A 72,089-nucleotide genomic window follows, 5' to 3' on the forward strand; every position below is an offset into this window, starting at 1 on the left:
TCCCACATGTATCAGAAATACTTCTTGAAAGTCAAAATACTGTCTTTCGGCTTGTCCCATTATTAGTCGCCACAGCATGTCCTCTCAGATGAACGCTCATAATTGATTGGCACTGTTTTTACGCCAGATGGCCTTTCTGACACAACCCCTGTTGGGGAGTGGAGGTCATCATGAGGAATAAACTCAAAACCAACTCTCTAACCACAGAGGTATGGGGCCCCAATAACTACTGTGTCAGAAGTGGGATTCGAACGTACACCTCCATTCAGAGACCAGAATACCCGTCAACCCGAAAGAGCTCAGTCCTTGAGTCTGGCGCCTTAGACCGCTCGGCCATCCTGACACTGACTGCGTGAAGGCCAACAGACACCCAAATCTACTTAAATATCCCCAAAATACTGAAGCATTCCCGAAATTGACTGGAGTCATGTACTCCACGAGTAAAATATATTTGGTGGTGTAAACCTGGAAGTTGTTGGCCCAGTGCAGCCAGGAAGACAACAGAGCCAAGTGGGAGTGGATGAATTTATGGGAGAACTGGGATCAACTTGCACTCCCACCCAAAAAAAAAACCCAAAACAGGTGAAATATGAACACTTCATCCACTCAGGAAACGCGTCCTTCGTGTCATGCTGCAATCATCGGCGCAATATTGACATTAGAATGACAATTGCTGAATCAATTTGAACTCTGCTGGTAACCAAAACAGGAGTACCTACCCAAGCACAGAACCGCTGTGCTAGTTACCTCAATACATCTATATATCTATTTTCTTTTGCCGCTTATCCTCACGAGGGTTGCAGAGTATCTATCTATCTATCTATCTATCTATCTATCTATCTATCTATCTATCTATCTATCTATCTATCTATCTATCTATCTATCTATCTATCTATCTATCTATCTATCTATCTATCTATCTCTATCTATCTATCTATCTATCTATCTATCTATCTATCTATCTATCTATCTATCTATCACACACACGGAGGGGCCACCAAAGACTCATTACACGAATCTTAAATCCAAGACATAATTAAGAAACGAGGAGCAGGTGAGTGGCATGACCAGACACCTTTGTCAAACTTAATTGTTTTAAATTGCTGACGAAACTAAATCACAGTTTTCATGAGGCGGGTATGAGAGGAATAGTGAAATATGTAATATTTCTATAACTCTAACCAAAAGCCACACACATTAGTGAGCTAAAAATTTTAAAAAATCAGAAAAACGGCAACATATGCATGTCCTTTGGATGGAGAATAATGGCACAGTTTTGTGTAATTTTTACTTTGGGTCATCACAGTGTTTACTAATTTTGTACTGGTACTCCGTAATGTTACGTTATTACTGCTTAAGCAAATAATAGGAATTAAAGATTCCCTTTTGTGTTGTGAAAGATGCTAAAATGTACTGAAATGCTCCCATATGTACCAGAAATAAAATCTTGAAAGTAAAAAAACTGTCTTTTAGCTTGTCCCGTTAGGGGTTGCCAGAGAATGTCATCTCAGATGAACGCTCATATTTGTTTGGCACAGTTTTTACACCAGATGCCCTTCCTGCCACAACCCCCCTTGGGAGTGGAGGCCCCAGTGAGAAACAAATTCCCTTATGCTGGTTTCCCAAACTAATGCCTTCACCATGGAGCTGCAATAAGTACTGTGTCGAGGCTCTGATGGCGCTTCAGGAGGTAAGCTCACAGCTACAATGCTCAAAAGGGGAAATGAGAGCCCGCCTCACACCAAACGATGCGGCCCAAGGTCAGCTAAAAAAGATTTTTGCCGTGAAAGATTATGCGGTCTCAAAAGTGCCTTTTTCATTGGCTGCTCGACCTACGATGTCACGACCACGTTGACCAGCCATTCAAATTGAGGAAAGGGGGGGCACACGTCAGCTATTGAGGGAGATTCTGTAATATTCCCAACCCGCAGCTGGGTTTGGTCATCTCGTGAAATGAGCAGCGGGCCTCCCGGTCAACGGCCACTCGCTCGGTGTGCGCTTCCGCAGCTTTGGTACTGATGACTAGGAGACAGCCTGCAAGAGAGAAACTTGTGTGATGTCACATTGGGGGCAGGACATCTAATCATCTCCTTCCAAAGACTTCTTGCCATTGTTTGTAATACTGCGAGAAGACCCAAGCCAGACAGTATTGGCGCCTTTTGGGATAAAACATCTCTACCCACGCCGGCAATTCATGATTGTGACATCATGTATACGGCCCGTTCAAAAGTATTGGAACGGCACGGCTTGTATACTGAAGACATTTGGGTTTCAGATCAAAAGATGAATATGACACCAATTATGAATGACAGCTTTTATTTTGTGTTATGTGGATCTAAAGGTGTTCAACAACTCTGAACAGAGCAGCTTGCGTTTGAATGGCAGCCCTCAGGCGGCAGCGTGTTCACGTCATCTTGTGCTCCTTCCAGGCGGCCGAGGCCTTCTTGGTGTTGCTCTTGTCTGACGCCAACTTGTGCGCCATCCACGCCAAGCGGGTCACCGTGTTGCCCCGCGACATCCAGCTGGTCCGACGTATCCGCGGGGGCCCAGACACTGTCTGAGCAAGATGGCCACTGCGCCGTTGGACACTTGTTTACATTTCGTCTTGTTGATGTTTTTGTGTTCTAATACAGTTCTTGTTTTGACTGGATCGTTGCTTGGTCCTGCCCAGTATTTCTCCTGGCAGCCGACGTGATGACTGTTAACTTTTCAGATGCAATGTTAAAGGGGACAATGTAAATTTGGGGAGTGCTATTGTGTGTATCGGCACAAAAACATAGACGCACACTCGAGGACCCGCTGACCCACGATGACCTCGGCTCAACTTCTATACGTGTAAGCAAATCAGTCGTGGTTCTCCAAAATGTGCAATTTTGAACTCAAAATAGGCTATTTACTGTAACTTCAATTTGAGAGGTCTTTACTCTAACTTCCAGTCAGTTTTAGAAAATATTTTAAAGTTGTGCTCCTGGTCCATAAATCACGAAATGGTTTAGGTCCTGAAAACATGAAAGAAATGCAAATGGTATACAAACCCAGTAGGGCTCTGAGATTGACTGACTCAGGTCTAATAATGGAGTGCACAGTCCAAAGCAAACATGGTGAAGCAGCATTTAGCAAGTATGTTGCAATAATAAAAAAAAATTGAATAAGTTGTGTACCACATGAAAAAAAAAAATGCAATGTAGACACACACAGTTCAATGCACATTGCATCGTTTCCAAGAGTGAAAATTTCAAATAGTTATTGGTGTATTTGTCAATCAACTGTTATCTGTCCATCCATTTTCTTAGCCGCTTATCCTCACAAGAGTTGCGGGATTGATGGACCAATTCCAGCTGTCAACGGGGAGGAGGTGGGGTACACTCTAAACTGGTTGCCAGTCAATCACAGGACACATGGAGAGAGACAACCTTCACAATCATATTCAGACCTAGGAGCAATTTAGAGAGTCCAATTAAATGTTGCATGTTTTTGAGATGAAGGAGGACACTGAAATGCCCGGAGAAAACCCACGCAGGTATGGGGAAAACATACAAACTCCACACGGGGAGCCGGGATTTTAATCCCAGTCCTCTGAACTGTGAGAATATGCTCTACAGCTGCTCCACTGTACTGCCTAAACAAATTTAATTTTTTTTCTAATTTTGATGTGAAAAAAAAGCTTTGTGTTGTTTATGTTGTTGTAAAGTTGTTTAGACTTTTGAGATGTAAAAAAAAAATCTCAAAGTTATCCTTGAAAGGCATCTTTTCACGTGTATGGATGTATTTCTTTTGTCTTGTCCTGCAGCTGTAAAATGTTGGCCTCACAGTTCTGAGGTCCAGGGTTAGCTTCTGGCCCCACCTGTGTGGAGTTTGCATGTTCTCTCTGTGCTTGTGTGGGTTTCTCTGGGCACTCTAGTTACCTCCCACATCCCAAAAACATGCAACATTAATTGGACACACTAAATTGCCCCTAGGTGTGATTGTGAGTGCGGCTGTTTGTCTCTATGTGCCCTGTGATTGGCTGGACACCAGTTCAGGGCGTGCCCCGCCTCCTGCCCATTGACAGCTGGGAGAGGGTCCAGCACTCCTGCAACCCTTATGAGGATAAACAGCTAAGATGGATCTAAATTCATATTCATATACAGTGAATAATAAGTATTTGAACACCCTGCTATATTGCAAGTTCTCCCACTTAGAAATCATGGAGGGGTCTGAAATTTTCATCGTAGATGCATGTCCACTGTGAGAGGGATAATCTCAAAAGAAAAATCCAAAAATCACAATGTGTGTTTTTTTAAACTATTTATTTGTGTGATACAGCTGCAAATAAGTATTTGAACACCTGTCTCTCAGCTAGAATTCTGACCCTCAAAGACTTGTTTGTCCACCTTTTAAAGTCCACCTCCACTCCATGTATTATCCTGAATCAGATGCGAGGTTGTTAGCTGCATAAAGACACCTGTCCACCCCACACAATCAGAAAGATTCAAATTTGTAACATGGCCAAGACAAAGAGCTGTCCAAAGACACCAGAGACAAAATTGTACAACGCCACGCAGTTTGAAAGGGCTATGGAGAAATTGCCAAGCAGCTTGGTGAAAAAAGAATGTCCACTGTTGGAGCAATCATTAGGAAATGGAAGAAGCTAAACATGGCGGCCAGTCTCAATCGGAGATTAGCCCCATGCAAGATATCACCTCGTGGGGTCTCAAAGATCCTTAGAAAGGTGAGGGATCAGCCCTGGACTACATGACAGGACTTGGTCTATGACCTGAAAAGAGTTAGGACCACCGTTTCCAAGGTGACTGTTGGTAATACCCTAAGACGTCATGGTTTGAAATCATGCACAGCACGGAAGGTTCCCCTGCTGAAACCAGCACATGTCAAGGCCCGTCTTAAGTTTGCCAATGAACATTTGGATGATACAGAGGAGTCATGGGGGAATGTTTTGTGGTCAGATAAGATCAAAATGGAATTTTTTGGTCATAATTCCACTAACCGTGTTTGGAGGAAGACAAATGATGAGTTCCATCCCAAGAATAGTTTGCAAGAGACCCGGTTCACCATGAAAAATGGATTGCACGGCTGCAGAGGACGAGAGCTTTGTGGATTCCAAATGACAGGTAGGTGTGTATACAGCGACTAAAAAAAAAATAATAGTTTAGGGCAGACCACGTAATCGGTCTCTCATAACGTATGAAAAGATCCGCGTACGTATGACAGGCGTGCTAAATGTGTCGATGTTCGCGTCAGGCTCGCCGGCGAAGGCTGCTGCGTTCCCTCGCCAGCGGAGGCTGCCGCACAGGCTCCCGGACGGCAGTGGCTATGAACAATGTTGCCAACAATCCCGCACTCAGCCGCGTGCGACGACAACGCCATAGAGCGCCCCGGCGGTGTTGTTCATCGCGGACGGCGGCGGCTCTGAACAACACCGTAAAGTGGCCCGCCTCGGCACCATGATAAGCCACCTCAGCTGGGTTGGCCCGTTGCAGCCGGCCCCCGGCCTTTTCGGCCGGGGTGGCTTGTCGTAGTCGCCTGCTGGCCTTGTCGGCCGGGGTGGCTCGTCGCAGCCGGCCACTGGCCTTGTCGGCCGGGCTCGCTCGTCACAGCTGGCCGGCGTGGCTACGGTCATCCTCTCCTTAAAGGTCAAGTGTCATCCCTATAAACATTGTAAAATAGATATTGTAATGAAAAATACATATAACATTATACACTTCAATGTCTATACTAAAAATATATATTTGAGCAGAGAGCACGTCATCCATGCGCAAAGTTACGGAAATGTCAATATGTCATCCAAGTGGTCGCCATATTGGCTGCATCCCCTGTCTGTGACGTCACCCCGGACATTCGTCATTGAAAACACGCGGTGGAGCCGACTATGGGAGACGAAAACGCCCCTTCTGACATGGAAGCTCTTTTTGAAGAAGAGAGCATCTCACAAGCGAGTGAAGAGACGTGGGCAATATTACCCTGTCGTTTCTAGCCATATTTAAATGTTATACGCATCACTTCTAACAATAAACTACCCGACAGTATGTATGACAGTTTGTAGCGTACTCAGCTGCAAGCGAAGACAACGCCGTAAAGTGGCCCGTCTCGGCGCTGCAATGAGCCACCCTAGCCGAAGCCGTGACCTGCGGACGTGGCACGCCGACATGCACATCGACACATTTAGCACCCATGACTTATCTACGTGGATCATTTTTTACGTTCTGAGAGGATAACATCTCCCATCCACCCGCCCCAACTGTTATTTCTTTTTTTAATGGCTCAACACCCACCTACCTGTCATTTGGAACCCACGAACCTCTTGTCCTTTGCACCTGTGCAATGCATTTTTCACGACGAACCGGGTCTTCTTGAAAAGTACGAAGAGTAAATCCACTCTCCCGAGTGTTCGAGCAATATCGAGCAATACAACGAGCCGGCATTTTGGCCTTTATGAGGGCGCATGGTGGTGCATCTGTAAAGCGTTGACCTCATAGTTATGAGGACCTGGTTTCAATCCCGGACCTCCATGTGTGGAGTTTGCATTTTGTCTGCATGGGTGTATTCTGCCTTCTGCCCGTTGACAGCTGGGGTAGGCTCCAGCTCCCCCACGACCCTTGTGAGCATAAGCGGCTCAGAAAATGAATGAATTGGTGGATGTTATATCAATACGAGTTAGTCAAAGCATGCGTTTACACTGGATCTTTATTAATGTCTGCTAAGTATTATTAATGGAGTAACTTACTTCTTGATTGTTTCACTGCTAATTTATGCATTGTTTTTTTCATGAATATGTTGAATGCCTCCACCAGGGAGGGTTTGGGGGTTTTCTAAAATTTGATATATTTTTAAAATTTTTATATAGAGGTATATTGTGGTTGCTTTCAACTTTACCATAGATTCATAAAAGTATCAATAGGTATTTTATCGTGTGTTTTTATATTCTGAAGAACCAGTCAAGGCCAGCTAGTCATAGAATGTGTACTTCATCCTTGGAATCTATGAGAAAGAGATTGGAGTTGGCACAAACGTTAAACTTGAATCACAAATAGGACATGAATGCAGGAAGATTGTTGGGTACTTTAATTTCTTCTTCATTTTTATCCCCCCAACACACTTGTATATATGCATAATATTGATAATATTAATTTTGCTTTACTTGTAAGAGAGACTTGCAAAGGTTGAAAGGCATAAGGGTCAGCCTAGGCTGAAGCTTATCCAGGAAGTGGAAACACGACGGCATAGTTCCTTCACAGCTCAACATCATTTCTGATTCATTGAAGCTTCTGGCACCATTCGAGAAGGAGACAATTGAGTTGTCAGAGAAAAAGTGTCCTCAGAACTGTTAGTTCCTCAAAAGCGTGAGGCAAATGCTTTACCAGCTGATCCACCATGCCGTACAGGTAGGTTATCATCAACAAAAACTCACCATCGATATTAACACACATGCATGAATAAACCCATGTGCCAAATGAAATCCTCTTACAGCTGCTGAGGGTAAAAAATTTAGTGATGTGTGTATGTTTATAAACATGAACATAAGAGTGCAGCATGTCTGGCGCAATTTGTTAACGTGTTCGGCTGTTAACGGAAAGGTTGTTGGTTCGAGCCCACCCAGGGACATCTCCAAAATTTAACATTTCCTGTCGTTTGGAGGATGTGAGTAGATAAAAAGCCCGGAAAAGAACTGCTGTGGCTTTTAGAGTGAGGTCAACCATGATCTCCGGTCCCTAAGTCTGTCGTGATCCAGCACAAGAATGCGCAATTTGCCTGAGCGCAACGCCATACAGAAGACAATGCACATTCATACACTGCTTCACTGTAAAAAAAGAAAGCACAACAAAAAAGTGTAATAGTGCGGTCATGTAATGTGAACCACGTTGCACCAAGGTAATACTCTTATTTGCTTATGACAGCTATTGGGAGCAGAGTCAACATTTGACCTGCAAATAGATAAACGCATGTAAAAATGATTTCAACGAGTTTTACATAATATCATGCACTTGAATGAAAAATAAGAAAAAAATGAAAAAGGGAACCATTGACCTTATTGGGTGTTATCAAATGAAAATACTCTGCAGAAATTCTCCTCTTGACTGCTCTATTGAATCTACAAACCGACACAAAGTGAAAATATGGACCAAAAAATTGCACACAAAAACTGAATTCTCCTCCTTCTCCGGCACAAAAGCAGATGTGTCACTTTTGAGGAACACATTTTGCCACATTTGCACAGGCTGTACCCTGCCTACTGCTCATTGACAGCTAGGATAGGCTCCAGCTCTCCCCGCGACCCTCGTGAGGATAAGCGGCTCAAAAAATAGATGGATTGGTTGTTCTCATGTTTGAAGGAAGTGGGTTGGGACATTGCACGTTGCGGGTGATCATTTGAGAACAACTGGAGAATGCTTCATTGGCTTCATCCCAAACATCGCCCAGGCTGTCATGCGCAATAGGCCTCACGAGGTGGCAGTATTGTATTGAGCTGAACATCCAACCGTTGGAAAAGGAAGTCTTGTCAGTTCCAGTCGAAAGTCGAGATTCGATTTAAGGTTAAGATGTTTCAACTCAATATAGCGTCTCCCGATGTTACACTCCTTTCTTGGTTTCAATTTACTACCTCAATTAAAACTCAAAATTAAAATAGAAAGCACAATTTTTTATGTATTACGTTCAGGTTTGCCCAATGTGTGTGTGTGTGGTTGTTCTCGTGATCGTGATGACACCGTTGCTTGATTTAGCGTGACCGGGTGTGACTTGAGTGCTTCCGCCAGTTTGTCACATACTTACCTGGCAGGGGAGATACCATGATCAAGAAGGTGGTTCTCCCAGGGTGAGGCTCAACCATTGCACTTGGGTTGTGCTGACCCCTGCGAATTCCCCAAATGTGGGAATCTCGACTGCATAATTTCTGGTAGTGGTGGACTGCGTTCGCGCTCTTCCCCTGATCTCATGTCAATACCAATGTTAAGAAATTAGATATATTTAACCAGTCAACCGGCAGAAGGCAGCCACACTCACAATCACACCTCTTCGCAATGGATTTAATTTAGTATCCAATTAATGTCGCATGTTTTTGGTATGTGGGAGGAAACTCACGCATACACACAGACGGGGCTGGGAGTGAACCTCAGAATTTTGAGCCCGTCGCTGCATCACCGTGCCACCCCAAAGTGAACTGAAACTGCTATTTTTAATGATGATTTCAGTTATTAGGAGAAAAGAATATTCAAAGTGACTTGGGTGTGTGACAAAGTAATGCCCCCTAAACGTAATAACTAGTTGGGGCACCCTCGGGAGCAACAACTGAACTCATTTTCTATAACTGGAAATTTGTCTTTACGTGTCTGGAGATATTTTTCTTCTTTCTTATAGTGTTGTCTTAATTCAACATGAACAGGTTTTTTAAGATCATGCCAATACATTTTATTGAAATCGAGACTGACTGACTAAACCTCTCACAACATTATTTTTGTTTTTAAAGGTGTTCAGAAGTTACTGTAATTTTTTTGTGTTTTGGATCATTGTCCTGCTGCAGAACCCAAGTGGGCTTCAGTTTGAGATCACAAACTGATGGCTGAATATTCACCACCAGCCTTTTCTTGTAAAGAGCAGAATTCATGGTTCTGCGTTTAACAGTAATCCCTGAACTTCTCTCCTCCAAACTTCTCCAGCTCAGCGTCTCGCCTGCCATTTCCCAGTAGATCTAGAACTTGCTCACGGGCAGGACACAGCAGGTGAGGCTTGAGGACACCACCTCATCCACGTGCACTATCTATTACTATCTATGACTATTAACTGAGGAAAGGGAGGCTTGCAGTTCTTTTGAAGTTGTCTTGAGTTCCATTGTGGCATCCTGGATTGCCATTGCTGTTTTCTTGGTAATCTTTGTAAACCGGCCACTTTTGGGAACGTTTACCACTGTTCCACGATTTTTCCATTTAAGGGTAATTGCTCTTGCTTTACTTTGCTTAAATGCAGTCCTATGGGGGCACAAACCAGTGCAATCTGTAGGCCGGTCCCAAGACCGGATAAATGCAGAGGGTTGCGTCAGGAAGGTCATCCGGTGTAAAAACTGTGCCAAACAAATATGAGCGTTCATCTAAAGAATCCCATACCGGATCGGTCGTGGCCCGGGTTAACAACGCCCGCCCCCGGCACTGCTAACCTGCAGGGCGTCGGTGGAAATTCAGCTACTGTGGGTCGAAGACAAAGAAGAGGTGGAAACCGGATCCAGCGTCAGAAGAAAAAGAGGAATGCACAGAGCCTACAACTGAGTGTAGGCACTTTGAATGTTGGGACTATGACAGGAAAAGCTCTGGAGTTGGTTGACATGATGATTAGGAGAAAGGTTGATATTCTGTGCATCCAAGAGAGCAGGTGGAAAGGTAGTCAGGCTAGAAGTTTGGGAGCAGGGTTTAAATTATTCTACCACGGAGTAGATGGGAAGAGAAATGGAGTAGGGGTTATTTTAAAAGAAGAGCTGGCTAAGAATGTCTTGGAGGTGAAAAGAGTATCAGATCGAGTGATGAGACTAAAATTTGAAATTGAGGGTGTTATGTATAAAGTGGTTAGTGGCTATGCACCACAGGTAGGATGTGACCTAGAGTGGAAAGAGAAATTCTGGAAGGAACTAGATGAAGTAGTTCTGAGCATCCCAGACAGCGAGAGGGTTGTGATTGGTGCAGATTGTAATGGACATATTGGTAAAGGAAACAGGGGCGATAAAGAAGTGATGGGTAAGTACGGCATCCAGGAAAGGAACTTTGAAGGACAGATGGTGGTGGACTTTGCAAAAAGGATGGAGATGGCTGTAGTGTACACTTATTTCCAGAAGAGGGAGGAACATATAGTGACCTAGAAGAGCGGAGGTAGAACCACGCAGGTAGATTATATTTTGTGCAGACGATGTAATCTGAAGGAGGTTACTGACTGTAAAGTAGTGGTAGGGGAGAGTGTAGCTTGTAGGGGATGTTCAGAGTTGTGGGAACTATAGAGGAATAAAGTTGATGAGCCACACAATGAAGTTATGGGAAAGAGTAGTGGAGGCTAGACTCAGGACAGAAGTAAGTATCTGCGAGCAACAGTCTGGTTTCATGCCTAGAAAGAGTACCACAGATGCATTATTTGCCTTGAGGATGCTCGTGGAAAAGTACAGAGAAGGTCAGAAGGAGCTACATTTTGTCTTTGTGGATCTAGAGAAAGCCTATGACAGAGTACCAAGAGAGGAACTGTGGTACTACATGCGTAAGTCTGGTGTGGCAGAGAAGTATGTTAAAATAGTACAGGACATGTATGATGGCAGCAGAACAATGGTGAGGTGTGCCTTAGGTGTGACAGAGGAATTTAAGGTGGAGGTGGGACTGCATCAGGGATCAGTTCTGAGCCCCTTCCTGTTTGCAGTGGTCATGGATAGGCTGACAGATGAGGTCAGACTGGAATCCCCTTGGACCATGATGTTCGCAGATGATATTGTGATATGCAGTGAAAGGAGGGAGCATGCAGAGGAACAATTAGAAAGATGGAGACATGCACTGGAAAGGAGAGGAATGAAGATTAGCCGAAGTAAAACAGAATATATGTGCGTGAATGAGAAAAGTGGAGGGGGAAGAGTGAGGCTACAGGGAGAAGAGATAGCGAGGGTGGACGACTTCAAATACTTGGGGTCAACAATACAGAGCAATGGAGAGTGTGGTCAGGAAGTGAAGAAACGGGTCCAAGCAGGTTGGAACAGCTGGCGAAAGGTGTCTGGTGTGTTATGTGACAGAAGAGTGTCTGCTAGGATGAAGGGCAAAGTTTACAAAACAGTGGTGAGGCCGGCCATGATGTACGGATTAGAGACGGTGGCACTGAAGAAACAACAGGAAGCTGAACTGGAGGTGGCAGAAATGAAGATGTTGAGGTTCTCGCTCGGAGTGACCAGGTTGGATAGGATTAGAAATGAGCTCATTAGATGGACAGCCAACGCTGGATGTTTTGGAAACAAGATTCGAGAGAGCAGACTTCAATGGTTTGGACATGTTCAGAGGCGAGAGAGTGAGTATATTGGTAGAAGGATGCTGAGGATGGAGCTCCGAGGCAAAAGAGCGAGAGGAAGACCAAAGAGAAAGTTTATGGATGTGGTGAGGGAAGACATGAGGGCAGTTGGGGTTAGAGAGGAAGATGCAGGAGAGAGGCTAAGATGGCAAAAGATGACACGCTGTGGCGACCCCTAACGGGACAAGCCGAAAGGAAAAGAAGCTCTTGCTTTGCTTAACTGGAATCCTAAAGATTTAGAAATGGCCTTTGAAACCCTTTCCAAACTTGTCGATATCAGTTCCTTTATTTACTTTACACACAGGGCAAAGATACATTTTTGCAGAATAAATAAAATCACCATTTAAAAACAGAAATTTAAATTCACCTGTTACATTGGTCTGTTTACATTTGTTGGATGATTAAAGTGATGAAACAATGCAAAAAAGAGCATTGGTCTTGTAAACCAGGGGTCGTGAGTTCAATTCTCACTGTGGCCTTCTAGTTACATATGTGATCCCTTCCTGATTCTACTATGTGTTTGTACTCTATGTCAGTTTTGTTTACTCGCTCTGCATGTTCCCTCATTCTCCATTTGGCTCTCTGTTCTGCTGGTTGACATTATTTGGCTGCTTGTTTTTGTTGTTGTTTGAGAAAATGGGAATTTGCGCAAGTGTTCGAGCACTCCTTTTGCATATGAGATGTCGCGGGATCAATGCTTGCACTCTCCATTTGACTTTTGGTTGTCTCCTGAAGTCGGGGCATGTGCTTGAGCAGGGACGCCAGGACTTCCTTCTCCTCAGCCACTTCATCCAAATCTTCTGGGGAATGACACAACCGCAAAGTTAAAGAAATTGAACAGCGACCTAGGGCGCACCAAGTGCACGTATGGACACCCTTATGCTTGAACATGGTGTTTGTGATGGAAAAGCCGTGATGAGTACAGAAGTCCAAAAACAGAAAACCACTCGCGTTCTGATCAAAGGGTTCGTTATTATCAATCATGCCTTTCCAGATCTCATGTGAGGATTGAAGTCCCCCAGCAGAATGATGGAGTCCCCAGCAGGAGCGTTTTCTTTCACTCCCTCGAAGGACTCCAAAAATGGTGGGTAGTCTGAAGTGCTGTTTGGTGTATCGGCGCAAACAACAGTTAGGACCCGTCCCCACTACCCGAAGGCGGAGGGAGGGTACCGTCTCGACCACCGGGGTGAATCCAAACGTACAGGCAGAGAACAGGATAACCACACCTACTCGATGCCTCTCACCGTAGGCAAGTCCAGAGTGGAAAAGAGTCCAACCCCTCTCAAGAGGACTGGTACCAGAGCTGGTTTGAAAATCACTGCACCGTTTAAGTCCTGAACACATGAAAGAAATGCTTACGAAATTAAAACCCAGAAGAGCTCTGCAATCGACAGACTCGGGTCAAATAGTGGAGTGTAGAAATCAAGGCAAACATGATGAAGAAGCTTTTCGCTATGATGTTGCACGCAAATGGAATAAGTTGCCAACAGAGGTGATGGCAGCTACATGTGTGAATGTACAAAGTCCAAGTTGAAAAGTATTTTTTTTCTCATGGTTTTTTTGATTGTTGTTGTTCTTTTAAGGGGTGGCACACAATAGCAGCTGTAAAGCGATGGCCTCACAGTTCTGAGGTCCTGGGTTCGGTCCTGACCCTGCCTGTTTGGAGTTTGCATGTTCTCCCTGTGCCTGTATGGGTTTTCTACGGTTTCCTCCCACATCCATAATTTTGATGTGAAAAAAAAGCTTTGTGTTGTTTATGTTGTTGTAAAGTTGTTTAGACTTTTGAGATGTAAAAAAAAAATCTCAAAGAAAGTTATCCTTGAAAGGCATCTTTTCACGTGTATGGATGTATTTCTTTTGGCTTGTCCTGCAGCTGTAAAATGTTGGCCTCACAGTTCTGAGGTCCAGGGTTAGCTTCTGGCCCCACCTGTGTGGAGTTTGCATGTTCTCTCTGTGCTTGTGTGGGTTTCTCTGGGCACTCTAGTTACCTCCCACATCCCAAAAACATGCAACATTAATTGGACACTCTAAATTGCTCCTAGGTGTGATTGTGAGTGTGGCTATTTGTCTCGATGTGCCCTGCGACTGGCTGGCAATCAGTTCAGGGTTTAACCCGCGTCCTGCCCATTGACAGCTGGGATAGGCACCAGCCCTCCCCGTGACCATCGTGAGGATAAGCAGCTAAGGAAATGGATCAATGGATAGATGTTGTTTTCAGGAAAACAAGGGAACCAGCTCAAGAGGGAGAGCCCTCGCTTAGCAGGTGAGTGGGAATAGGTTTCATACCCACATTCTCCATTTGACCTTGAGTTGTGTGCTGGAGTTTCCTTTTTGAGTCAGTTCAGTTCTTTTGTTGTTGTTTTGGGGGGTGATGGGGAATTCGCTCAAGTAGTGGAGCGCTCACTTCGCATGAGGTTGTGAGGTCAATGCCCACATTCTCCATTTCCCTTTGTTGAATTCATTTTGAATTAATTTGGTAGTGTTCTTTTCTTGTTGTATTCTTGGCGAAACAGGGAAATTTGCTTGCTGAGCACATGAGATGGAGTGAGATTTGTTCCTGCAATCTCCTTTTGACTTTCAACTGTCTGTTGAAGTTTCTTCCACTCTTTGAAAAACACCTCTCCTAGTTTCAAAATAAATATTGCACTCATGAAGCATTTTATTATGTACTGTTTGTGCTTGAGTCAAGGATCCCTGGACAAATTTTACATGCAGTAGATTTACATCAGAGTTCAGATGTTCAAAATGTCTCAGCCCTGTGGACAAGAAAAAGACAAAAAACAAGGCTTTAAACTATATAAATTATTTTCAGTCTATTGAAGAAAACATCTTCATTACTGGCTGACAAAGCTCATTAGTGTTGACTTTCATTTAACGAACAAACCCGTTCTTGTTAGGGTAAGTTGCCACAATTCTTGCAAGTGGCCAAGAATTTCTGAGTGATGTATCATCCACAACCAGCACCACATCATCAACTCAAACATTTCTTCCAGGCGTAGACCATCGTTGACGTTCTTGAAGCTGTGTGAGGTATTCTTCACACCAACGTTTCCAGAAGACATCAGCAAGATACTGTACTTGCTTCCATCTGTGGTTAGCATATTGATCGTCCTCACAGAGCACTCCTGGCGGCAACTCTGGCTTGACCTTGAGCAACAGCAAATGATTAGGTGTCAAGACGCCCAAATCGTTGAGATCGGAAGATGCCCATGTGATGGGTCTGCTATTTATTATAGCTTCAGCCTCACAGAACAAGGTGTGAAGACCTTCCTCTTCCAAGAACTGTTCTCTCGTTGTTACATTTGAAACTTCCGACTTGAACGGATGAGTCGCTCCCAACTTTCTTCATGGTGTGAAGGAAGGATTGAAATTCTACTGAATGTCCCTTTGTTGCAAATCCTTTCCATTCCTTGATTGCTTTCGTCAGTTCATTGTCAGCCATCTTGAAGTCCCGTTATCTGAATACATTTCTTTGGCTTGTCCTCTTCTGGTGATTAATCTCCTGACAGCATACAAGCAAGCATCAGTGTCGAGTGAAGATGCAACCTCCAAGTGCACAGCTCGTATTGCGAGGCATGTTAAGGTCTGCCACGACCAGAACACGGGATTGAACCTAAATGCACAACTCAGGAGGCGCAGAGGCAGTTTGGGAAGCATCTTTATTGAGACTGATGTCGAGAACCCAACGGGCAGTCCACGGAAGCAGCAGTAATGGAATCGGCAGGCGTAAGAGGCAGGTCAGTCGGCAGGCGTGTGTCTGTACACGAGAGAGCAGGAACAGGATCAGGATATTGTGGTAATAAGGCATGAGGCAAGGAGCTGGCAGAGGCCAGACCGTACGTGTGGTTCTATATCAATGGGACGTGATTACTTGAGACGAGACGCAGGTGTGCACCTCCGCTGATTGCGGAAGTTGTGTTCCGCATCTGGGACTGGGACGGCCAGGACATGGACCGGCAGGGCCATAACAAGGACGAGAAACATCCTTATTAATTTTGATCAATCTCACAACCAGTGAAGGCTTGCGACACATAAAGTAAGACGAGTTCGCCATATCAGAGGTTGATCGGTTCTCCTGAACTTAAACACAAACCCAAAGATACGCGTAATGATTTTTATCGAAATTTTAATAGAACAGGGAAATTACAAAAAAACAGGGCAATGAAAGAAAACAAACACACGAGGGCAAACAAACATTGCCTTAAGAATCTGGGTTATGACGTGAAGGGGGGTCATTTTAATTTTAGGCAAGATAGCCTTCAGATACTTTCCGACAACAATCACATTTCATTGGAAAAAGAGAAAAAGCAACAAAAGCTTTGAGTGGCACACAGTTCGGAACAACTTCAGTAGATTTGACAAGATGTTTTCTGAGGAATGTTTTGATTTCCATTTCTGAGACAGGACAGATTCTGGTGTTGTCCGTCTTTTGCTTGAAGTTAGCTGGAACTGGCTCCAGCACGTTTGTGAACCTTGTGAAGATTAGTGCCATGGGAAATGGATAGCGGAAAAATCATATGTTGTGATCATCATGTGAAAATGTGCGCAAGATGGACAGTAGAGTACAAGGAGAAAATACAGATGATGGCATCGGCAACCTGGAAGCTTGGCCTGTCAGAGCTTCAAGCAAGTGATCTTCAGCTGTTGAATAATATATTATTACATGTACTGTGGTACCTCTACTTATGAAAGCCTCTACTAATGAAAGATTCCTCCCTGTCTCTCGTGACGAAAGAAATTCAGGACAAGAAAATGGGGCTGTATTCCACCAATGGTAAACATCCTGTACGGTATCTTGGTTTGAAAGCGGCGCGATAGAGCTGTTCTCCCATTGGCCAACGCTGGAGCACTTTCCTGGCGTCATATTGGCAAGAAGGGATGTCAATCTTTAACCATGACGCACATCCCGTCTCTTCGTGTGTGTCGTGCAATAGAGCAGCTCCACCTATAGGCTAGCACGTAGCATCTTCCTGGCACGACATCCTTGGGGCTCTGTCGCTTGGAGCTTCATCAATCTTTTTTTTTTTTGGGGGGGGGGGGAATTTCAAGCTTTGCCCGTGACACACTTCCTGTATTTTAGTCAACGAATCCATTGTCATACGCTCGCGCACAATGAACAACGTCTTTGGGGATTTATTCGTCTTTTTTCACCATGGGGCTCAAGAAATTGATGGCCAATGCCTTCATGCTGCCATGTGGCCTCATGCTGTTGCTGCTCAACTTGAGTGGTTTGAAGTGGAAGTTGAACCTGAAGTTGAGGAAATTTTCACTAGGAACGGCAAAGGAGGACATTGGCGAGTTGGTTCACACACGACAATGCAGAAGCAGTTTGCGGGTTAGAGGAGGAGGAAGCCACCATTCCGTCAGCCAGAAATAAAGATGTGTCGATGAAATTCCATGACATTTTAGAATTTATTCAAAAGAATCATTTGGAAAATGTTTTAACGATCACTCACTTCGATAACGTTTGCCTTCCAGGTTTCCGCAAGATTGTTGAAACCCGTCAAAGGCAATCCTCTTCGGATTGGTACTTTATGAAACATTGAAAGTTAATACTTGCTATAAATATACAGTTTATGGAATTTATTAATTTTAGTGGAATTGTGTGCGTGCCTCCAGCTCTGAAGACGCCACAATGCCTTTTTCTTCGCCACGCACTCAACGTCAAAGGTAAATCAATATCATTTTTTTATTATTCTTTACATTATGTACAGTTTGAATGCTTATTTTTGGCAGTGGTAGGGGGTTGGAACGGATCAGGCTATTTACATGTAAAAAGCGTTTCTACATACGAAGGTTTAACATGATTGAAACGACTTAGAGTAATTTCGTAAGTAGAGGTACTGTTCTGCCCCAAGTGTTTAATATGTTAAGAAGATTGATTTTATTAGAAAAGATCTGTTTGTGTTGTTAATTTTGAGAGTGCATTGCTGAGCTTTTATTTTGAAACTGTAGAATACAGGAAGTAGGAAGCGCTGAGCAGAGCGAAAGAGGCTAAAAAGCATGTCAACAGTTGAAAGATGTATCACGTTGAAATCAGCTTATTCCTGTGCATGAATCCGTCAGAAAGCAATGGCTGTGAGTAATTTATGTTCTTTACATGTTTCAGAAGTATTTTTAGTAACTTTAACAGTATCTTCGTGCATATTTGTGAGCTGCACTGATTTAGTAACTTTACATGTTGTGTTCATTCAAGTTTTATTTTGATATGGATTCAAGACACTTTAAGATATTCTTCTTTGAGTCACATAGATGGGATTGTTATTAGTCTGTCAACTTTAAGCAGGTACCTGTGGACTTTACATTTAATCAGGTGTAAAGCCCGTTCAGATCTGCTCAATACATCAATGTTTGTCCAAAATCAGATGGACAGATACGGCATGCCACATGAAAACAAAATAGTGAAAACACATGCATAATCTGATTCAGTACCCTCAAAAGAATTGTCCTTCCTGCTGTATCTCACATTAGCAGCGCTTAGAAAAATACACAAACTTGTCATAAGAACTTGACATCTAAACACACCACTGAAAGTCTTTCAATATTGTTTCTGTCATCAGATCAGGAGAGAGCTATGATAAATTACACAGTTGAGATTCTCATATTTGGAGAGATCATAGAAGTCAACACAACTTGAGCGCAATGGTGGAGCCTCAGCCCAAAAGAACCTCTTGATCATGGTATCTTTCCTGCCAGGTAAACATGACAAGTATCGGCGTGAGCATGCAAGTCATTCTCAGTCACCCGATGTCAAGTGACGGTGTCATTATGAGCACGTGATCAACCACACACACAACAGGCAAACCTGTGCAGATAGAAACAAAAACATTTGCCCTCACAATCACACCTAAGGGCAATTTAGAGTGTCCAATGAATGCATGTCTTTGGAATGTGGGAGGAAACTCCAATTTTCTTCTTGTCTTGTGAGAGGGATAGTGTTTCTTGCAGATACTTACTTCTGTCCTGAGTCTAGTCTCCACCACTCTTTCCCACAACTTCATTGTGTGGCTCATCAACTTTATTCCTCTATAATTCCCACAGCTGTGAACATCGCCTTTGTTCTTACAAATGGGAATTAGCACACTTTCCCTCAGGCATCTTCTTGCCTGGAAGTGTTCTCGTGAATCAGTTGGTAAAAACACAGCCACCTCTCCAAATTGCTTCCATATCTCCACAGGTACTGTATGTCATGAGGACCAACTGCCTTTCCATTTTTCATCCTCTTTTGTGCCTTGCTTACGGTGGCTGTAAAGTGCAAAACACAAAAACAAAATCAGGGGGGCTGAGAAGGGCAAAACACCACACCAAAAGCCAAAACACGAACCGGAAAGGGAGGGTATATTCTTTTCGGGATCGCCTTGCTGGATAGGAAGAGCCACATCTTGTTTCACGATCGAGATGACGTCATGTTTTGTCCATTCTACGGCCATCACCTCATGCACTTGGCATGATTTTGCCATAAATGTGGTAGATCTTCAGTGTCTTTGAGGGATATCGACCCAATGGAAGGACGAGGTCTACCACAGGAGCGCATCGAGTATTTTAAAGAGGGCCACTCATATGATGTGATTGTGGACATGATGTTACGCTTACATGGTATACAAATTAGCTGGAGGTCTTTGAAAAGCAAATTGAACAAAGCCGGGTTTTATCGCAGAAAGAATTATTCATCTGAAAATGTCGTAATTCGGGCCATTCAACTGGAAATTCGTGGACCTGGACAGCTGTTTGGCTACCGAACAACGTGGCAAGTACAAAAGTACAATTTGCAAGTTAAAAGGGGAATTTGCTAAGGGAGGTGAATCGTCGAGGGTGTGAGATGAGACCACGCCGAAGGTGTCAGTTCTGGATGGAGCTATTGTATATATTATCGCGCCTGCGGGCTGGTCTTCGCCAGATCGTTGGACTCATGTCACATTCCCGCAACTCCTTTTTCTATGCCCTTGCTATCCCGTGTACCGAACCCCGCCTCGTTCCCGACCTTCCTCTTACGCCTGCTAACTCTATAACTGCTGCCTTGCTGGACTGCTTGCCCGTGTACCAAATGTGGATTGAATAAAGAAAACTCCCGCACTGTACCCGGTCTTGTGAGTCATGCATTTTGGGTTCAGCCTTGTGTTCTGGCCATGACAGTGTGGCCTGCAAAAAAAAAAAAAAAGTTGACACCCCTGCAGTAAACCATAATGGAATGTGAATACCCGTTGAAACAAATGTTCAGATAAGGAGTCCAAAGGTAGTTAAGTCTCAAATTAGAGGCCAGTTATTATCTCGTGCCTCAAATAGAGGTAAAGATCTAATGCCTGCTAAGGATCAGCTGGAAGATATATCTGTGGCTCCACCACAAGAATATTGCAGATGTCTGTGTCACATGGCACTGCTGGACAAAATCTGCAGTCACTCCAACACAACATCAGTTTTGTCAAATGGGGATATGCAGTCATAAGTTGAGTGGACTTATGAGAACACGTACATGATTTGGGGACAGCCACTGGGTACCGTGGGATTCTTCGATGGTCTCATGATGTGTACATCCCACACATGGATGGTCTCATCTTATTCATCCAGGAGAAAGGGTTTAACGTTGCTGCATTATAGATAGTAAGAGAACAATTTATTATTCATGTTATGTCGGGCATTTTGGTGATAGTATAACTTGAAGCAAATCATTTTAAAAGTTGCTGTTTTTATGAAGCAAATGAGGGAAATATAACATGAAATAAAGTGTCCAAGAGCAGAAAATTAGTTGCATGGCTTCAGATGTGTCAGGTCCATGGACAGCTCCGGACCTGACGTGAAAACAAGTGCAGGATTGTGCTAAAAAAAATACAGCGCGGGCCAAGAGTCACTGCAGCCTTTATTTAGGTAACACACGAGGTCATAATCATTAAAACGATTGCAACGGCATCTGATTTACTCGACTTTAAACAACTACTTTGTTAATGTAACTTCCTGTTGTGGATCCATGAAAAATAGACCTACATGTTCATTGTTTGAAAATTGAACATTAAATTACACACCTTACCTGAATTATTCCCAGGAAGCAAAGGTGAATGAGATTTCTGTCCAAATATGTCCCGTCGAACAAACCACCGTCTTTCAGGTCAGTGAAGAACACATTATACATCTGCCAAACACTGCATGAAACATTATTTGGTTTGTATGAGATCAAAGTGATCCCAAACTTAGAAATGACGCTTATTGTTGGTACTCATCGTGAAACTTGCCACAATTCTCTCAGTCTCACTTTCCAAATCTCGATCTCCACACAATCTCATTTTGAACCATTGTGATGCAACTTATATGCAGTAGTGTTAAAAATAAAAGCAGTCCAACGTCACCAAACAAATTAATGCACGTTTTCATTTTGTTTGTTTTATTGCTACTATCTAAGCAAGAGGCGGCAAGGTGGCGCAGCTGTTGAGTGTTGGCCTCACAGTTCTGCGGACGTAGGATCAAAGTCCAGCCCCGCCTGTGTGGAGTTTGCATGTTCTCTCTGTACCTGCGTGGGTTTTCTCTGGGCAGGCCAGTTTCCTCCCACATCCCAAAAACATGCATTCCATGGAACCTCTAAATTGCCCCAAGATGTGATTTTGAGTGCAAGTGTTGTTTGTCTCCATGTGCCCTGTGAATGGTTGGCAACCAGTTCAGGGTGAACCCCACCACCTGCCTGAAGATAGCTCTGACAGGCTTCAACAGTCCTGTGACACTTGTGAGGATAAGTGGCAAAGAAAATGGATTGATGGATGGATGGATACAACAATGTCCTCTTAGGGTCAACATGCTCACATTCCCCACCATAATATCTTTGCCTTTCAATCAGTCTTTTAAAGGTCGAGGATGGTCTGGTGATTGACGTGGGAGTCAGCAAATGAGAATGTAGAGCTGGCTGACTGTTAACTTTAGCCATTCTAAATTGAACCAGGATATTTATTGGTCTAAATATGAATCAAACACATGTCAGAAATTTTTCTATTCAGTTCCTTCAAGAAAAAAACTAAATTAATTGGAATATGGAAGAGTTAAACTGTTGTGTATTCACAGTTGTTTGACTTAAAAAAAAATAACATCTAATTCTGCTGCTTATTGTGAAGGGAAATGACTCATATAAAGGTTGGATGAAGTTTACACCAGTAAGTCAAAGTAAAATCAAATCATCTAAATGATTGCTCATACCTAAAAAACTTGTGCAAGATCACTTTTGGAGGTGCCAGTCGTCCAGGGGTGGGCAAACTATGGCCCGCGAGTACACGTTTCATGGAGCTCAAGTATGGACAGGACATACGTTGTCCTTTTCTCTGTTTTATCGACTAATTTGTTTACTCGATAGGGACTAGTATTCTTGAGGTTTGGTTCTGCCCCAGTCACTCAGTTGCGCAAATGCACTCATTCCTCATGAGTGAGTGAGTTTCGTACTCACCATCGATGTCTTATCTATCTCCTGTTAAGCCGGTGCCACTTTATCTAGAGCAGAGCAATGCATTTTTTTATTGGAAGCAGATGTATGATAATTATATTCACAATTATTCCTACAGCCTTGTAGCCTGGTGATAAACCCTGGTGGTCACCTATGACATGGCTGACTGAGCCAGCACCAAATAAGTCATAGAATTCCTTTGAAGTAGACTTGTCTCTCTTACTTTCTAAGATTAATCCTCCTCACTTAGGTTTTCCATCCATCCATCCATCAATCCATCCATCCATCCATTTCTTTCACGCTTGTCCTCACAAGGGTCACGGGAAATGCTGGAGCCAATCCCAGCTGTCAAAAGGCAGGAGGCGCGGTGCACCCTGAACTGGTTGCCAGCCAATCGCAGGGCACATAAAGACAAACAGCCGCACACACAATCACAACTAGGGGCAATACAGAGTGTCCAATTACTGTTGCATGTTTTTGGGATGTGGGAGGAAAGTGCCCGGAGAAAATCCACGTAGGCGCGGGGAGAACATGCAAACTCTACACAGGCGGGGCGGATCGAGCCCAGGTCCTCAGAACTGTGAGGCCAACGCTTTGCCAGCTGATCCACCCACTTAGGTTTTATCTTATGTCATACACATACTTATCTCACATAGTTGAGAGCAACACAGTGGCAAAATACACAACAAGAGTAAAAAAAAGTCACCAGACAAAAAGAAGTCAAATGGAGAATGGAGGAATTGATTCCACATGCTCAAGAGGCGCTCGAAGACTTGAGTTAATTAACATTTTTCTTAAGAACAAACATAAGAGAAAGCCGAAAGGAGACAGTTGTTATTGAGCCACCATGCAGGTTAACCAACTAAAGTTTTCATTATGTGGTTGAACAATTCAGAATTTGCAGGTAATGTTATTTAGAGGCTACAGTGAGAATTTAACTCACAACCCCTGGTTTACTAGACCAATGTTCTAACCACTGAGCTACGGAGCCTTTGGCATTGGCCTGAGGGCTAAAACCTTCACCCTATTCGTCAGATGATCATGCTATTTAAGAGAGGACCATTCTGACTTAGGATCATGGTCTCAGGTTTGGAGGTGCTTATTCTCACCCCAGCCGCTCCACACTCAGCGGCGAACCGCGACAGTGAGCGTTGGCGATCACGGCTTGATAAAGCCAACAGAACCACATCATCTGCAAAGAGCAGAGAAGCAATCCTGAACCACCAAACCAGGCTTTTTGTTGTTTTATTTAATATCCATGTAAAAAAAAAAGAAAAAAATGAAGACATGGTGCGTTATTGGCCAGCACGGTGGAGCAGCTCTTAAGCATATGGCTCATAGTTCTGAGGACACAGGTTCAATCCCAGCCCTCCCTTTTTGGAGTTTGCATGTTCTCCCCATGCCTATGTGCGTTTTCTCCAGGCACTTCGGTTACCTCCCACATCCCAAAAACATGCAACTTTAATTCGACACTCTAAATTGCCCCTTGGTGTGATTGTGAGTGCGGCTGTTTGTCTCTATGCGCCCTGCGATTGGCTGGGAACCAGTTCAGGGTGTACTCCGCCTCCCGCCTGCTGACAGCTGGGATAGGCTCCAGCACTCCCACGACCATTGTGAGGATAAGCGGCTAAGAAAATGGATGGGATGGATGTTCTGAAGAAAGAATCTTTTTAGTAAAGGAACTGAACCGAATCAGTTTATGAAATGATTCGATTTTTTGCTTTGTTGCCACCTGCCTATGGCGTCAGGTCGCGATGAAAAAAAAAAGCTCAGGCTACATAGAAATAATTGTAGTGGGGACATAAAAGAAGTGCAACCCTCGCAAATAACAAGGGAACCCTATATATATTTGAGTGAGTGATGACAATTGTTTTCTCTCTCATCCCTTTTATTGCTCTCATCCCTTTTATCTCTCTCATCTCTATCTCTGTTGTCTCTTTCATCTCTCTCATCACTTTTTTCCCTCTCTCATCTTTTTTATCTCTCTTAACTTTAATCTTTTTATCTCTATCTCTTTATCTCATTTCTCTTTTATCTCTTTTATTTCTCTCAAGTCTTTTATCTCCTTTTTCTCATCTGTCTTATCTCTTTTATCTCTTTTGTGAGGTGAGGGTAACAATGTAGAGGTAAATTGACAGTTTAGCTTTTAGACTTGTATATTTTTTAAGTCAGCATCACTGCACTGATTTAGCTGTTGACATGGTGGTGCATTTGTGAGCTTTTTGTCGAAGCTGACAACCACTTCTGCAAAGAAGCAGAGAGCGAGGCCACCTAACGGGAGGGATAAAAACCACATTGCTCCCTTTGAATGTGGGATCCAACTTCTGGATAGATCCTCCTTTGGAACACACTGGTGATCAGTGCTGATAGATATGTATCTACTGGGACAGCCCCACAACCTCTGTGAATGTGGTGGTTGCAGCCCTGGTGCCTTTATCCAATTAACTTTGCTACCTCTTGAGAATGTATAAGTGTTAAAGAAATCATTCATACGTTCTCATTTTGTACATACTGTAGTTGGTTACACAGCACCATCTAACTTCTACCTTTGAACTCATTGTCTTGAAAACAGATGTCATCAATCAGACAGATGTAGTCAATCAAACAGTCACACACACAGACATACACATCATGTGATTTATGTGAATAAATAGAAGTTGAAAGGGGACACGGACTTCTTTGCACAGGAAGGAAGGAACATCCTACAAAAGCCAGGCAAATGTTACATTTTGGAGACCTCCCTGGGTGGGCTCAAACTACCAACCTCTTGGTTAACAGCCGAACGCGCTAACCAATTGCGCCAAAGAGACCCAGTTAACTGCACTTTTTGGGGCTTTTGAGCGACGAACATCCTACAAAAGCCAGGCGAATGTTACATTTTGGAGACGTCCCTGGGTGGGTTCAAACCACCAACCGCTTGGTTAACAGCTGAACGCGCTAACCAATTGCGCCGCAGAGACACACTTAACTGCACTTTTTGGGGCTTTTGGTCAACTAACATACTACAAAAGCCAGGTAAATGTTACATTGGGGGACCATCCCTGGGTGGGTTTGAACCATCAACCCCTCAGCAAACAGCCAAACACAGTAACCAATTGCGCCACAGAGACATGCTGCACTACACTTTTTTGGGCTTTTGATCTACTAACATCCTACAAAAGCCAGGCAAGTGTTACATTTTGGAGACGTCCCTGGGTGGGCTCGAGCCACCAACCTCTCAGTTAACAGCCGAATGCGCAAACCAATTGGGCCACAGAGACGCAGTAACCTGTACTTTTTGGGGCTTTTGGTCTACTAACATCCTACAAAAGTGAGGTAAATGTTACATTGGGAGACCGTCCCTGGGTGGGCTCAAACTACCAACTTCTCAGTTAAAAGCCGAACGCGCTACCCAATTGCGCCACAGAGACGCACTAACACACGAGTTTGAGAGACACTGGCTCACCGTTGCCACCATCAAAGACGCCATCTGGACCTCCAGAGACTTGCTGGTAAGGAGGCATAGACAGACCCCAATCCTGTGTCTGTGCTCCAAATGGCTGCAGCCTCCATCAAGGCTGCACGCTGCAGGCCACGGACACAGCCAAAAAGAAGAGTTGTTTGTGCCCACCCAGAGGAGGGAAAATGAGCAGCACACCAAAGGTCTCGGCAGCGATGGCCTGAGTCTATGGGAGAGGAAGTGGCAAAGAAATGAATGTCGGCGACTGTCACCGGGCACCCATGGAACTCATGAATGAAACTGTTGCTCTCGTGCGATCCATGACCAGGACCAGCAAACCGATTCCCTGGCATTGCCCGCGCATGGATATGTGCTTGAGACGAGGTCAGTGGTTCTTAATCTAGGTTTTATCGAACCCTATGGGTTCGGCAGAGCCTCTATCACGAAGGTCAAGACACACCTGACTCATCGTGTTAATTTGTGATGACATGCCCCACTTGCCCATCACTGGCTGCAGAGGATCAGGTTACATTGCTTGGGCAATCAGTACCGTAAGGAATTTAGCGCGCTCAGTAGTCAATTTGAAGTTTGATGATAATATGATGTCCGAAAATGTGAGAGGAGAGCGTTTTATTAAAGTCCAAAGTTGCAAAACTGTCAATCGACATCCCAGTGGCGGTCATATTGCATGTGATGTCATTTGCAGATGTCACACTGGGACAGTTGGCAAAGAAAACACACTGTTCCACGTGCTCAGCGATTTTCCGTTTTTTCTGACGCCCCTTCTGAGACTGAAGTTCTTTTTGAAGAATAGAAAATCTCAGAAGCGAGTAAACTGACTGGGGCCATATAACCCTATCATTTTGAGCCATATTTAGATGATATGCGTTGACTGGACTGATTGCACTAGACTTTTCCTCGGACAATGAGGAAGACAAGGGACCCAATGAACCCTTCCGAATATATATCGGGAGATTGCAGAACAAGGATTGGTAAATTTTATTACCCCATCTGAAATTTCAAATATCATTTCATGGAGATTTATTTAAAAAATATAAATTTTTATTTTATATTTCAGTAATTCAATCTCTATGTTGATTTTTTTTTTAGGTGTTCTTGTGGCATGTGCCAGACCATGTTGACAGTGGCCGAGTGTGTGTGCTGTCGGGAACAGGAAAAGATAGACAGCAAAATGGGAACAGGGTCCAACAGCCACCTGCATCACCCAGCACCATGGCTTCGAGGCTATTTGCCAAAATGAGGAAGTCCTGGAGACAGGCTTCAGTGCCGACAAGCAACAGTACAAACATGGCGTCGGCAATGAGTCAATCATCCATCCATCCATCCATTTTCTTCGCCGCTTCTCCTCACAAGGGTCATGGGGAGTGCTGGAGCCTATCCCAGCTGTCAACGGGCAGGAAGCGGGGTACATCCTGATCTGGTTGCCAGCCAATCACAGGGCACATGGAGACAAACAGCCACACACAATCACACCTTGCAGGAATTTAGTGTCCAATTAATCTTGCATGTTTTGGGAATTTGGGAGGAAACCCACACAGGCACATGGAGAACATGCAAAATCCACACAAGAGGGTCTGGGATTGACCCCGGGACCTCAGAACTGTGAGGCCAATGCTTTACCAGCTGAGCCACTGGGCCACAATTTCAGTGGAAAAATTGAAAATTTATCTATCTCATCTGTACAAAGTTTATTTCAGCTGAACAAAGGTTCAATGAAATGCACGTTTATTTTGTCCAAAATGGACATTATATGCGACTACATATTATTTTTTGCTTCCAGATGGAAACGGTACACAGCGTACAAAACAATTTGTGAGATGGTGCTCTGGATTTTTTGGCCAACATGTGCGTGTCCAACTTCCTTTATGTCCTGTTCATAAGATTCGAGGGAGGTTTTTCTCACCAATGTCGGATTTAGTGAGCATTAAGATGGAAATTGTTTTCATGCTTCACAGGAATCAATTCATTTGTATAAAACAAATGTTTGCTGAACATTAATTTCCATTCATTTTGTGTAACACTTGCTTGGTGCCATAAATGCTGTGTTATCAGCCCAATGGGGGCACAAACTAGTGCAATCTGGAGGCCGGTCCCAAGCCCGGATAAATGCAGAGGGTTGCGTCAGGAAGGGCATCCAGCGTAAAAACAAATATGAGCGTTCATCTAAAGAATCCCATACCAGATCGGTCGTGGCCCGGGTTAACAACGCCCGCCCCCGGCACTGCTAACCTGCAGGGTGTCGGTGGAAATTCAGCTAATGTGGGTCGAAGACAAAGAAGAGGAGGAAACCGGATCCATCGTCAGAAGAAAAAGAAGAATGCACACAGCCTACAACTGAGTGTAGGGACTTTGAATATTGGGACTATGACGGGAAAAGCTCAGGAGTTGTTTGACATGATGATGAGGAGATAGGTTGATATACTCTGCATCCAAGAGAGCAAGTGGAAAGGTAGTAAGGCTTGAGGTTTAGGAGCAGGGTTTAAATGATTCTACCACGGAGAAGATGGGAAGAGAAATGGAGTAGGGGTTATTTTAAAGGAAGAGCTGGCTCAGAATGTCTTGGAGGTGAAAAGAGTATCAGGTTGAGTGATGAGGTTGAAATTTGAAATTGAGGGTGTTAAGTATTATGTGGTTAGCGGCTATGTCCCACAGGTAGGATGTGACCTAGAGTTGAATGAGAAATTCTGGAAGGAACTAGATGAAGTAGTTCTGAGCATCCCAGACAGCGAGAGAGTTGTGATTGGTGCAGATTGTAATGGACATATTGGTAAAGGAAACAGCGGTGATGAAGAAGTGATGGGTAAGTACGGCATCCAGGGAAGGAACTTTGAGGGATAGATGGTGGTGGATTTTGCAAAAAGAATGGAGATGGCTGTAGTGAACACTTATTTCCAGAAGAGGGAGGAACATATAGTGACCTACAAGAGCGGAGGGAGAAGCACGCAGGTGGATTATATTTTGTGCAGACGATGTAATCTGAAGGAGTTTACTAACTGTAAAGTAGTGGTAGGAGACAGTGTAGCTCGACAGCATAGGATGGTGGTGTGTAGCAAGATTAAGAAGACAAAGGTAGAGAAGAGAATCATGTGGTGGAAGCTGAGAAAGGAAGAATGTTGTGCGGCCTTTCGGAAAGAGGTGAGACAGGCTCTCGATGGACAGCAGAAGCTCCCGGAAGACTGCACGACGACAGCCAAGGTGATCAAAGAGACAGGCAGGAGAGTACTTGGTGTGTCTTCTAGTAGGAAAGGAGAGAAGGAGACTTGGTGGTGGAACCCCAAAATACAGGCAGTCATACAAGGAAAGAGATTAGCGAAGAAGAACTGGGACACTGAGAGGACTGAGGAGAGGCGAAAGTAGTACATCAGGATGTGATGTAGGGCAAAAGTAGAGGTGGCAAAGGCTACACAAGAGGCATATGAAGACATGTACACCAGGTTGGACACAAAAGAAGAAGAAAAAGATCTCTACAGGTTGGCCAGACAGAGGGATAGAGATGGGAAGGATGTGCAGCGGGTAAGGGTGATTCAGGATAGAGATGGAAATGTGTTGACTGGTGCCAGTAGTGTGCTAAATGGATGGAAAGAATACTTTGAGAAGTTGATGAATGACAAAAATGAGAGAGAAGGAAGAGTTGAAGAGGCAAGTGTGAAGGACCAGGAAGTGGCAATGATTAGTAAGGGGGAAGTCAGAAAGGCACTACAAAGGATGAAAAATGGAAAGGCAGTTGGTCCTGATGACATACCGGTGGAGGTATGGAAGCAATTTGGAGAAATGGCTGTGGAGTTTTTGACCAATTTATTTATTCATCAGAATACTAGTGGGCGAAAAGATGCCTGAAGAATGGAGAAAAGTGTTTTAGTTCCCATTTTTAAGAACAAAGGCGATCTTCAGAGCTGTGGGAATGATCGAGGAATAAAGTTGATAAGCCACACAATGAAGTTATGGGAAAGAGTAGTGGAGGCTAGACTCAAGACAGAAGTAAATATATGGGAGCAACAGTATGGTGTCATGCCTAGAAAGAGTACCGCAGATGCATTATTTGCCTTGAGGATGCTAGTGGAAAAGTACCGAGAAGGTCGGAAGGAGCTACATTGTGTTTTTGTGGATGTAGAGAAAGCCTACGACAGAGTACCAGGAGAGGAACTGTGGTACTGCATGCGTAAGTTTGGTGTGGCAGAGAAGTATGTTAAAATAGTACAGGACATGTATAATGGCAGCAGAACAATGGTGAGGTGTGCCTTAGGTGTGACAGAAGAATTTAAGGTGGAGGTGGCACTGCATCAGGGATCAGCTCTGAGCCCCTTCCTGTTTGCAGTGGTAATGGATAGGCTGACAGATGAGGTCAGACTGGAATCCCCTTGGACCATGATGTTCGCAGATGATATTGTGATATGCAGTGAAAGGAGGGAGCATGCAGAGGAACAATTAGAAAGATGGAGACATGCACTGGAAAGGAGAGGAATGAAGATTAGCCGAAGTAAAACAGAATATATGTGCGTGAATGAGAAAAGTGGAGGGGGAAGAGTGAGGCTACAGGGAGAAGAGATAGCGAGGGTGGACGACTTCAAATACTTGGGGTCAACAATACAGAGCAATGGAGAGTGTGGTCAGGAAGTGAAGAAACGGGTCCAAGCAGGTTGGAACGGCTGGCGAAAGGTGTCTGGTGTGTTATGTGACAGAAGAGTGTCTGCTAGGATGAAGGGCAAAGTTTACAAAACAGTGGTGAGGCCGGCCATGATGTACGGATTAGAGACGGTGGCACTGAAGAAACAACAGGAAGCTGAACTGGAGGTGGCAGAAATGCAGATGTTGAGGTTCTCGCTCGGAGTGACCAGGTTGGATAGGATTAGAAATGAGCTCATTCGATGGACAGCCAACGCTGGATGTTTTGGAAACAAGATTCGAGAGAGCAGACTTCAATGGTTTGGACATGTTCAGAGGCGAGAGAGTGAGTATATTGGTAGAAGGATGCTGAGGATGGAGCTCCGAGGCAAAAGAGCGAGAGGAAGACCAAAGAGAAAGTTTATGGATGTGGTGAGGGAAGACATGAGGGCAGTTGGGGTTAGAGAGGAAGATGCAGGAGAGAGGCTAAGATGGCAAAAGATGACACGCTTTGGCGACCCCGAACGAGCCAAGCCGAAAGGAAAAGAAGAAGAAAAAAAATTGTAATCCAATGAGTCCTGTGAAACCTAAAAAGAAAAATTAAAGCGGCTTCAGTTTGCTCTCTCATGCTCTCTAAATCCTACATTGGTGCCAAAAGCCTCCCTTCGGAGCTTCACGGTGAAGGTGTCGGCGCGGCAGCCTGATGTTATGGGAGATGAAGGAGTAAAAGAAGACAAGAACGTCGGCGACCGTCACTGGGCAACGTGGCAGGTTCACTGAGCGTGCTGTTTGGGTGTGGGATGAGTTTCACTTAGTAAGGGATCATTCCGTGTCTGCACAGTTGAAAAAATTGAGGCTTTTTCGTACCATATTTACTGTCTTGTTTATTTTTAGTTTTCATGTTTATGTAAATTATGAATTAAATGTAAAAAGTTTTTTCTCTTTTTAAATGTTTGTAATGTAAAGTCTTAAGACAATAAAAGTGAACAAAAGAAAAAAATCTGTTCTTGTCAGTTCAATATCTGATACGTCCCCTATCCGGGGACCGTATATTATATGGATTTTTGGAGCAGGGAGATGGAATAGGGGTTTGCTCCGTCCTTTCCACGCATGAACCTGGGATTGCAGTACCTCCAAGAACAGTGCACCTGCACTAATGATGTCAATGAGAACTCTGAGAAAGCAACCATAAGGACTTTTGTTTTGTCTTGACAAAGTACCAATCCATCCATCACTTCATATGTTGAAAACAACACAGCTGCCATTTCTTGTAAACCGTTGATCGATTGATGTTTGCAAGACGTGTCATATGTGAGTCACAAGTGATTGTCATGAGTCAATTTGTGTGGCACCAAAGCTTTGGCTTGTAGGCTGGACAATCGGGTCGTATTTACTGGTGCCAAGTTGATATCGCTTCTCGGTCTTTTGGGTAAGATCAAGTGTAGTTAATATCTCACGCGTTCCTTATCTGGGAACCAATTGTTCTGTTGATTTTTAAGAACCAGGAGATGAATTTGTGTCTTGCTCCAGCAACTTCAAGCATCAACCTGGTATTGCAGTATCTTCAGGAATGGTGCATGAGAAGACAGTTCAGAAAAGCAGGGAAAGATGAAGAAAAATAGTGATGCACAAAAAAAAAACCTATTCTTATCTCACTGGACTGAATGGAGATGCTGGGGATTGAACCCAAGACTTCATACATGCAAAGCATGCACCCTACCACTGAGATACATCCCCTGACCACACCAGAGGCACAAAGGAGAGTCATCCATGGCTCACCCGGAGGAGGGAACCGGAGCTTCACGTTGAAGGTCTCGCCGCAGCGGCGTGGTGATATGGGAGAGGAAGGAGTAAAAGAGGAGAAAAACGTCAGCGACCGTCGCTGGAATACGTGACAGGTTCCCTGAGCGTGCTGTTTGGGAGTGTGGGATAAGTTTCACTTAGTTAGGAATCATTTCGTGTCTGCACAGTGGAAAAAAAAATCAGCCTTTTTAGTACCATATTTATTGCCTTATTGATTTTTTTAAAGCCCAGACAGTCTTCATGTTTATTTAAATCATGAATGAAATGTAAGTATGTATGTAAGTGTTTTCTATTTTTGGATGATTGTAATGTAAAGTCTTGTTCAGACAATAAAAGTGTACAAAAGAAAGAAAATCTGTTCTTATCTCAATCTCCTCCTTTGCAAACCTCGACTGGCTCACCCCAGAGAGCACAAATTGCTCGTTTAGGACACCCCTTCCCGGTGTGTCCAGGAATTGCAGGTGGCCCGCTGTCGGCCGCAGGTCTACAGCAGCACTGCACTCCCAGAAGAGATGGCTCACCGACTCAGGGGCGACACAACCTGGTTCGGGGGGCATGTTGAGTGCGCTGACATACCCCAGGAGTGCATCACGGTCCTGAATGATATCATTTTATCACTTATTCTCTTAAAGCCTAGATAGTTTTCATGTTTATGTAAATTCATATATCCATTTTTTTACGCTTATCCTCACGAATGTCACGGGGAGTGCTGGAGCCTATCCCAGCTGTCAATGGGCAGGAGGTGGGGTACACCCAGAACTGGTTGCCAGCCAATCGCAGGGCACATCGAGACAAACAGCTGCATAACCATCCATCCATCCATTTTATGAGCCACTTACCCTCATAGGCGTCGCAGAACTGCGAAGAGCGACCTGTTCCTCAATGCACTTTCTACTGGGAACAAACATACATACATTCACACATTATAATAAATATGGCTTCCTGCCAGAATTTCTAGTATGGACAAGGTCACTGGTTGATTTGGTATGCTTGTGATCATGTTGAGCATGCAAATGTCTCAGCATATATGATGTGCTATTGCTGTAAGACAATTTTGTGTGCAGAGCAAACATCGCAAATCCAAGCAATTGTTCTTCTTCAACCAATGCAAATATTAATAATACAATTCAATTATGAACATATTAAACATATCCAATTTACTGCATTAAACTTTATTTGGTAGTTTAAATCAAAATGATCCCACACTTTACAACAGGCTGAGAGAGCAAAAAATGGCAAATATTATATACAGAAATATATAAAGACAGTGTGGGATCGATACTCGCTCAGTGGTGTCGATATCTACCCTGCAACTGACTGATGACCAGTTCAGGGTGTTGTCCATCTTTCCCCCGAAGCTTGCCGCAGACAACTTAACTCCTAGGATCAAACCCCATGACAGAGTGACGGTTCGTGGGGGAGGTCCCACAAACATGCAACATTAATTGGATAATTTAAATTGTCCCGAGGTGTGATTGTGAGTGTGACTTTTGTCTGTCTCCATGTGCCCTGCGATTGGCTGGCAAGCAATTACAGGGCGAAATTGTATGGATTGATAATTTAAAGGTCAGACAACAATGTTACTTTACCAAAACTGGAGACGACATGAAGACAAAATGCAAGTCAAGCCTTTTTGCTGTGAGAGGACTTTCTAAAGTCTCATCGGATTTCTGCCAGCAATGGCCAACAGGCTCATTGAACATCCACCCATCCATCCATTTTCTGAGCCCCTTATCCTCAAAAGGGTCGCAAGAGTGCTGGAGCCTATGCCTGCTGTCAGCGGGCAGGCGGTGGGGTTACACCCTGAAATGTTTGCCAATCATTCACAACGTTGAGTCATGTTTCTCAAAATATTCAAAATTATTGTTGTTCCACAATGGCACATCTAATTCTATTCTATATTTTAATGTTTTAACCAATTCCAAAGGTTGTATAATTTGTAACGTATGAAATTCAAGGGGCTGGAAGCTGATTGTTGAGTCTACAATGCAAAATGATGACGCAATCTCATAAAACCGCAAAGAAAGGCATGATTTCCCTATTGCCACACTATTTTGGGTTTCCTTTGTAAAAGTGCATTTGGTTGTGACTTTTATTTACACAAGTAGTTTTACTAGTGTGTTAAGTGCGCAATGCACACATTCTATTGCATGCATTACATGCATGATACATCATGCATATTCATTAATTTGTCATGGAGGTTAAGGAGTGTCTCACTGAAGGACTTACAATACAGCTTAAGTCATATTTACAATGAAAAGTAAGAACCTTCAACTCCATTGTTGTCTGGAAAGCGGGCCGCAGGCTGTGTTCCAGCAACAAGGAGATAACACTCGTGCCTGATCAGTTCGATTCAGGTGTGCTGGAGAGGAGTGTCCATTGGGACGTTGACTCTCAGATTTAGGAGGAACATTGTGGTTTTTGTCCAGGCCGGTATAAAAATTGATCCGCACCAAGAAACCATGGCACCTGGAATCTCCTGAAATTGGGTAGTTGGTGTAAAGAAAATTCGCTATGGACTACAAAATGCATAACGCTCGTGGCTTGAGTAGCTCAGCTGGTTGAGCATCAGCCTTTTAATCTGAGGGTCCAGGGTTCGAGTTCCTGGTCAGGCAGGTGAAATGCAATCTGCATCTTCGTGTTTGTCCCCTGTAACTTTGAACCCTTCCTCTTCACCAGACCCAACCAAACAATATCTAAATAAAAGGAAGTAGGTCATCAAACAGTTCTCAACAAGAGGATGTTAAGATAACGCTTCAATGTTGACTTTTGGTACATTTCTTCATTCGCCTTTCCTTCCTGTTTTATTGAAAGGATCGGTGCTGGTCGGCGCTCAGGAGACAAAGACAACACTCAACAAAAGACCAACGTAAATGCTATTTAGCCTCAATAACTGGCATATTTATTTCGACCAAATGCAAGTTCTCAAAACACAGTTGACATTGCATGAAATCAATCATATGAGCCCCTTACCTATGCCGAGAAGGTGGAGAGCCGTTCACCCAGGTAGAGCTCCGCTTGTCAACCAGCTGGGCGTCAGTACGAAACCCGCAGCAGACTCTACCTGTTTGTACTCTGCATCTCTCTATTATACTTTTCAGTTGCGTGCGAGAGAAAGGGCGGGTGGCCTACCCGTCCCACCTGGCGCCGCAACGATTGTTTCCTGATTTACTATTGACACCCAAGTGTGTCCTTCAGGCTCTGAAAAACATCTTACGCAGCCATAACTGTCAAGACATCCCAAAACAATGTTCGTCTTTGGTATGCATGCGAACAAGATAGTGAAACGGGCCAGACGTCTTGACCAGAAAAACAAGTGATGCGAAAAACAAGTGAGTGATACGAAAAACAAGTGAGTGTATGCATTCGAACAAGATAGTGAAATACAAGTGAGTGAAAAACAACTTATATAACCATGGTTGCACAATACATTCGGGTATTCAGCGGTTATGGGAAGCATCACTAATTAACACTCCTTTCACTTCTCAAAGGTATTTTTGTGGCTTCTCATCCATTTGAAATGTCCACATCTCCCTGACCTTCAATGATTGTTCGATGATCTTTGACCTCCGTTTCTTGTTGCAAAACTGAAATTCCTGACTGGAACTTCAGATTGCTTTACTTTCAACAGCTCATTGCCAGTTTGAGACTTTATAGTGCTACATGTCGGCCAGTCCCAAACACAGATAAATGCAGAAGGTTGTGTCAGGAAGGGCATCCGGTGTAAAACTGTGCCAAACATATATGAGTGTTCATCATACGAATTCTACAACAGTTAGGTCGAGGCCCGGGCTTCCTACACCCGCACCCGGAAATGTTAATCTACAAGGTATATGTACAAATTCAGATCATGTAGGTCGAACATAAAAAAGAGGAGGAAAGCGGTTTAGTCGGAAGAAGAAGTGGAATGCACAAACCCTACAGCTGTTAAAATAAATGACCCCTGGTTTTACACAATCTCGCAATCATTAACGACGGGGAGACGGCTCGTGAACAAGGAAGCGTATTTGGCCAAAAAACCTTTGCCAAAATCCATCTATCTTTTCAGATGGTATTCAAAACAAATACCAATATTTAAATAAATGAACCCTGGTTTTACACAAACCCTCATTCTTTAATTTCTTCCTTTCCTTTCGGCTTGTCCCGTCGCCACAGCGTGTCATCTTTTGCCATTTTAGCCTAATCTCCTGCATCTTCCTCTCTAACCCCAACTGCCCTCACATCTTCCCTCACAAAATTCATCAACCTTCTATTTGGTCTTCCTCTCACACTTTTGTCTGGCAGCACCCTTCTACCAAAATACTTACTCTCTCGTCTCTGTACGTCCAAACCTTGTCTCCAGAACACGCACATCATCACCACAGTTTAATCAACTTTGCCCTTCATCCTAGCAGAGACTCTTCTGTCACATAACACACCAGATACCTTCGGCCAGCTGTTCCCACCTGCTTGGACCCGTTCTTCACTTCCTTACCACACTCACCCTTGCTCTGAATTGTTGACCCCCAGTATTTGAAGTCGTCCACCCTCGCTATCTCTTCTCCCGAGAGCCTCACTCTTCCCCCTTCCTCCCTCTCATTCACACACACATATATATTGCTAATCTTCATTCCTCTCCTTTCTAGTGCACGTCTCCATCTTTTTAATTGTTCTTCCATCTTCTCCCTGCTCTCACTGCATATCACGATATCATCTGCAATCATCATGGTTCAAGAGGATTCCAGTCTAACCTCATCTGTCAGCCGATCCATTACCACTGCAAACAGGAAGGGGCTCAGCGCTGATCCGTGTTGCAGTCCCACCTCCACCTTAAATTCTTCTGTCACACCTCACCATTGTTCTGCTGCCCTCATACATGTCCTGTAGTATTCTAACATATTTCTCCACCACACCAGACTTATGCATGCAGTACCACAGTTCCTCTCTTGGTACTCTGTCATAGGCTTTCTCTGGGTCTACAAAGACACAATGTAGCTCCTTCTGTCCTTCTCTGTACGTTTACCACGAGCATCCTCAAGGCAAAGAGTGCATCTGTGGTACTCTTTCTCAGCATGAAACCAGACTGTTGCTCGCAGATACTGACTACTGTCCTGAGTCTCACCTCCACTACTCTTTCCCATAGCTTCATTGTGTGGCTCATCATCTTTATTCCTCTATAATTTCCACAGCTCTGAACATCGCCTTTATTCTTAAAAATGGCAACTGGTACGCTTTTCCTCCATTCTTCAGGCATCTTTTTGCCCTCTAGTATTCTGTTGAATAAGTTGGTCAAAACTCCACAGCCATCTCTCCAAATTGCTTGCATACCTCCACTGGTATGTCATCAGGATCCATTTTTTGTACTTTGTAATCCCTTTCTAACTTCCCCCTTACTAATCATTGCCATTTCCTGGTCCTTCACACTTGCCTCTTCTACTCTTCCTTCTCTCTCATTTTGTTTTTTCACAACTCTCTCTCCGTGATGATCAGAACTACTTCATCTTGTTCCTTCCAGAATTTCTCGTTCATCTCTAGGTCACATCCATCCTGTTGAGCATCGCCGCTAACCACATTATACATAACGCCCTCAATTTCAACCTCATCACTCGCTCTATACTCTTTTCACCTCCAAGACAGTCTTAGCCAGCACTTCCTTTAAAATAATCCCGACTCCATTTCTCTTCCTATCTACTCCGTGGTAGAATAATTTAAACCCTGCTCCTAAACTTCTGGCCTTACTAACTTTCCACCTGCTCTCTTGGATGCACATTATATCAGCCGTTCTCCTAATCATCATGTCAAACAACTCCTGAGCTTTTCCTGTCATAGTCCCAACATTCAAAGTCCCTACACTCAGTTGTAGGCTCTGTGCATTCCTCTTCTTCTGACGACGACAAATCCCGTTTCCTCCTCTTCTTTGTCTTTGACCCACAGTAGTTGAATTTCCACCAACGACCTGCAGGTTAGCAGTGCCGGGGGGCGAGCGTTGTTAACCCGGGCCACAGCCGATCCGGTATGGGATTCTTTAGATGAACGCTTATATTTGTTTGGCACAGTTTTTACGTCGGATGCCCTTCCTGACAGAACCCTCTGCATTTATCTGGGCTTGGGACCAGCCTACAGATTGCACTGGTTTGTGCCCCCATAGGGCTGCATTCCATAGGGCTGAAACTCTCAAAACTCTCAATCGTTAACTGTGATTTTTAAAAAATAGAACGGATTCATCTCCAATGAACATACACGGAAGCGATTGCGGCCACACGTTAACCTCCGTAAACCTCTCTGCTGCGACAGAAGCTTTATTTTCTTTTTTTTAAATATGCATTATTCTCAAATGAACCAACTTGGCATGATAAATACTCCTTAGTAATTTGAGATTGAGAAGAATAATTCCAACTTGAAATTAAGCGATTGCTACACAGGCATGTGTCTATTTTGATTGGGCACCATCCATCATGTTTAATTGCTGAAATCCATCGATATTTCCTGGTCTTTTCAGCTGGTATTCTATCGAATGATCTCTTTGAATATTTTTCTCATCTGTTGTGACAACCAACAGCACAACAAGTCTTGGGGAATTTGAAAAATCTGCTCTGACTCAACGGCTCCTGCAGTGCAGAGCAGCTTGGTTTGACCGGCAATATGGCATCGTGCAAACTGTGACATCACGTGCACAAGCTCTATATAATACAAAAATACACAACATTTATCTTATATAGTGCCAAAATACAGTACAAGAGTAAGAAAATTCAGCAAACTGAAGACACATAGAGAATGGAGGTATTGATTCCAGTACTTTCACTTTGAAAAGGGATGCTCAAACTTTTGAGGTAATTCACATTTTTCTGAACAGCAAAGATACAAGCTCAAGGTGGCAATTGATCCACCATGTAGAAGACACAAACAAAGCTCTCATTCTGTCCTTGAACAGAGCAGAATATACATGAAACATTTATGCTATCTTGAGGTTCCAGTGAGACTTGAACTCATGACCACTGGTTGACTAAACCAATGCTCTAACCACTGAGCTGTTGAGAATAAAGGACAAAGCCCAAACAGTGCAATACAGGGAAAGTTCCCATAACCGGAGTGAAACCAGGAACTCACGGGTGAAAACTAGGAATCCTGAACACTTGGAGAAATGGGAAGCACCTTTGTTTTCTTTTTTCCCCGCCAAGCTCAATCGGTATTTTGTTAGAATTATCTCTAATATATTTATTATGGACTCGCAACAAAGCCAAAGTATCATCCTTGCGTTGAAGAGTCTTGTTCACAGGATGAGCTCCTTACACACAGATGCAACAGTATCTTCCTAGAAATAGCCAAGGACAACTCCGTCATAACCAAAGAATGTGCCAAATCATCACCAACGGATGTGCCACATCATCATCAAAGAAAGTGCATTTGTTCATTTCATCTGCTCACCCCTCCTTTCGACCTTGTCTGTTTTCTCATAAAAAAAAATGAGTCTATCAAAGGCTGGTTCAGAACGTGTTTTGAGACCGTAACTGGCCTGTTTCTCACGTCCTCCTGATCAGAAGAAAGACGACTCTGTGTCTGCTGTTCTTGTGCAATTATTCTAGCAAGTTAGGTGAAAAACCCAACAGTTTTCTGCATGATTGCATAAGCGAAACTATTGGAATACAGTGTAAAAAATTGCTCTCCTACTGGGAGTCGTACCTGGTCCCGTGGGTGAAGATACCAAAAAAGATACAAACTTCGGTAAGCCTCTCCCCGACAGTCTTTTTTTTTTTTTTAAACATGCATTGTTCTCAAACGAGTCCAATGCGTATTTACAAAAAGAATATATATATATATATATATAATATATATATATATATATATATATATAATTGTGAGGATAAGAAAATGGATGGATGGATGGATGGATGGATGGATAATTTACAGCTCTTTCACGATGAATGAATTTGTTGACATGAGGTAAAAAGAAATCTTTCAATCCAGTAAATTTGCTTTTTCAGCACTAATATAGAAGTATATTTAGCATTTCTGGGTTCACAGTAGATCATCCATCCATATTCTTTGCTGCTCATCCTCATAAGAGGTCGTGGGGAGGGCTGGAGCCTATCCCAGCTGTCAATGGGCTGGAGGTGGGGTACGCCAGCCAATCTCAGGGCACATGGATACACAATAGTCACACTCAAAATCATAACTACGGGCAATTTCGTGTCCAATTAAATGTATGGTTTTTGGGATGTGTGAGTAAAATGGAGTGCCCGCAGAAAACCCACGCAGATACTGGGAGAACACGCAAACTCCAAACAGGCGGGGCTAAGATCGAACCCGGGTCCTCAAAACTGTGAGGCCAACGCTTCACCAGCTGATCACCGTGCTGCGCAGGTAGGTTATCATCAACAAAAACTACAACTCACCATCGACATTCACGCACATGCATGAATAAACCCAAATGCCAACATTAAATCCTCTCACATCTAGCAATAAATTTACTGATATGTGTAGGTTTACAAACAATATTATATTAGTGCAGCACGTCTCTGTGGCGCAATTGGTTTGTGCATTCGGCTGTTAACAGAGGGGTTGGTGGTTCGAGCCCACCCAGAGACTTCTCTGACTTTTCTGAGGGGCATTTGGTCTTATGTATTAGGGAATACCTTCCTGTGAAAAAAAGATAACTTCCATGTAACCAACATAGTTTCAAAAGAGAAAACAAACAATGCCATGTCCACTGAGACTTGAACTCAGATCACTGGATGCAATGTCCAGAGTGCTGATCATTACACTATTGAATTTTGTGAGTCGTGGGAGGGGCATTTGGTCTTGTCCATGAAGGAAGACTTTCTTTAACTTAAGCCAGAGGCAAACAGCTCCATGTTCCACTGAGACTTGAATTCAGATCACTGAATTCAAAATCCAGGGTGCTGATAATTACACCAGGAACCCTCATTAATGGTTTGGGAGGGGCATTTGGGCTTTTGCATAAGTGGAGAACTTCTGTTCAAGTCAATTTGACACAGTACAATCGTGTTTCAATGAAGAGACACTTTCCGGTTCCACTGAGACTTGGACCTGGATCACTGGATTCAGAGTATAGAGTCCTCACCATTGCACCACCACCTGATTGTTCCATGACTATGTAATGAGTCACGTGATCATTTTACTTCCAGACCCAAACAGACCACGTGTTTCTTGGTCAACGTCTTCTCTGTGAAAGTTGTCAAACAAAATACCTCAACGCTGTGTTCCAGTGTGCACAAATGGACAGGAAATGTGCCCCGGTTGATTTTTCTTCAGAAAGGAAAGAAACAGATGGCTGCAGCTCATAAGGTCATCACATAGCATATGCCTGCTCAAGGCTGACACCGTTGTATGACCGTACTTACTGAGAATATCCCCATATACAGTTCCTCATCCATGTACATGGCCTGGTACGTGTACCAGGGCCGGCCCGAAACACAATTGAATCTGCTGACGAAGTCGGGAGTTTAAAAAGTTGGCTGTGGTCAACGCTCGATGGTGTCAGTATTGAATTCAATACAATGACAGGTTCTCTGATTTATAACCATATCAATTAATATCACTTTGTAATGTGTGCTGTCTGAATATTTGATGTCTTTTCAGATGCAAAAATTTGATCACTTTTTGTTTTTGCTAGTCAGGAACATGGAAAATGTTGGACTATGCCTGGAGGTGGGGTACGCCCTCAAGTGGTTGTCACCCAATCACAAGGAACATGGAGACACAACAGTCACAGTCAAAGTCACAACTAGGGGGTATTTAGTCTGAAATTCATGCTTGATTTTTGGGATGTGGGAGGAAAATGGAGTGGCGCGAGAAAACCCACGCAGTCACTGGGAGAACATACAAATTCCATACAGGCGAAGCCAGGATCAAACCCAAGTCCACAAAACTGTGAGACCAAAGCTTTACTAGCTGACCCACCGTGCCACACAGTTTAGTTTAATATCAACAAAAAATACAACTCACCATCAAAATTAACGCACCGTTACATGCATGAATAACCCAGGCGCCAACATTAAATCTTCTCACATTTGCCAAGGATGTCATAAATTTACTCATATGTGTAAGTTTATAAATATTATAACAGAACCATATTAATAACTACCAAAAACAAAAAGGGATGAAATCTTCGCATCTGAAAAGACATCAAATATTCAGACATTCAGAAAACACACACAAAGTGATATTAATTGAGATGGTTGTAAATTAGAGAACCTGTCATTGTATTCATTTGAAAACTGATAAAATGGTGTGATTTTGTTGCACGATATAAGGAACTGGACTTGAAAGCACACTTTATTTCGGAAGACTATCATTTATTCTTTTTCATTCTTTTCAACATTATTAATATTATGAGGAATCATGTGTTGAAAAATGTTCATTGTCGGGTTGAAAATGCCAATTCCCAATGTCAATTGTTCAAGTAGGCTGCATATCTTATTTTCAAGCCACACTTATCGTATGGCGGAAGGGACAACTTCCTCTTGTTCATGAATCTTTCTGAGAGAGGTGCACATTTTTTGTACTCCACATATTTGTGTGCGTTAGGCTGTTGACTGAGAGATTGGTAGTTCGAGCCCACCCAGGGACGTCTCCACAATAAACACTTCCCTGGCTTTTGTAGGATGTTAGTACATCAAAAGCCCCGAAAAGTACAGTCCAGCAAAGGACAAGTGCTTTGTGGTTTCCAAATTACAGCTCAGTGTGTCCTATCATTATTCAAGCCACTTATTCTCACAAGGTTTGCAGGAAAGCTGGAGCCTATCCCAGCTAGCTTCGGGGAAAAGGCTGATTACACCCTAAACTGGTCTCTCGTCAGTCAGAGGGCCGATATCAACACCATCACTGAGCAGGAATCGATCACATACTGCCCACACCAAAGACAGGAGTGTTTACCACTACACCATCATTGTCTCTGGTCAGTGTGGTTAGAGCTATTAAAAAAAAATAATAGTTGAGGGGACTTGTCTCAGTTTATAGCAGGCATGTCAAACTAAGTTTGGCTCTGGGGCCAGATCAAGCAATTCTGTTCTCAGGTGTGTTGGGTCAGTAAAAGAATGTCAGCTCCAAATATTTTTTTTGGTTTTTCAGTACGACGAGTCGGGGTTAGGGTTAGCCTCCAGACGGGAGACGGGATCTGCATCATGGCTAAAGATTGACATGCTAATTGTTTGTCTGACGTTAGCGCACGTGCCGTGACGTCACTTCAGGAGGCGTGGTTAAGTGCCCTGTACGGAGGGGTCAATTCTCTTCACTTTGCTCCTTCTGCAGAGGAGCGCGACACATCATTGTGTGTAATTATGCAAGCGTTTGGTTAGTGTGTCTCCCTCGTGACACCATTCGTGTGTCACTTTAGTCAAGTCTTGTTTTGTTCATGTTCCATCTTTGGCGTTCTAGTTATTGGACCTCATTTCAGAATTTTTGGACTTTGCCTTTTTGCCATGTGTTTTTTGTGCTTCTGCCTTTTTAGACTGCTTCCCCGTGTATGACCTTTAAAAAAATCAAACTACCCTCCAAAATCATGCCCCTGCGTTTGGGTCCTATGCCTTGCCACATGCTCGTGACAGTAGGCAACGTTGTGTATGAGGATTAATTCAAGTTTTCTGTTCATAGTTATTACATTGTTATGAGAAAAGTTATTGTACATGGTTTTATTCCTTTCACATTTCAAATTCAGTTATTCAGGTAAAAAAAAAAATTCTGAACTAAAACGCTCAATTTGAATTCTATTTCTGTGTTTCATTCATTCAATTAAACTGTAATTGCACATGCAGTAAATTGACAAATGCAAATCCAGGCTGACATTTTGAGGCTCAACTGTTAAAGGGTTAATTCAATGCCAAAATACTCCCTAAATAAAGCTACAAATGTACTGGTACTCCCTAATGTTACATTATTACTACGAAAGCAAATAACCTGAATTGAAGGTTCCCTTTTGTGGTGTGAAAGACGCTAAAATGTCCTGAAATTGGTATGTACCAGAAATACTTCTTGAAAGTCGAAACGCTTTCTTTGGGTTTGTTGTGTTCAGGGTCACCATTGGGTGTCATCTCAGATGAACGCTCATATGTGTTTCGCACAGTTTTTATGCCAGATGCCCTTCCTGACATAACCACTCTTGGAGAGTGGAAGCCCCAGTGAGAAACAAACTCACAACCCCTGGTTTACCAAACAAATTCTCTCACCACTGAGAACTGATGATTACAGTGTCAGAAGTGGGATTTGAAACAAACAAAATTGACCGGAGTCATGTACTCAATGCATAAGATACATTTGGTGTTGTAAACACCAGGTGGTCTGGGAATACCAGGGAATTCTGGCAAGTACTAACCAGAGCCAAAGCTGAGCTTCCGAAATCTGACAAGATTGGGCCTTCTCAGGGTAACGTGGCCAAAAACTCTTGTAGATCTTGAAAGTAAAGATTCCAAATTCCATCAGCAGTGGGAGCTGATAACCCTGACTCAAAAATTCCTGGGCCTTTTTAAAGTATTACCCCCACTACAGTGGTCTTTTTTTGTCACGATAAACTACTCCGTAACTAAATTTGGACTTGAGCAGTCCTGCACTCCGTAGCACGACCCCCTCCTCCCCTCCATTCCGTCTCCACCAGAGGTCAACCACACAAAGAAGCAGCACTGCTTTTTGACTGACACTCGATGTTCCCAAAGTTTCCCCAATCCTGCATGTACTCCCAATTCTCACATCTTCCAGGTCCACTAGTATCCCATCAGGAACTTTGAAATGGAACTAGGAATTGGAAGACAATCATTGTGTCTTTCCACCAAAAACAATTGACTACACTGACTTTTTCTTTAGAATGGAAGCAGACTGCCTCTTTGGTGAAATACGATTGGACACCTCCATCTTCAAGGCATTAGCCTCAAATGAAGAATCACTGTTGACTCAATCACAACAATTACTGATTTTATGAAATATGTGTTCATTGGTTACTATCCTGGAAACAATAATTTTTTATTCATATTTGTCAAAATGATGCAGTGTCAATCACAACAAACTGTCACCTGACAATGAAACATATTGTATTTATCTGCCTGGCCTAATTAGCATCAGTGAGGCGCAGGTGAGGAGCTGCTGCTGGCCCTTGTTTGAATTTGTCATGTAGAGGTGGGTTGTTATTCGGCAATAGTGGAATTTGACCTGCAAAAATTCTCACCTTTGACTTTTGGCTCAAGGCTCTTGTTGATCCCAACCCACCCTGTCATACTCATCATAAGGATACAAGCTCAAGTACAAAGAAGACGCAAATCTTTACGGGACTCTTTATTCCTTCATTTTTTTAAGTATGTCTTAATTTATTTATTACATTTTTATTTCAGGCCATATTTTCATAACTTTTTTCATGGCGCAGGTCATACGTGACTGACTTTCCATGTAGGCTGTCAGGGGCTTGGCCAGGAGCTCCTCACCTGCACCTCATTGACACTGATTAGGAAATGCATTGAAGTCTTGTGTGTCTGAGTGTAAGTTGTGTTTGTTGTGCTTTGCGTTTTGTGAATGAATCTCCCTTGTTTCAACTTTTCTGTGCCACTTCAGTCAAGTCTTGTTCTTGTTTCAAGTTTTACCTCATAGATATCGGACCTCGTTTCTCGGTTTTGGGATTTTGCCTGTTAGCCTCGTGTTTTTTGTGCTTCCTTTTTAGATCGCTTACCCGTGTATGACCTCTGACAGAATTAAACTACCCTCGAAAATCATTTCCCTGCATTTGGGTCCTATTCCTTACCGCATGCTCATGACAGTAGTCATCGTTGTGTATTAGGATTAATTCAACTTTTCAGTTCATCGTCTGTTTTTGCATTGAGAAAAAAAAGATTCGACATGGTTGTATACCTTTCACATTTCAAATTCACAGTTATTTGTCACGAGCAAGCAACATGGGGGAGGACCCAAATGCAGTCACACTGGAGTCACTCTTTCATTTTCATTTACATTCATGGGAGAATTTGGGGAACGATTTATACGTGCATCCATGTCGGTGAAAATGCTATAGTGGTTGCCAAAGGAAGCACTGAAGCTTTTAGCCTTCCTCCATCCCGTTTTCTAGAATATTGTGTCTGGAGTCTTTTAAATTCATAACATGTCAATCATAGATGTCAGAGTCCCCACAAACCTGACGATGAATATCCATCCATTTCTGTAGCCACTTATCCTCACAAGGGTCATAGGAGTGCTAGAGCCTATCCCAGCTGTCATCGGTCAGGACGCGGGGTACACCCTGAACTGGTTCCCAGCCAATCACAGGCCAAATAGAGACAAAAAGCCGGACTCACAATCACACCGAGGGGCAATTTAAAAGGTCCAATTAATGTTGCATGTTTTTGGGAGGTGGGAGGAAACCGGAGTGCCTAGAGGAAACCCACGGAGAGAACATGCAAACTCCACAAAGGCGGATATGGGATTGAACATTGGACCTCAGAACTGTGAGGCTGACAATTTACCATCTGATCCACCGTGCTGCCAAAAGCTTTCTTTCAGCTTGTCCTGTCAGGGGTCGCCACAGCGTGTCATCTAAGATGAACGCTCATATTTAATTGGCACTGTTTTTACACCGGATTCCTGCCACAACCCCTCTTGGGGAGTGGAGGCCCTAGTGAGGAAAACCTTCCCAACACTGGTTAACAAACCAATGCCCTCACCACTGAGTTATGGGGCTCCAGGAACTGTGTCAGAAGTGGGTTTCGAACCCACGCCTCCATTTGGAGACCAGAGTACCCATCAACCGGAAGGAGTTTAGTCCTTGAGTCTGGCGCCTTATACTGCTCGGCCATCCTGAGACTGACATTGTGTAGGCCAACGGACACCCAAATCTACTCCCTAAATTGACTGATACCAGGTGCTGTCAGCATTTTGTCAAATGGAAATAGAATCATATTTTAAGAAAATACTTTCCCCCCATTTTTTATCTGTAGCTTCCGCTTACAGCCATACTGTCCTGAAAGTGCCTGATCTCGTGCGATCTCAGAAGCTAAGCAGGGTAAGGCCTGGTTAGTACTTGGATGGGAGACCGCCTGGGAATACCAGGTGCTGGAAGTATTTTGTCAAGTGGATACGGAATCATGATAATATTTCCAGTTTTCCATTGAGTGATAATGCATCGGAACAGATAATTCTCCCAAAACCCACACTGACCTTATGATTTGAACTCATCCCAAACCAAAAGACGGCACATTCGTTGTCGGCAGGACTCGAACCTGCGCAGGGAGACCCTAATGGATTTCTAGTCCATCGCCTTAACCACTCGGCCACAACAACCTGACTGCGAGGTTATGTGTATGCACAATTTTTTTTAACCTGATGGTGGTCTCCATGCTTTGTCCTGCTGAATGTTTTTTTTCCCCTTGATGTAAAAACATGATGCTAAATTGTTCATCTGGTGCACAAACACATCCCACACCGCACTAATTTTGATGCGAAGAGCGAGAAAATATTTTCAATCTTCGACCGGCTTTTTAACTCATCTGTTGGTTTCTTAATAGTGGGTGGCACTGACTTCGTGAAGTCACCGGTCCAGCGCTTTAAACCTGCACACAGTCTGGACTCCAGATGTAGTTGAAAGTTCTCTCTTCTTTTTTTATTGGAACTATCATTTAAGATAAGTGTTATAAATCCTTCAGTGACGTCAGTCCTCACCCTCCGTGACCGGTTTATTGCTGATTCTGACTCAGACTGAATAATTTACCCACAATGCATTGCTTGTTTAAGAGTCCAGTAAAACTGTATTCTTAATGTGTGAATAAAAAAAAAAAGTTTTGGGGCTTTTCTTTCCTTGTTGTGGCTTAGTATAATATTAATAAAGTGGTCTGTCTAAAAAAGGGGTGGCCAATCCGCAGCTCTTTGCCTCCTTCCGTGGGCCTCTCGTGAAGGCACGAAGCAAATCGAAGTTTTGTTCATGTGCGCACTTTGCTTGCGTTCATCATGGTAGTTGCGAGTGAGCGTTGCTTGGGTATAGTGCAGTATTTGCATGATTTGCTTGAGTTTATCACGGTTGTTATGGTTATTGTGACAACAAGATCAGTGTGTGTGTGCATGTGCGTCGATGGCTAAGTGAGAGACGGATGGACCTGAACTTCTAACTGAAAAGAGAAAGAAAGAAACTGTATTGACTCTGGTGGGACTCGAATCCACAACTTTTGCTACTGGTCCTGCTGTTTGTGCTTACTGACTCCCCTGTTACCGACTCTGGAAGGAATAAAGACTTTCTCTTTAACTGCTTGCCTCTCACCCGAGTCGTGCATTTACGAGCCCGATGTCCTGACTACTGCTGCTCCACTTGACTGTCTGCCTGATCCTCGACTTTGGAACTGCATTTGGGTCCTTCTCCGTACCGATGGGTCATGAAAGAGAAAGCCATGCCATAATTTCCATCCATCCATTATCTATGCCGCTTATCCTCACAAGGGTCTCGGGAGTGCTGGAGCCTATCCCAGCTGTAGGGAGGCAGGGTACATCCTGAACTGGTTGCCAGGCAATCACAGGCCACATAGAGACAGACAACAGTCACACTCACAATCACACCTACGGGCAATTTAGAGTGTCAATTAATGTTGCATGTTTTCAGGATTTGGGAGGGAACCAGATGCCCGGAAAACACCCACGTAGGCACAGGGAAAAATGCAAACTCCACACAGATGGGGCCGAGATTTGAACTGCCATCCTCAGAACTGTGAGGCCAATGTTCTCACCACATGATCCACCGTGTCACCATCATCAGATTATTTTTTATTTTCTTTTGTAAAAAGTTATTTTTTTTAATTTCACTGTCACTGATAATGTCTTCTTGAAAGCCAACAAACACCCAAATCATGAAGACCACCATCAGGTTAAAAAAAAAAAAACATGCATCCACAAAGCTCTGCAGTCAGGTTGTCATGGCCAAGTGGTTAAGGCGATGGACTAGAAATCCATTGGGGTCCCCCCGTGCAGGTTCGAATATGAGCGTGCATTCTTTTGTTTGGGATGAGTTCAAATCTTGAGGTCAGTGGTGGGTTCTGGGCAAAGATTCCATCATTACCTGTTCCGATGCAGTATCACTCGATGCAAAACTGGAAATATTAGCATCGCTCCTATTGTATAATTGCATGATATAATGATGAGAAAAATTTCCATTCTTACATGTCACATTTAGATTTTCTTATGTTGTTGCGTTCACAAGAACATTGTTTCCTTCTACAGTATCTTATCGAATCAAAAGTTGCCCAAAACAGTACAGAAGATATACAAAAGTATCAAATTGATACAAGACAATATGAAGACAGTACATGACAATCCAACGCACCAATAAGTTGATGCAAGATGATAAAAGACTTCACAAGACAAGTCAACAAACAATCCAAATTGTTTAAAACAATGAACATTTTGTGCATGTCCTGTATAGCAGCGAGGTTAGAATGAGGTAATAGTAGCCTTCTTCTTTTTCTCTCCAGAAATACTACGTTAGCACTATCATACCTGCCTCATGAAAACTGTGATGTAGCTTCGTCAACCATTTAAAAGAATCGCGTTTGTCAGGGGTGTGGTCATGCCACTCACATTTTCCACATTTTGCTGTTAGATTTAATCAAAAGTCATTTTGAGGATAGTTTTATTTTTTTTTAAATCTTCATAAAATACAAAGCAGTCGTGTTTTTTTGTGTCAATTTACAAATCATGTAAATATTCAAACATAATGCGTGAGTATTTCCACCATTTCCAATGCCGCTCAAACTTGAGCTCAGGTGCATCAGATTTCCTCTGATGATCCTTTCAGTCCTTCTCCAATTTGAATGCAGTCCACCTGTGGTCACTTCACTTGATTGAACATCATTTGGAATGGCACACAGTGGTCCAGATAAGATGCGGCTAAAGATAAGCGGGTCAGAAAATGGATGGATGGATCTTCAGCATATGGCTGCTCTTTACTGAGAAACCAACTAATTGCCCTGTCGGGGAAATGAATACATGACTTCAATTGTTTCTTCAAGTGGTAGAGTGAATTCCTTCATTCACTCTTGGCATTATTTGCCTTTAGTGGACTGCTGGTGTTCGAAGTGTTTAGTCTGGAAGCAGAATAGAAACAGGACGACCAAAGTCAATTCAGTGTATTGCCACACATCAAGGGAGAGCACTAGAACACACTCATCTGGAAATACCTCCAGTTTTTGTCAAAAGCACTCATCCCAACAGACAGACAGCCACATCTCTCGGAAAATGTCAGGAGTGTGGCCAGGCCACTGCGCTATGCAGTAGCTCCTCACCAGCACTTCAGTGACCCTGATTAGCATATGAGCCTTGTGGTTTGCGTTGTCAGTTGCAAGCATTTTGTTAGTGTATTTCCCTCATTACAGCATTTCTGTCCCACTTTAGTCAAGTCTTGTTTTGTTCATGTTCCAAGTTTTGCCTCGTAATTATCGGACCTCTTGTCAGGATTTTTGGACTTAGCCTTTTTGGACTGCTTATGTGTGTGTATGACCTCAGCCAGAATTTAACAATTCTTGAAAATCATGTCCCTGCATTTGGGTCCTATGCCTTGCCACACTCCCGTGACAGTCGTATTAGGATTAGCGCACGACTTCTGAAAGAATCAAAGTACCCTCGAAAATCATGTCCCTGTGTTTGGGTCCTATCCCTTGCCACATACTCTTGACAGGAGGCTTAAATATATTCAAAACATGAAAATACTTCTGAAGCACTCCCAAAATTGACTGGGGTCATGTACTCAAGATAGATTTGGTGCTGTAAACAACAGGGGGTCTGGGAAAAGCAGGGAATACTGAGAAGTACTAACCAGGGCCAAAGTTGAGCTTCCGAAATCTAACAAGAGTAGGGTAGCATGGCCATAAGCTCTTGTAGATCTTGAAACTAAAGATTCCAATTTCCATAAGCAGTAAGAGCCGATAAACCCGAACCAACGTTTCCTGGGCCTTTTTAGAGTATTACCGTTGTCTTTTTTTTGTCATGATGAACTACTCCACAACTAAATAAGGACTTGAGCAGTCCTGTACTCCGTAAGACGACCCCACTCCCCCGTCCCCTCCCCTCCATTCCTCCACCGTTTCGTCTCCACCAGAGGTCAACCACAAAAACAGCAGCACTGCTTTTTGGCTGACACTCCATGTTCCCAAAGTTTCACCAATCCTGCATGTACTCCCAATTCTCACATGTTCCAGGACCACTAGTATCCTATCAGGAACTTTGAAATGGAACTAGGAATTGTAAGACAATTATTGTGTGTTTCCACAATGGAAATTATTGACTAAATTGGCTTTTGGGATAATTTATCCAAGTCCAAAAGAAGACAATGCTAGCGGGGGTAGGACTTTTGAGAGATTCAGTGCTTCATCCAATTGGCCGAAAGACTTTATTGCTTCTTGAAGCAACATGCAATCAGCTGTCTCATTTGGCCATCAGTACTTTTTTTCATGAACATAGATGCACATAAAGTTTGGATTCAACATTTTCCCCACCAAAGAAAACACACATTCCACAGAGTGAAAGACCGACTCTGGTTGGACTCGAACCCACAACCTTTGACTTACTACAACATGAGAAGTCCAACGCACTACCCATTGCACCACAGAGACATCTGCCCACAGCAACCATATCTCTGTATGTTTATTTCAATGGGAGGTTCAATTTTATAATTTTTAGTTGGACACATTAATTTTATAGATGACAGCGTTGTTCACCTCAGTATCTGTCCATGGTCTTGGACAATGTGCAAAGCCATCCCATGCTGTAGAAGTTGGTGCCCAGGGTCAAGTACAGCATCCACGACACGTCAGAGTGGGTCTGCTTGGTTTTCGTGGAGATGCTCCTCAATTTCAAGGCGGTCAGTTCAGCCGAGATACTTGAAGTCGCCATATGTGCTCAAGGGCCACTTCATTAGTGCCATCTCATGTGGTCAAGATGTATTTTGTCTGATTAAAGATGACTAAATAAGTCCTGTACAAATGTATAGCATGTCACAGAAGTACCTTTCACACTTGTTCACGGATGACTCATATTATAGTGTTGAATGCAGCCCTATGGGGGCACAAACCAGTGCAATCTGTAGGCCGTTCCCAAGCAACAGTATGGTTTCATGCCTAGAAAGAGTACCACCGATGCATTATTTGCGTTGAGGATGCTAGTGGAAAAGTACAGAGAAGGTCAGAAGGAGCTACATTGTGTCTTTGTGGATCTAGAGAAAGCCTATGACAGAGTACCAAGAGAGGAACTGTGGTACTGCCTGCGTACGTCTGGTGTGGCAGATGATGGCAGCAGAACAATGGTGAGGTGTGCCTTAGGTGTGACAGAGGAATTTAAGGTGGAGGTGGGACTGTATCAGGGATCAGCTCTGAGCCCCTTCCTGTTTGCAGTGGTAATGGATAGGCTGACAGATGAGGTTAGACTGGAATCCCCTTGGACCATGATGTTCGCAGATGATATTGTGATATGCAGTGAAAGCAGGGAGCATGCAGAGGAACAATTAGAAAGATGGAGACATGCACTGGAAAGGAGAGGAATGAAGATTAGCCGAAGTAAAACAGAATATATGCGCGTGAATGAGAAAAGTGGAGGGGGAAGAGTGAGGCTACAGGGAGAAGAGATAGCGAGGGTGGACGACTTCAAATATTTAGGGTCAACAATCCAGAACAATGGTGAGTGTGGTCAGGAAGTGAAGAAAGTTTTCTAAGTTTTCTTTCGGGGGTCGAATGGCCCCCTGATACTCATACGCGTTTGTGCGGCAAAACGACAACACAGGAGTTATTTAGACAGCCAGGGTTTTAAACATCATTTGTACATTGTTTAAAATATTGTATATATCGTAGGAGGGCTTCCTACGGGATGCCGTGATTTCCTTGCCCCGTCTAGGACCTACTGTGGGGTTTGTCTATACTCGCGCCTGCGGTAAAAAAGTGACGCTTCGGGGCTGGCAGTACCTCTGCAGACCCACCAGATGGCGACTGTGGGAAGGATGCCGAGCAGGACGAGAGAGGAAGAACTACGTCAGGAGGGGTAAGGGCATCCTGTCTGGAGGACCCGTCCGGAACAATGCGCATGCGCCTGCGAGGCGGTACTTCTCTGCTGCAAAGGGTTTTTGGGCCTCGGATACAAAAAGGAACTCCGTGTTAGGAGCAGCCACCGGGTGAATGTAAGTCGGTGGACCGGAATCTGGCCACCCGGCAACTTTTTCTTCATGGATGCCCCCCTCTCTCGCGGGGCGCCGGCGCACCACCGGCCCGTCTCGCCCGCAGCGTCGGGGAGGTGGAGCCTGACCGCGTGCGAGCACACAAACCGAGGAACAGGATGTTTACATGTGGTGGGGCGGCCGGGGTGGCTACGCTACCACCAGTGAGTGATTTCTCATTTTTGTCAGTGTAATAAAGAGGAAAAAACAACACCCTCTCAACAGACAAACAGCATTACTCCCTCCTGATTTGCTGAGCCAGATGGTACCGCCTTCAGCCCTTTGACCTTTGGCAGTCCGGCTGGCCCTGGAATTTGAACAAATTTTCTTTTGTAAAAATAAACAGCGTCGAGCTCCGTAACGTGTAAAAGTATCTTTTGCTTTCACTCTGGCTTCCGCCTTGTCGCTCGCATAACATGCGTTGTTCATGCCCGTGCGCACTAAGTGTGGAAGTTATAGCTGTCATTCATCCATCCAGCACAACCAGTGCGGAAGTAACGGTTGTCAGTCATCCAGCCATCACAACTATTAGGCTGGAAGCCCGCTTGCGGGTGTCCTTCACTCGCATAACATATGTTGTTCATGCCCGTGCGCCCTAAGTCTGGAAGTCATGGTTGTCATTCATCCATCCAGCACAACCAGTGTGGAAGTCACGGCTGTCATTCATCCAGCCAGCACAACGAGATCGGAAGTCACGGTTGTCATTCACCCAGGCAACACAACTATTGCGCTCAAAGCCCGCTTGGGGGTGTCCTTCGACCGCATACCATGCCAGGTTCATGCCCGCGCTCCCTAAGTGTGGAAGTCACGGTTGTCTTTCATCCATCCACCAAAACCATTGCTCTGCACGACTGCTTGCGGGTGTCCATCACCCGCATACCATGCCTGGTTCATGCCCGCGCACCCTAAGTGTAGAATTTATGGTTGTCATTTATCAAGCCAGCACAGCCATTGTGGAAGTCGTGGTGGCCTTTCATCCATCAATTACAACCATTGCGCTGCAAGCCCGCATTCGGGTGTCCTTCACCCGCATACCATGGCTGGTTCATGCCTGCGCACCCCAAGTGTGGAACTCATGGTTGTCATTCAACCAGCCAGCACAACCAGTCTGGAAGTCATGGTTTCCTTTCATCCATGCAGCACAACCATTGTGCTGCAAGCCCGCTCGCGGGTGTCCTTCACCCGCATACCATGCGTGGTTCATGCCCGCGCACGCTAAGTGTGGAAGTCGTGGTGGCTTTTCATCCATCCATTACAACCATTGCGCTGCAAGCCCGCTTGCGGGTGTCCTTCACCCGCATACCATTCCTAGTTCATGCCCGTGCGCCCTAAGTGTGGAAGTCATGGTTGTCATTTATCCATCCAGCACAACCAGTGCGGAAGTCACAGATGTCAGTCATCCAGCTAGCACAACCATTATGCTGGAAGCCCGCTTGCGGGTGTCCTTCACCCGCATAACATGTGTTGTTCATGGCCGTGCGCCCTAAGTGTGGAAGTCATGGCTGCCTTTTATCCATCCAGCACAACCAGTGCGGAAGTCATGGTTGTCAGTCATCCAGCCAGCACAACAATTAGAATGGAAGCCCGCCTGCGGGTGTCCTTCACTCGCATACCATGCCTGGTTCATGTCCGTGCACCCTTGGTGTTGAAGTCATGGCTGCCTTTTATCCATCCAGCACAACCAGTAAGCTGGAAGCCTTCTTGGGTGCGTCTTCCCATCGGATACCATGCCTGGTTCATACCCGCGCACGCTAAGTTTGAAAGTCATGGTTGTCATTCATCAAGCCAGCACAACCAGTTCTTTGGAAGCCCGCTTGGGTGCCTTCCCCCCGCCCAGCATACCATGCCTGGTTCATGCCTGCGCACCCCAAGTGTGGAAGTCATGGTCTCGTTTCATCCAGCCAGCACAAGCATTGCGGAAGTCACGGTTGTCATTCATTCAGTCAGCACAAGCAGTGCGGAAGTCACGGTTGTCATTCATCCAGGCAACACAACTATTACGCTGGAAGCCCGCTTGGGGGTGTCCTTCACGCGCATCCCATGCCTGGTTGTGCCCACGCTCCCTAAGTGTGTAAGTCACGGTTGTCTTTCATCCAGCCACTACAACCATTGCTCTGCACGCCCGCTTGTGGGTGCTCATCACCCGCGTACGATGCCTGGTTCATGCCCGCGCATCCTAAGTCTAGATTTCATGGCTGTCATTCATCCAGCCAGCACAACCAGAGTGGAAGTCATTGTGGCCTTTCATCCATCCAGCACAACCAATGCACTGCAATCCCGCTTGCGGGTGTCCTTCACCCGCATACCATGCCTGGTTCATGACCGCGCACCCTAAGTATGGAAGTCTGGTTGTCTTTCATCCATACAGCACAACTCTTGAGCTTAAAGCCCGCTTACAGGTGTCCTTTACCCGCATACCAAGACTGGTTCATGCCCGCGCACCCTAAGTGTTGGAGTCATGGTTGTCATGCATCCAGCCAGCACAAGCAGTGCGGAAGTTACGGTTGTCATTCATTCAGCCAGTGCAACCAGTGCAGAAGTTATGGTTGTCATTCATCCAGGCAACAAAACTATTGCGCTGAAACCCCGCTTGGGGGTGTCCTTCACCCGCACACCATGCCTGGTTCATGCCCGCATTCCCTAAGTGTGGAAGTCACAGTTCTCTTTCATCCAGCCACCACAACCATTGCTCTGCACACCCGCTTGCGGATGTCCATCACCCGCATACCATGCCTCGTTCATGCCCGCGCACACTAAGTGTAGAATTCATGGTTGTCATTTATCCATCCAGCACAACAAGTGCGGAATTCACGGGTGTCAGTCACCCAGCTAGCACAACCATTAGGCTGGAAGCACATTTGCGGGTGTCCTTCACTCGCATAACATATGTTGTTAATGCCCGTGCGCCCTAAGTGTGGAAGTCATGGTTGTCATTCATCCATCCAACACAACCAGTGCGGAAGTCACGGCTGTCATTCATCCAGGCAACACAACTATTGCGCTGGAAGCCCGCTTGGGGGTGTCCTTCGACCGCATACCATGCCAGGTTCATGCCCGTGCACCCTAAGTGTAGAATTCATGGCTGTCATTCTTCCAGCCAGCACAACCAGTGTGCAAGTCATGGTGGCCTTTCATCCATCCAGCACAACCATTGCGCTCTAATCCCGCTTGCGGGTGTCCTTCCCCAGCATACCATGTCTGGTTCATGACCGCGCACCCTAAGTTTGGAAGTCTGGTTGTCTTTCATCCATCCAGCACAACTCTTGCGCTGAAAGCCCGCTTATAGGTGTCCTTTACCCGCATACCAAGACTGGTTCATACCCGCGCACCCTAAGTGTGGGATTCATGGTTGTCATTCATCCAGCCAGCTAAACCAGTGTGGAAGTCATGGTTGTCATTCAACCACCCAGCACAACCAGTCTGGAAGTCATGATTGCCTTTCATCCATGCAGCACAACCGTTGCGCTGCAAGCCCGCTTGAGGGTTTCCTTCACCCGCACACCATGCCTGGTTCATGTCCGTGCACCCTTGGTGTTGAAGTAATGGCTGCCTTTTATCCATCCAGCACAACCAGTGCGTTGGAAGCCCTCTTGGGTGGGTCTTCCCATCGGATACCATGTCTGGTTCATGCACACTAAGTTTGGAAGTCATGGTTGTCATTCATCCAGCCAGCACAACCAGTGCGCTCGAAGCCCGCTTGGGTGCGGTCCCCCCCAGCATACCCTGCCTGGTTCATGCCCGCGCATGCTAAGTGTGGAAGTCATGGTTGCCTTTCATCCAACCAGCACAACCAGTGCGTTGGAAGCCCGCTTGTGGATGTCCTTCACCCCCATACCATGCTTAGTTCATGTACGTGCATCCTAAGTGTGGAAGTCATGGTTGCCTTTCATCCATCCAGCACAACCAGTGTGTTGGAAGCCCTCTTGGGTGGGTCATCCCATCGGATACCATGTCTGGTACATGCCCGCGCACACTAAGTTTGGAAGTCATGGTTGTCATTCATCCAGCCAGTACAACAAGTGCGCTGGAAGACCGCTTGGGTGCGTTCCCCCCCCAGCATACCCTGCCTGGTACATGCCCGCGCACCCTAAGTGTGGAAGTCATGGTTGCCTTTCATCCATCCAGCACAACCACTGCTCTGGAAGCCCTCTTGGGTGCATCTTCCTATCGCATACCATGCCTGGTTCATGCCCGCGCATGCTAAGTGTGGAAGTCGTGGTTGCCTTTCATCCATCCAGCACAACCAGTGTGGAATTCATGGTTGCCTTTCATCCATTCAGCACAACCGTTGCGCTGCAAGCCCGCTTGTGGGTGTCCTTCACCCGCATACCATGCCTGGTTCATGTCCGTGCACCCTAAGTGTGGATGTCATGGTTGCCTTTCATCCATCCAGCACAACCATTGTGGTGCAATCCCGCATGCGGGTGTCCTTCAGCCGCATACCATGCCTGGTTCATGACCACGCAGCCTAAGTATGGAAGTCATGGTTGTCATTCATCCAGCCATCACAACCAGTGCGCTGGAAGCCTGCTTGCGGGTGTCCTTCACCCGCATACCATACCTGGTTCATGCCCGCGCACCTTAAGTGTGGAAATCATGGTTGTCATTCATCTCTTCAGCACAACCAGTGTGGAAGTCAAGGTTGTCATCCATCCAGCCAGCACAACCATTGCACTGCAAGCCTGCTTGCGGGTGTCCTTCACCCGCATGCCATGCGTGGTTCATGTCCGTGCACACTAAGTGTGGAAGTCATGGTTGTCATTCATCCAGCCAGCACAACCATTGCGCTGCAAGCCTGCTTGCGGGTGTCCTTTACCCGCATACCATGCCTGGTTCATGTCCGTGCACCCTAAGTGTGGAAGTCATGGTTGCCTTTCATCCATCCAGCACAACCAGTGCGCTGGAAGCCCTCTTGGGTGCGTCTACCCATCGCATACCATGCCTGGTTCATGCCCGCGCACGCTAAGTTTGGAAATCATGATTGTCATTCATCCACTCAGCAAAACCAGTGCGCTGGAAGCCCGCTTGAGTGCGTTCCCCCCCAGCATAACATGCCTGGTTCTTGCCCGCGCACCCTAAGTGTGGAAGTCATGGTTGCCTTTCATCCATCCAGCACAACCAGTGCTTTGGAAGCCCTCTTGGGTGCGTCTTCCCATCGCATACCATGCCTGGTTCATGCCCGCGCATGCTAAGTGTGGAAGTCATGGTTGTCATTCACCCAGCCACCACAACCTTCGCGCTGCAAGCCCTCTTGCAGGTGTCCTTTTTCCGCGGAACATGCGTTGTTCATGCCCGTGTGTTCTAAGTGTGGAAGTCATGGTAGTCATTCAACCAGTGCGCTGGAAGCCCGCTTGGGTGCGTTCCCACCCAGCATACCATGCCTGGTTCTTGCCCGCGCACCCTAAGTGTGGAAGTGATGGTTGCCTTTCATCCATCCAGCACAACCAGTGCGTTGGAAGCCCTCTTGGGTGCGTTTTCCCATCGCATACCATGCCTGGTTCATGCCCGCGCATGCTAAGTGTGGAAGTAATGGTTGCCTTTCATCCAACCAGCACAACCAGTGCGGAAGTCACGGTTGTCATTCATTCAGGCACACAACTATTGCGCTGGAAGCCTGCTTGGGAAAGTCCTTTAAACGGATACCATGCCTGGTTCATGCCCGCGCATGCTAAGTGTGGAAGTCATGGTTGTCATTCACCCAGCCACCACAACCTTCGCGCTGCAAGCCCTCTTGCAGGTGTCCTTTTTCCGCGGAACATGCGTTGTTCATGCCCGTGTGTTCTAAGTGTGGAAGTCATGGTAGTCATTCAACCAGTGCGCTGGAAGCCCGCTTGGGTGCGTTCCCACCCAGCATACCATGCCTGGTTCTTGCCCGCGCACCCTAAGTGTTGAAGTGATGGTTGCCTTTCATCCATCCAGCACAACCAGTGCGTTGGAAGCCCTCTTGGGTGCGTCTTCCCATCGCATACCATGCCTGGTTCATGCCCGCGCATGCTAAGTGTGGAAGTAATGGTTGCCTTTCATCCAACCAGCACAACCAGTGCGGAAGTCACGTTTGTCATTCATTCAGGCACACAACTATTGCGCTGGAAGCCTGCTTGGGAAAGTCCTTTAAACGGATACCATGCCTGGTTCATGCCCGCGCTCCCTAAGTGTGGAAGTGATGGTTGTCATTCACCCAGCCACCACAACCTTCGCGCTGCAAGCCCTCTTGCAGGTTTCCTTCTTCTGCGGAACATGCGTTGTTCATGCCCGTGTGTTCTAAGTGTGGAAGTCATGGTAGTCATTCAACTAGTGCGCTGGAAGCACGCTTGGGTGCGTTTCCCCTGCATACCATGCCTGGTTCATGCCCGCACAACCCAAGTATGGAAGTCATGGTTGTCATTCAACCACCCAGCACAACCAGTCTGGAAGTCATGGTTGCCTTTCATCCATGCAGCACAACCGTTGTGCTGCAAGCCCGCTTGCGGGTATCCTTCAGCCGCACACCATGCCTGGTTCATTTCCGTGCACCCTTGGTGTTGAAGTAATGGCTGCCTTTTATCCATCCAGCACAACCAGTAAGCTGGAAGCCCTCTTGGGTGCATCTTCCCATCGGATACCATGCCTGGTTAATGTCCGCGCACGCTAAGTTTGGAAGTCATGGTTGTCTTTCATCCATCCAGCACAACTCTTGCGCTGAAAGCGCGCTTGCAGGTGTCCTTTACCTGAATACCTAGACTGGTTCATGCCCGCGCACCTTAAGTGTGGGGGTCATGGTTGTCATTCATCCAGCCAGCACAACCAGTGTGGAAGTCATGGTTGTCATTCGACCACCCAGCACAACCAGTCTTGTATTCATGGTTGCCTTTCATCCGTGCAGCACAACCGTTGTGCTGCAAGCCCGCTTGCTGGTGTCGTTCACCCGCATACCATGCCTGGTTCATGCCCGCGCTCCCTAAATGTGGAAGTCACAGTTCTCTTTCATCCAGCCACCACAACCATTGCTCTGCATGCCCGCTTGCGGATGTCCTTCACCCGCATACCATGCCTAGTTCATGTCCGTGCACTCTAAGTGTGGAAGTCATTGTTGCCTTTCAACCATCCAGCACAACGAGTGCGTTGGAAGCCCTCTTTGGTGGGTCTTCCCATTGGATACCATGTCTGGTTCATGCCCGTGCACACTAAGTTTGGAAGTCATGGTTGTCATTCATCCAGCAAGCACAACCAGTGCGCTGGAAGCCCGCTTGGGTGCGTTCCCCCCCCCCAGCATACCCTGCCTGGTTCATGCGCGCGCACCCTAAGTGTGGAAGTCATGGTTGCCTTTCATCCATCCAGCACAACCAGTGCGCTGGAAGCCCTCTTGGGTGCGTCTTCCCATCGCATACCATGCCTGGTTCATGCCCACGCACCCCAAGTGTGGAAGTCATGGTTGTCATTCAACCAGCCGGCACAACTCTTGCGCTGGAAGCCTGCTTGCGGGTGTCCTTCACCCGCATACCATACCTGGTTCATGCCCGCGCACCCGAAGTGTGGAAGTCATGGTTGTCATTCAACCAGCCAGAACAACCAGTCTGGAAGTCATGGTTGCCTTTCATCCATTCAGCACAACCAGTCTGGAAGTCATGGTTGCTTTTCATCCATTCAGCACAACCGTTGCGCTGCAAGCCCGCTTGTGGGTGTCCTTCACCCGCATACCATGCCTGGTTCATGTCCATGCACCCTAAGTGTGGAAGTCATAGTTGTCATTCATCCATCCAGCACAACCAGTGTGGAATTCATGGTTGTCATTCATCCATTCAGCACAACCATTGCGCTGCAATCCCGCATGCGGGTGTCCTTCAGCCGCATACCATGCCTGGTTCATGACCGCGCACCCTAAGTATGGAAGTCATGGTTGTCATTCATTCAGTGAGCACAACCATTGCGCTGCAATCCCGCATGCGGGTGTCCTTCAGCCGCATACCATGCCTGGTTCATGACCGCGCACCCTAAGTATGGAAGTCATGGTTGTCATTCATCAATCAGTGCGGAAGTCACGGTTGTCTTTAGGGTTACCATCCACCAGCACAAGCAGTGCGGAAGCCACGGTTGTCATTCATTCAGCCGGCACAACCAGTGCGGAAGTCACGGTTGTCATTCATCCAAGCAACCCAACTATTGCACTGGAAGCCCGCTTGGGGGTGTCCTTAACGCGCATACCATACCTAGTTCATGACCGCGCACCCTAAGTATAGAAGTCATGGTTGTCATTCATCCAGCCATCACAACCAGTGTGCTGGAAGCCTGCTTGCGGGTGTCCTTCACCCGCATACCATGCCTGGTTCATGTCCGTGCACCCTTGGTGTTGAAGTCATGGCTGCCTTTTATCATCCAGCAAAACCAGTAAGCTGGAAGCCCTCTTGGGTGTGTCTTCCCATCGGATACCATGCCTGGTTCATGCCCGCGCACGCTAAGTTTGGAAGTCATGGTTATCATTCATACAGCCAGCACAACTCTTGCGCTGGAAGCCTGCTTGCGGGTGTCCTTCACATGCATACCATGCCTGATTCATGTCCGTGCACCCTAAGTGTGGAAGTCATGGTTGTCATTCATCCATCCAGCACAACCAGTGTGTAATTCATGGTTGCCTTTCATCCATTCAGCACAACCGTTGCGCTGCAAGCCCACTTGTGGGTGTCCTTAACCCGCATACCATACCTGGTTCACGTCCGTGCACCCTAAGTATGGAAGTCATGGTTGTCATTCATCCAGCCAGCACATCCAGTGCGCTGGAAGCCTGCTTGCGTGTGTCCTTCACCCGCAAACCATACCTGGTTCATGCCCGCGCACCTTAAGTGTGGAAATCATGGTTGTCTTTCATCTAGCCAGCACAACCAGTGTGGAAGTCACGGTTGTCATTCATCCAGCCAGCACAACCATTGCGCTGCAAGCCTGCTTGCGGGTGTCCTTCACCCGCATAACATGCGTTGTTCATGCCTGTGTGCTCTAAGAGTGGAAGTCATGGTAGTCATTCAACTAGTGCGCTGGAAGCCCGCTTGGGTGCGTTCCCCCTGCATACCAAGCCTGGTTCCTGCCCGCACACCCTAAGTGTGGAAGCCATGGTTGCCTTTCATCCAGCCAGCACAACCATGCGGAAATCACGGTTGTCATTCATTCAGTGAGCACAACCAGTGCGGAAGTCACGGTTGTCATTCATCCAGGCAACACAACTATTGCGCTCGAAGCCCGCTTGGGGGTGTCCTTCACCCGCATACCATGCTTGGTTCATGCCCGCGCTCCCGAAGTGTGGAGGTCACGGTTGTCTTTCATCCAGCCACCACAACAATAGCTCTGCAAGACCGCTTGCGGGTGTCTATCACCCGCATACCATGCCTCGTTCATGCCCACGCACCCTGAGTGTAGAATTTATGGCTGTCATTCATCCAGCCAGCACAGCCAGTGTGGAAGTCATGGTGGCCTTTCATCGATCCATTACAACCATTGCGCTGCAAGCGCGCATTCGGGTGTCCTTCACCCGCAGACCATGCCTGGTTCATGCCCGCGCACCCCAAGTGTGGAAGTCATGGTTGTATTTCAACCAGCCAGCACAACCAGTCTGGAAGTCATGGTTGCCTTTTATCCATGCAGCACAACCGTTGTGCTGCAAGCCCGCTCGCGAGTGTCCTTCACCCGCTTACAATGCCTTGTTCATGTCCGTGCACCCTTGTTGTTGAAGTCATGGCTGCCTTTTATCCATCCAGCACAACCAGTAAGCTGGAAGCCCTCTTGGGTGTGTCTTCCCAACGGATACCATGCCTGGTTCATGCCCGTGCACGCTAAGTTTGGAAGTCATGGTTGTCATTCATACAGCCAGCACAACCAGTTCTTTGGAAGCCCGCTTGGCTGCGTTCCCCCCCTAGCATACTATACCGGGTTCATGCCCGCGCACCCTAAGTGTGGAAGTCATGGTTTCCTTTCATCCACCAGCACAAGCAGTGCGGAAGTCACGGTTGTCATTCTTTCAGCCGGCACAACCAGTGCGGAAGTCACGGTTGTCATTCATCCAGGCAACCCAACTATTGTGCTGGAAGCCCGCTTGGGGGTGTCCTTAACGCGCATACCATCCCTGGTTTATGACCGCGCACCCTCAGTATAGAAGTCATGGATGTCATTCATCCAGCCATCACAACCAGTGCGCTGGAAGCCTGCTTGCGGGAGTCCTTCACCCGCATACCATGCCTGGTTCATGTCCGTGTACCCTTGGTGTTGAAGTCATGGCTGCCTTTTATCATCCAGCACAACCAGTAAGCTGGAAGCCCTCTTGGGTGTGTCTTCCCATCGGATACCATGCCTGGTTCATGCCCGCGCACGCTAACTTTGGAAGTCATGGTTGTCATTCATACAGCCAGCATAACTCTTGCGCTGGAAGCCTGTTGCGGGTGTCCTTCACATGCATACCATGCCTGATTCATGTCCGTGCACCCTAAGTGTGGAAGTCATGGTTGTCATTCATCCATCCAGCTCAACCAGTGTGTAATTCATGGTTGCCTTTCATCCATTCAGCACAACCGTTTCGCTGCAAGCCCGCTTGTGGGTGTCCTTCAACCGCATACCATGCCTGGTTCATGTCCGTGCACCCTAAGTGTGGAAGTCATGGTGCCTTTCATCCATCTAGCACAACCATTGCGCTGCAATCCCGCATGCGGGTGTCCTTCAGCCGCATACCATGCCTGGTTCATGACCGCGCACCCTAAGTATGGAAGTCATGGTTGTCATTCATCCAGCATCACAACCAGTGCGCTGGAAGCCTGCTTGCGGGTGTCCTTCACCCGCATACCATACCTGGTTCATGCCCGCGCACCTTAAGTGTGGAAATCATGGTTGTGATTCATCTAGCGAGCACAACCACTGTGGAAGTCACGTTTGTCATTCATCCAGCCAGCACAACCATTGCGCTGCAAGCCTGCTTACGGGTGTCCTTCACCCGCATACCATGCCTGGTTCATGCCCACGCACCCTAAGTGTGGAAGTCATGGTTGCCTTTCATCTAGCCAGCATAACCAGTGCGGAAGTGACGGTTTTCATTCATGCAGGCAACACAACTATTTCGCTGGAAGCCTGCTTGGGGAAGTCCTTCATATGGATACCATGCCTGGTTCATGCCCGCGCTCCCTAAGGTGGAAGTCATGGTTGTCATTCATCCATCCAGCATAACCAGTGCGGATTTCAAGGTTGTCATTCATCCAGCCACCACAACCTGCGCGCTGAAAGCCCGCTTGCAGGTGTCCTTCTTCCGCGTAACATGCGTTGTTCATGCCCATGTGCTCTAAGAGTGGAAGTCATGGTAGTCATTCATCTAGTGCGCTGGAAGCCCGCTTGGGTGCGTTCCCCCTGCATACCATGCCTGGTTCATGCCTGCACACCCTAAGTGTGTAAGTCATGGTTGCCTTTCATCCAGCCAGCACAACCATGCGGGAGTCACGGTTGTCATTCATTCAGTGAGCACAACCAGTGCGGAAGTCACATTTGTCATTCATCCAGGCAACACAACGATTGAGCTTGAAGCCCGCTTGGTGGTGTCCTTCAACCACATACCATGCTTGGTTCATGCCTGCGCTCCCTAAGTGTGGAGGTCACGGTTGTCTTTCATCCAGCCACCACAACCATAGCTCTGCACGACCGCTTGCGGGTGTCCATCTCCCGCATACCATGCCTGGTTCATGCCCACGCACCCTGTGTGTAGAATTTATGGTTGTCATTCATCCAGCCAGCCCAGCCAGTGTGGAAGTCATGGTGGCCTTTCATCGATCCATTACAACCATTGCGCTGCAAGCGCGCATTTGGGTGTCCTTCACCCGCAGACCATACCTGGTTCATGACCGCGCACCCCAAGTGTGGAAGTCATGGTTGTATTTCAACCAGCCAGCACAACCAGTCTGGAAGTCATGGTTGCCTTTCATCCATGCAGCACAACCGTTGTGCTGCAAGCCCGCTTGCGGGTGTCATTCACCCGCATACAATGCCTTGTTCACGTCCGTGCACCCTTGTTGTTAAAGTCATGGCTGCCTTTTATCCATCCAGCACAACCAGTAAGCTGGAAGCCCTCTTGGGTGTGTCTTCCCTACGGATACCATGCCTGGTTTATGCCTGCGCAGGCTAATTTTGGAAGTCATGGTTGTCATTCATACAGCCAGCACAACCAGTTCTTTGGAAGCCCGCTTGGGTGCGTTCCCCCTGCATACTATGCCTGGTTCATGCCCGCACACCCTAAGTGTCGAAGTCATGGTTGCCTTTCATCCAGCCAGCACAACCATGCGGAAGTCACGGTTGTCATTCATCCAGGCAACACAACTATTGCGCTCGAAGCCCGCTTGGGAGTGTCCTTCAACCGCATACCATGATTGGTTCATGCCCGCGCTCCCGAAGTGTGGAGGTTACGGTTGTCTTTTTCCAGCCACCACAACCATAGCTCTGCACGACCGCTTGCGGGTGTCTATCACCCGCATTCCATGCCTGGTTCATGCCCACGCACCCTGAGTGTAGAATTTAAGGTTGTCATTCATCCCGCCAGCACAGCCAGTGTGGAAGTCATGGTTGCCTTTCATCCATGCAGCACAACCGTTGTGCTGCAAGCCCGCTTGCGGGTGTCCTTCACCCGCATACCATGCCTGGTTCATGTCCGTGCACCTTTGGTGTTGAATTCATGGTTGTCATTCATCCATCCAGTACAACCAGTGTGGAATTCATGGTTGCCTTTCATCCATTCAGCACAGCCGTGGCGCTGCAATTCCGCATGCGGGTGTCCTTCAGCCCCATACCATGCCTGGTTCATGACCGCGCACCCTAAGTATGGAAGTCATGGTTGTCATTCATCCAGCCAGCACAACCAGTACGCTGAAAGCCCGCTTGCGGGTGACCTTCACCCGCGTACCATACCTGGTTCATGCCCGCGCACCCGAAGTGTGGAAGTCATGGTTGTCATTCAACCAGCCAGAACAACCAGTCTGGAAGTCATGGTTGCCTTTTATCCATTCAGCACAACCGTTGCGCTGCAAGCCCGCTTGTGGGTGTCCTTCACCCGCATACCATGCCTGGTTCATGTCCGTGCACCCTTGTTGTTGAAGTCATGGCTGCCTTTTATCCATCCATCACAACCAGTGTGGAATTCATGGTTGCCTTTTATCCATTCAGCACAACCGTTGCACTCCAAGCCCGCTTATGGGTGTCCTTCACCCGCATACCATGCCTGGTTCATGCCCGCGCACCCTAAGTGTGGAAGTCATGGTTGCCTTTCATCGATCCATTACAACCATTGCGCTGCAAGCGCTTATTCGGGTGTCCTTCACCCGCAGACCATGCCTGGTTCATGCCCGCGCACCCCAAGTGTGGAAGTCATGGTTGTATTTCAACCAGCCAGCACAACCAGTCTGGAAGTCATGGTTGCCTTTTATCCATGCAGCACAACCGTTGTGCTGCAAGCCCGCTTGCGGGTGTCCTTCACCCGCGTACAATGCCTTGTTCATGTCCGTGCACCCTTGTTGTTGAAGTCATGGCTGCCTTTTATCCATCCAGCACAACCAGTAAGCTGGAAGCCCTCTTGGGTGTGTCTTCCCATCGGATACCATGCCTGGTTCATGCCCGCGCACCCTAAGTGTGGAAGTCACGGTTGTAATTCTTTCAGCCAGCACAACCAGTGCGGAAGTCACGGTTGTCATTCATCCAGGCAACCCAACGACTGCGCTGGAAGCCCGCTTTGGGGTGTCCTTAACGTGCATACCATACCTGGTTCATGACCGCACACCCTAAGTATGGAAGTCATGGTTGTCATTCATCCATCCATCACAACCAGTGCGCTGGAAGCCTGCTTGCGGATGTCCTTCACCCGCATACCATACCTGGTTCATGCCCGCGCACCTTAAGTGTGGAAATCATGGTTGTCATTCATCTAGCCAGCACAACCAGTGTGGAAGTCACGGTTGTCATTCATCCAGCCAACACAACCATTGCGCTGCAAGCCCGCTTGTGGGTGTCCTTCACCCGCATACAATGCCATGTTCATGTCCGTGCACCTTTGTTGTTTAAGTCATGGCTGCCTTTTATCCATCCAGCACAACCAGTAAGCTGGAAGCCCTCTTGCGGATGTCCTTCACCCGCATACCATACCTGGTTCATGCCCGCGCACCTTAGGTGTGGAAATCATGGTTGTCATTCATCTAGCCAGCACAACCAGTGTGGAAGTCACGGGTGTCATTCATCCAGCCAGCACAACCATTGCGCTGCAAGCCTGCTTGCCGGTGTCCTTCACCCGCATACCATGCCTGGTTCATGCCCGCGCACCCTAAGTGTGGAAGTCATGGTTGCCTTTAATCTAGCCAGCATAACCAGTGCGGAAGTCACGGTTTTCATTCATCCAGGCAACACAACTATTTCGCTGGAAGCCTGCTTGGGGAAGTCCATCAAACGGATACCATGCCTGGTTCAATACCGCGCTCACAAAGTGTGGAAGTCATGGTTGTCATTCATCCATTCAGCATAACCAGTGCAGAAGTCAAGGTTGTCATTCATCCAACCACCACAACCTGCGCGCTGAAAGCCCACACACAAGGGTCCTTCTTCCGCATAACATGCGTTGTTCGTGCCCGTGTGCTCTAAGAGTGGAAGTCGTGGTAGTCATTCAACTAGTTCGCTGGAAGCCCGCTTGGTTGCGTTCCCCCTGCATACCATGCCTGGTTCATGCCCGCACACCCTAAGTGTGGAAGTCATGGTTGCCTTTCATCCAGCCAGCACAACCATGCAGGAAGTCACGGTTGTAATTCATCCATGCAACACAACTACTGCGCTCGAAGCCCGCTTGGGGGTGTCCTTCAACCGCATACCATTCCTGGTTCATGCCCGCAATCCCTAAGTGTGGAGGTCACGGTTGTCTTTCATCCAGCAAACCACAACCATAGCTCTGCACGACCGCTTGCGGGTGTCCATCACCCGCATACCATGCCTGGCTCATGCCCACGCACCCTGAGTGTAGAATTTATGGTTGTCATTCATCCAGCCAGCACAGCCAGTGTGGAAATCATGGTGGCCTTTCATCCATCCATTACAACCATTGCGCTGCAAGCGCGCATTCGGGTGTCCTTCACCGGCATACCATAACTGGTTCATGCCCGCGCACCCCAAGTGTGGAAGTCATGGTTGTTATTCAACCAGCCAGCACAACCAGTCTGGAAGTCATGGTTTCCTTTCATTCAGCCAGCACCACCAGTGCGGAAGTCACGGTTGTCATTCATCCAGGCAACCCAACTATTGCGCTGGAAGCCCGCTTGGGGGTGTCCTTCACGCGCATACCATGCCTAGTTCATGCCCACGCTCCCTAAGTGTGTATGTCACGGTTGTCTTTCATCCAGCCACTATAACCATTGCTCTGCACGCCTGCTTGCGGGTGTCCATCACCCGCATACCATGCCTGGTTCATGCCCGTGCACCCTCAGTGTGGAAGTCATGGTTGTCATTCATCCATCCAGCACAACCAGTGTGTAATTCATGGTTGCCTTTCATCCATTCAGCACAACCGTTGCTCTGCAAGCCCGCTTGCGGGAGTCCTTCACCCGCATACCATGCCTGGTTCATGTCCGTGCACCCTTGGTGTTGAAGTCATGGCTGCCTTTTATCATCCAGCAAAACCAGTAAGCTGGCAGCCCTCTTGGGTGTGTCTTCCCATCGGATACCATGCCTGGTTCATGCCCGCGCACGCTAAGTTTGGAAGTCATGGTTGTCATTCATACAGCCAGCACAACTCTTGCGCTGGAAGCCTGCTTGCGGGTGTCCTTCACATGCATACCATGCCTGATTCATGTCCGTGCACCCTAAGTGTGGAAGTCATGGTTGTCATTCATCCATCCAGCACAACCAGTGTGTAATTCATGGTTGCCTTTCATCCATCTAGCACAACCATTGTGCTAGCAATCCCGCTTGTGGGTGTCCTTCAACCGCGTACCATGCCTGGTTCATGTCCGTGCACCCTAAGTGTGGAAGTCATGGTTGCCTTTCATCCATGCAGCAAAACCGTTGTGCTGCAAGCCCGCTTGCGGGTGTCCTTCACCCGCATACCATGCCTGGTTCATGTCCGTGCACCCTTGGTGTTGAAGTCATGGTTGTCATTCATCCATCCAGCACAACCAGTGTGGAATTCATGGTTTCCTTTCATCCATTCAGCACAACCGTTGCGCTGCAAGCCCGCTTGTGGGTTTCCTTCACCCAAATACCATGCCTGGTTCATGTCCGTACACCCTAAGTATGGAAGTCATGGTTGTCATTCATCCAGCCAGCACAACCAGTGCGCTGGAAGCCTGCTTGCTTGAGTCCTTCACCCGCATACCATACCTGGTTCATGCCCGCGCACCTTAAGTGTGGAAATCATGGTTGTCAGTCATCTAGCCAGCACAACCAGTGTGGAAGTCACGGTTGTCATTCATCCAGCCAGCACAACCATTGCGCTGCAAGCCTGCTTGGGGGTGTCCTTCACCCGCATACCATGCCTGGTTCATGCCCGCGCACCCGAAGTGTGGCAGTCATGGTTGTCATTCATCTAGCGAGCACAACCAGTGTGGAAGTCACATTTGTCATTCATCCAGGCAACACAACGATTGCTCTTGAAGCCCGCTTGGTGGTGTCCTTCAACCGCATACCATGCTTGGTTCATGCCTGCGCTCCCTAAGTGTGGAGGTCACGGTTGTCTTTCATCCAGCCACCACAATCATAGCTCTGCACGACTGCTTGCGGGTGTCCATCTCCCGCATACCATGCCTGGTTCATGCCCACGCACCCTGTGTGTAGAATTTATGGTTGTCATTCATCCAGCCAGCACAGCCAGTGTGGAAGTCATGGTGGCCTTTCATCGATCCATTACAACCATTGCGCTGCAAGCGCACATTTGGGTGTCCTTCACCCGCAGACCATGCCTGGTTCATGACCGCGCACCCCAAGTGTGGAAGTCATGGTTATATTTCAACCAGCCAGCACAACCAGTCTGGAAGTCATGGTTGCCTTTCATCCATGCAGCACAACCGTTGTGCTGCAAGCCCGCTTGCGGGTGTCCTTCACCCGCATACAATGCCTTGTTCATGTCCGTGCACCCTTGTTGTTAAAGTCATGGCTGCCTTTTATCCATCCAGCACAACCAGTAAGCTGGAAGCCCTCTTGGGTGTGTCTTCCCATCGGATACCATGCCTGGTTTATGCCTGCGCAGGCCAATTTTGGAAGTCATGGTTGTCATTCATACAGCCAGCACAACCAGTTCTTTGGAAGCCCGCTTGGGTGCGTTCCCCCCCTAGCATACCATGCCTGGTTCATGCCCGCGCACCCTAAGTGTGGAAGTCATGGTTTCCTTTCATCCAGCCAGCACAAGCAGTGCGGAAGTCACGGTTGTAATTCATTCAGCCAGCACAACCAGTGCGGAAGTCACGGTTGTCATTCATCCAGGCAACCCAACTATTGCGCTGGAAGCCCGCTTTGGGGTGTCCTTAACGTGCATACCATACCTGGTTCATGACCGCGCACCCTAAGTATGGAAGTCATGGTTGTCATTCATCCAGCCATCACAACCAGTGCGCTGGAAGCCTGCTTGCGGGCTTCCTTCACCCGCATACCATACCTGGTTCATGCCCGCGCACCTTAAGTGTGGAAATCATGGTTGTCATTCATCTAGCCAGCACAACCAGTGTGGAAGTCACGGTTGTCATTCATCCAGCCAGCACAACCATTGCGCTGCAAGCCTGCTTGCGGGTGTCCTTCACCCGCATACCATGCCTGGTTCATGCCCGCGCACCTTAAGTGTGGAAGTCATGGTTGCCTTTCATCTACCCAGCATAACCAGTGTGGAAGTCACGGTTTTCATTCATCCAGGCAACACAACTATTTCGCTGGAAGCCTGCTTGGGGAAGTCCTTCAAACGGATACCATGCCTGGTTCATGCCCGCGCTCCCTAAGTGTGGAAGTCATGGTTGTCATTCATCCATCCAGCATAACCAGTGCGGAAGTCAAGGTTGTCATTCATCCAGCCACCACAACCTGCGCGCTGAAAGCCCACACACAGGTGTCCTTCTTCCGCGTAACATGCGTTGTTCATGCCCGTGTGCTCTAAGAGTGGAAGTCATGGTAGTCATTCAACTAGTGCGCTGGAAGCCCGCTTGGGTGCGTTCCCCCTGCATACCATGCCTGGTTCATGCACGCACACCCTAAGTGTGGAAGTCATGGCTGCCTTTTATCCATCCAGCACAACCAGTAAGCTGGAAGCCCTCTTGCGGATGTCCTTCACCCGCATACCATACCTGGTTCATGCCTATGCACCTTAAGTGTGGAAGTCATGGTTGTCATTCATATAACAGGCCCAACCAGTGTGGAATTCAAGGTTGCCTTTTATCCATTCAGCACAACCGTTGCGCTGCAAGCCCGCTTGTGGGTGTCCTTCACCCTCATACCATGCCTGGTTCATGTCCGTGCACCCTAAGTCTGGAAGTCATGGTTGTCATTCATCCAGCCAGCACAACCAGTGTGGAAGTCACGGTTGTCATTCATCCAGGCAACCCAAGTATTGCGCTGGAAGCCCTCTTTGGGGTGTCCTTAACGTGCAGACCATACCTGGTTCATGACCGCGCACCCTAAGTATGGAAGTCATGGTTGCCATTCATCCAGCCAGC

At 46.1% G+C, this 72,089-nt stretch overlaps 1 long non-coding RNA gene, 5 other non-coding genes and 2 pseudogenes across 6 annotated transcripts; 7 read left to right on the top strand and 1 right to left on the bottom strand.

The window, feature by feature from the left end:
• The first annotated feature begins 8,758 nt into the window (after positions 1 to 8,758).
• LOC133498682 (U1 spliceosomal RNA) lies at positions 8,759 to 8,922 on the top strand. The gene has a single exon (XR_009794436.1). It is a non-coding gene; the product is annotated as a U1 spliceosomal RNA (small nuclear RNA).
• A 22,503-nt stretch (positions 8,923 to 31,425) lies between these two features.
• Positions 31,426 to 31,641, top strand: LOC133498685 (U2 spliceosomal RNA; annotated as a pseudogene).
• A 256-nt stretch (positions 31,642 to 31,897) lies between these two features.
• LOC133498686 (U2 spliceosomal RNA) lies at positions 31,898 to 32,072 on the top strand (annotated as a pseudogene).
• A 2,761-nt stretch (positions 32,073 to 34,833) lies between these two features.
• Positions 34,834 to 34,906, top strand: trnak-uuu (transfer RNA lysine (anticodon UUU)). The gene has a single exon. It is a non-coding gene; the product is annotated as a tRNA-Lys (tRNA).
• Positions 34,907 to 40,782: 5,876 nt separating this feature from the next.
• Positions 40,783 to 40,856, top strand: trnan-guu (transfer RNA asparagine (anticodon GUU)). The gene has a single exon. It is a non-coding gene; the product is annotated as a tRNA-Asn (tRNA).
• A 4,495-nt stretch (positions 40,857 to 45,351) lies between these two features.
• LOC133498202 (uncharacterized) lies at positions 45,352 to 46,202 on the top strand. Its single transcript, XR_009794227.1, has 3 exons — positions 45,352 to 45,395; positions 45,464 to 45,571; positions 45,640 to 46,202. It is a non-coding gene; the product is annotated as an uncharacterized LOC133498202 (long non-coding RNA).
• Positions 46,203 to 47,202: 1,000 nt separating this feature from the next.
• LOC133498677 (5S ribosomal RNA) lies at positions 47,203 to 47,321 on the top strand. Its single transcript, XR_009794435.1, has one exon. It is a non-coding gene; the product is annotated as a 5S ribosomal RNA (ribosomal RNA).
• A 137-nt stretch (positions 47,322 to 47,458) lies between these two features.
• trnas-aga (transfer RNA serine (anticodon AGA)) lies at positions 47,459 to 47,540 on the bottom strand. The gene has a single exon. It is a non-coding gene; the product is annotated as a tRNA-Ser (tRNA).
• Positions 47,541 to 72,089: the final 24,549 nt, after the last annotated feature.

This window comes from Syngnathoides biaculeatus, chromosome 3 (genome assembly GCF_019802595.1).
Source record: "Syngnathoides biaculeatus isolate LvHL_M chromosome 3, ASM1980259v1, whole genome shotgun sequence".
Classification (NCBI taxonomy): domain Eukaryota; kingdom Metazoa; phylum Chordata; class Actinopteri; order Syngnathiformes; family Syngnathidae; genus Syngnathoides; species Syngnathoides biaculeatus.